This window comes from Acinonyx jubatus, chromosome A3 (assembly GCF_027475565.1).
Source record: "Acinonyx jubatus isolate Ajub_Pintada_27869175 chromosome A3, VMU_Ajub_asm_v1.0, whole genome shotgun sequence".
Lineage (NCBI taxonomy): Eukaryota > Metazoa > Chordata > Mammalia > Carnivora > Felidae > Acinonyx > Acinonyx jubatus.
In genome coordinates this window covers 47,501,552-47,573,640 of record NC_069388.1, presented here as the reverse complement: position 1 = coordinate 47,573,640, position 72,089 = coordinate 47,501,552, and the positions used below count along the sequence as shown (strand labels likewise).

General features: G+C 41.8%; 1 protein-coding gene across 1 annotated transcript; it reads left to right on the top strand.

Moving 5' to 3' along the window:
• The first annotated feature begins 52,772 nt into the window (after positions 1-52,772).
• LOC113592413 (cystatin-C-like) lies at positions 52,773-57,033 on the top strand. Its single transcript, XM_027069455.2, has 3 exons — positions 52,773-53,124; positions 55,739-55,852; positions 56,684-57,033. The coding sequence occupies exons 1-3, from the start codon at positions 52,879-52,881 to the stop codon at positions 56,765-56,767; spliced, it is 444 nt and encodes a 147-aa protein (XP_026925256.1). The 5' UTR covers positions 52,773-52,878; the 3' UTR covers positions 56,768-57,033.
• The last annotated feature ends 15,056 nt before the right edge of the window (positions 57,034-72,089 follow it).

Here is a 72,089-nt window from a genome sequence, read left to right as displayed (position 1 = left end):
TTTGTACTTTTTGCTCTTGTTTGAAATTTATTGCAATGCATATGTATTTTATTTATTTTTAATATGATTTATTGTCAAATTGGCTTACATACAGCACCCAGTGCTCATCCCAACAAGTGCCCTCCTCAATGTCCATCACCCATTTTCCCTCCCCCCCCTCTTTCTACCCTTAGTTTGTTCTCTGAATTTAAAAGTCTCATGGTTTGGCTTCCTCCCTCTCTGTTTGTAACTATTTTTTCCCATCCCTTACTTCATGGTGTTCTGTTAAGTTTCTCAAAATCCACATATGAGTGAAAATATATGATATCTCTCCTTCTCTGACTGACTTATTTCACTCAGCATAATACCTAGCTGGAATGTATATGTATTTTTAATTCAACCATGGTGTTTGGGTGATGACATTATATGTTATTGTTCATCTTATTCTTTGTATGTCTGTATTTTACAAATTAAACAATGCTGCAGCTGAATGCTCTGTCTTGCATGTTTGGTATGCCTGAATATGTTTAACAGTGTCTTAAATTAACTAGAAATTAACCTGTGGGTTGGTTTTTAACATAAGGTATTTACACCTTACATAATGTGCTCCTTAAATTATGGCATCCACTTAGTGTTCAATACAACTCTCCTTGTTTTAGTGGCACTGAATGTTTTAGGGTATATCCTTTCTTGCTGATTCTATATGCCCCTGGGGGAAAGGGAGCCTGTTCACAATCCCCACATTGTCCATCTCAGCAAGGAGCACATCACTGCTACTGGCTAAATGGCTGGAATTAGCAGGTATTCTCTTACGTGACTCCACAATGCTCAATTTCATCCTTTTTTATCCCCTTATTTTTACTTATGTTGAATGTTAAAAGGAAATTACCTGTTGCCCAGTGAATTTGAAAATAAAGGATATACATCTCCAGATGAGGTCTGCATTTAATTTCAGGGCAGGCTTAAGGTGTTACATCTACATTTCAGTATTGCTACCTAAAAATGGTCATAGTTTGTTGCCATGATCCTATCAGGAATCTGATTAAAGCTGTGGGACATCATCTTTGAACTGTGTGTATGTGTGCATATATGTGTGCACACACACATGCACTCACAAACATTCAAAATTCTCAGAATTCAATGGTGCTTCTAGATGCACTCTGTGGACTCTAATACTAAGAAACTGATTTTGAAAACAATTCAACCATTCCCAAGTTCCTTTTTCCTGCCTGCCCCCTAGTGCAAAGGCTGAAAGTGCAAGACAATTATTTATAGCTTTCCTCTCTCTTGGAGACCTAGGATCCAGTTCCAGCCAATGACACCTAGAATGTCTTCTGGGGCTTTTCTAACAAAGTGTCTATTCTGGATAAAAAGAGAGAGGCCCTGGGGTAAATCTTTTTCTCTTACCTCCCTCTGTCCCCATGATCATCCCCTTCTCCTCCTCCTGGCCTATGGATAGGATGCCTGGGCTATGACAACCATCCTTCAGCCATGTGCATTGTGTCAGGGGCAGAGGACCAAGAAAGCTGGAGAAGATGAAAAGAAACAGCCTGGACTCTACTGACCTCATTGCCCCTTCTGCCCAGCTCCGTGGCCATGCATTCCCATGAGCTGTTGGTCAATGGTCAGTGTCCTCAGGGAAGAAGTCAGTTTTTCCAAAATTCCTGCCCTTGGAAGCCAGGATGTTCCTATGAAAGATGAAGGTGACACACCCTAGGTTATTGTCCCAGTGCCAGAGACTCCACTGAAACTCACTGTGCAGTGGGGGAGTAGGGTCTTAATTTAAAATCACAGGTCTTGCCTCAGCCTCCCTTGCACTTATTTCCTCATGAGTGAAAGGGGTTTGAGGTACCTATCCAGCCTTCTTCTGTGCATGGATCAAAGATTAGGTGAGTGAAATTGTCCCCAAAGTCCACTGCAGATGGAAGCTTTGGTTATTGTTTTACAGAGGATATAAGAGGGGAAAACATCCAGAATGAGTGACTTTTGAAAACAGGTACCTTCCCAGATGAGGCACTTTCCCTTGAGCAAGTCTCAAGTGTGAGAACATTTGGATCATCACACCTATCATCCTTAGAAGGGAAATATGGAATGGCCTACAAAAAAGTCACCCTATACTCAAAGGGTTTACAGACCAAATACACACTGTAGTTAAAAGGGTTGTGGGACACGGTTTAGGTCCCGACTCTGCCACACTGTCAGGGTTCCCTGGAGATGGATTCTGGGGTGGAGCTCAATGATCAGGAGGCTGATGGCAGAGTGTACTCTGGATGCAGAGACCCAAGGATGCAGCTCCACAGAGGCCACAGTCGGCCTCACAGAGAGTCTAGAACTTCAAGGAACCAGACCCTCAGACTTGTTACATATGCAGGCAGAAGAGTCAGGCTTTGTTCCCCCATATAGACCACTCATTGGAGACAAAGACATGATCTTGGCAAAGCAGCTTTCTTCAGCTCAGATCAATGCCTACAGAAAAATTCAGCTGTGAGTAACCAGTAGCCACACTCGCAGCGGCTGAGAGAATGAAGACTGGCTAATGAGGAGAGAAGGCAACACGAGAGACAGACACAGAGAGAGAGAGAGAGAGAGCACGAGCAAGTGTGGAGTGGTAGAGAGAATGAGAGAATGAGAACCCCAAGCAGTCTCCGTTTTGTGTGATGTGTGGCTCAACCCCACAAACCTGAGATCATGACCTAGGCCAAAATCAAGAGTTAGATGCTTAACCTACTGAGGTACCCAAGTGCCACAACTCATCTGTATAATGAAGGCAGTTATAACTATTACTGCATATTGTCATTTAAGAAATAAATGAAGGGCACCTGGTTGGCTCACTCAGTCGAGCATCCATCTTCAGCTCAGGTCATGATCTCACTGTTACTGAGTTTGAGCACTTCCAGCATACGGCTCTGCCCTGGCAGTTCAGGGATTGCTTGGGATTCTCTATCTCTTCTCTTTCTCTGCCCCTTCCTTGCTCATGCTTTCTCTCTCTTTCAAAATAAATAAAGACTTTTAAAAAAATGAAAGAATGTTTTTGAAAATGGAATTGAATAAGTGATATTATATAATTGTTGTTAATTAAAAATGCTCAAGACAAAAGAAATAAAATTGGCATCACATGACATTTAACATGCCCCCATGTGAGGCACAGGATTACTCTGTGAATGCTTGTTAACTGTCTCTACTTGCCTTTTGTGGTTCTAAATCCTGGGAATAAATAGACACATAAGGCATGGTCTTCTGCAAATGCAAACAAATGTATAACACAGTTAGCTACAAATGCGGGAAATGAAAAGACAAATAGGTGATCCTTATCTTAGAAGGTTTTTTCTCCTATGTCTGGAAAACTCAGAATAATCAACTTAAAAATTATGAGAATTAATGTAGTTGTTGTGCAACACGGCTGAATCAATAACAAAAATCTAAACATCAATAAACACCTTTCCTAGATGCTAGAAAAAAAATTAGAATATATAAGGAAAAAAATCTACTTTTAGAGTCAACAAAATGCCTAGTAATATCCTTAAAAAGAAATCTTCATTGCACAGAAATTTTCATAACATCACTGTTCACAATAAACTAAAAGGTGGGAACATCCCAGGTGTACACCAGCAGATATACATATATGTATGCGCATATATGTACACTGAATATATTATTCAACCTTAAAAAGAATAAAATTATGAGACATGTTGTGACATGGCTGAACCTTGAGGACATTATGCTGAAATAAATCATTCATAAAATGATGACTACAGTATGATTCCACTTATATGAGGTTGCTAGAGTAGTCCAGCTCATGAGGGGCTGGGGGAGGAGGGTTAAAGGGGGATAGAGGATTAGTGTTTAGTGGATATATAGTTTCAGGATGGGGAAGAAAATAGTTCTATAGAAGAATGGTAGTAATAGTTGCCCAACAATGTGAATGTAATTAATTCCACTGAACTATATACTTTAAAATGGTTAAAATGGCAAGTTATATGTTATATATATTTTACTGTAATAAAATTTCTTAAAGAAACATGTGAGTTCTTTATGAAGAATAAGAGAAGAAAGATAAAATGATCTATATAACTCTTCATTAAGAAGAAAGATAAAATGATCTATATAACTAGAGCTTCACAATATTTTTATGATAAGGATAAATATGATAAAGATGTTCACTTGTTTCAAATTGTTCCATTCATAATACATTCAACCATTTTTAAGATGCTAAGAGTCACTTGGAAGAATAAACAGAAATAGCTAAGAACATTTAGAAAATATCTGTCATAACATGTCATATTATATAATTAAACCATATAGTAATGATGCAAAAATAAACACTAGACACAATCTGTTTTCTTGTCCCATATCTTGGCCATCAGTTCATACTCCCTTCTAAGAAATCCTACCTATTGTGTGCTGGGCATGGCTCTGGGGAAGCTGAAGACAGGCAGCAACAGTTACAAGGTCCTGAGCTCTCCTTGTGGCAGGGGCCACAGATGGGGCACCTATCCCACCTGTGCTGCAATTTCAGGCTAGGGGATATAATGACAAAGAGAACCAAGGCAGATATTCCCGCCCCAAGATAAGAAAGAGGTTGGGGAGAGTACAGTATACAGGGACCTGTAGGGACTCCATTGTGGGAAGTGTCATACTGGAGAAGGAACAGTACATGGATGACAGTAGGGCTATAAGCCACACCAGTGAGGTCAGAGGTTGTTGTCGCAACAACTTTTAAGCAAAGAAACAAACTATTTAAACGTGTAGTTAAGAGACAGCACTGTGAGGTTTGGAGGGATGAAAGGGAGAGGGGCATGTGATCAGATTCCAGATCATGGCCCCACTTTGAGGTTCAAGGGCATTGGTTGGAGTCATGCAGCTATCTATAAAGTTATCCTGTCCCATGGTCTAAGCCAGCCTACTTGGCCTTCTCTGAGTGATCTGAACAGGTAGTCCAGTGACAGCTACAAAAAATAACATGGAACATGTAGGTGGAGTGGTATAATGACATGACTTTCATTCCACACCAATGGCTTTGAATATCAGCATGCAACCCTCACTTTGTAGATGCTTTCATTGGAACACCAACGGTGTGCAATGATTCAGAGAAGGGTAATATACACCCCAAATGTGAGAAATAATGTACATTATTCCCCCTCCCTGCTTTTGTTGGGTCACCAAACTTTCCCCAACGACTAAAAGCTCTCAATGATCTTCTACAGGAATGAAAGATAATTTGTTTTGTTTATGGAAACATTTCTCAAAAATCCATGATCATAAGAGATTTCATTTACATAAAACTTATTGACAAGCATGCACTAAATGTAATAAAACAATAAAGAAAAATTCCTTGGATCATATCTAAGGTGGGGGGGCACAGCTCATGGAAGTAGACAATAATCAGAGGTCATTTAACAGAGCAGGTATGATGTGATCTTCTATATTAGATTGTATCATGGGTTCTTAATCATAATGAGCAGATTATATTATGATTTCCCAACCATCCATAGTAGATTGTACTGAGTTCCCAAGTCTTCACTCCTCCCTATATTTGAGCATTTGCCATGTGACATTGTAAGGACCCCTACCAGAGATAGGATGCTGAGTTTGACCAATGGTGTGTAAGTACACATGGTGCAAGCAAAGACTTGAAATGTTCTCACACATTCTGCCATCATCACTAGAACATGCCCTGGGTATCCCAATGCTTCAAAGAGGCTGAGAAACACAGAGGCACTGATATGGGTCCAACTAGCACCTCAAAACTGTGCCCAGCACACCCAGAATGGATTAGGCTGGAACAGTCAGCCACCCTCAGACATGTGAGTCAAAATAAATGGTTGATGAAGACTGTTTATGATTGTGGATGAGTTCTTGTGTTGTATCTTATGCTATTTGTGTAAGAAAGTAAACCAACTGCTGAATTAAAATGAGAGATTACTAATATGCATCTAATCTTGCTCCTTCCTGAATCCCCAAAAACTGAGAACAATGTCCCCCACATATTTTTTAAGAATAAATCCACAAGGATGAGTAGAAGATAAAATAGTACCAAGGGATTTTGGAAACTGAGAAGAAAGTGGATGAAGGTAATTGACTTACTCCACAGGAAACAAAATCCTGGCCAGAAGTAGAAAACTGTTAAAAATAAAAATTAAAAAAGAACAACACAATTTTACAACATGAAAACTGATCGTGTCAGTTACCTCTGGAGTGAAGGGGGAAAAAGGTAAAATACATTTGGTTGCAAATTGAATAAGAAACAATGAATCCACAGATCCCTGCCCCAGACTTAAGAGGTTTATTTTCTGAGATATTTAAGTCCAGAGGTGGACTCGGTTGTACTGAATGCATGCAGATGGATATTGACATAAAGTTCTCTTTGGTGTGGGTACATAAACATTTCTTATACTTTTCTCTATTTCTTAAATTAAGACGAATAAAACATCTTTTTAAAAATTTATTTATTTAAATTCAACCTAGTTATCATACAGTGTAGTATCAATTTCAGGAGTAGAACCCAGTGATTCATCACTTACATATAACATCCAGTGCTCATCCCAACAAGTGCCTTCCTTAATGTCTATTGCCCATTTAGCCCGTCCCCCCACCAACCTCCCCTCCAGCAATCCCCATTTTGTTTCTGTATTTAAGAGTCTCTTATGGTTTGCTTCCCGCTCTGTTTTCATCTTATTTTTCCTTCCATTCCCCTATGTTCATATGCTGTGTTTCTTAAATTCCACATGAATGAAATCATTTGTTTTTCTCTGACTGACTTATTTTGCATAACATAATACACTCTATTTCCATCCATGTTGTTGCAAATGGCAAGATTTCATTCTTTTTTATCACTGAGTAACACTCCGTTGTGTGTGTTTGTGTGTGTGTGTGTGTGTGTGTAATAAGGAAGATATGATCTTCTTTATTCATCAGTCAGTGGGTATTTGGGCTCTTTCCAGAATTTGGCTACTTTTCATAGTGCTGCTATAAACCCTCAGGAAAACAGGGATAGAAGCAACATGCCTCAACATTATAAAGGCCATGTATGAAAGACTCACAGCTAATATCATCATCAAGGGGGAAAAACTGAAAGTTTTCCCCCTAAGGTCAGGAACATGACAGGGATGTCCACTCTCACCACTGTTGTTCAGCATAGTACTGGAAGTCCTAACCTCATCAGTCAGACAACAACAACAACAACAACAACAACAACAAAAACAACAACAAAAGCCATACAAATTGGCAACGAAGTCAAAATTTCACTCTCTGCAGATGACATGATACTCAATGTGGAAGACCCAAGACTCCACCAAAAAACTGCTAGAACTGATACACGAATTCAGCAAAGTTGCAGGGTATATAATCAAAGTACAGAAATTAGTTGCATTTCTATACACCAGTAATGAAGCAGCAGAAAAAGAAATCAAGGAATTGATCCCACTTACAATTGCGCCAAAAACTATAAGATACCTAGGAATAAACCCAACCAAAGAGATAAGAGATCTTATGCTGAAAACTATAGAAAGCTTATGGAAAAAAAAATTGAAGAAGGCACAAAGAAATGGAAAAAATTCCCATGTTCATAGATTGGAAGAACAAATATTGTTAAAATGTCTATACTACCCAAAGCAATCTACACATTCAATGCAATCCCTATCAAAATAACACCAGCATTCTTCACAGAGATAGAACAAACAATCCTAAAATTTGTATGGAACCACAAAAGGCCCCAAGGAACCAAAGTTTACTTTTCTTGAAAAATAAAACCAAAGCTGGAGGCATCACAATTCTGACTTCAAGCCATATTACAAAGCTGTAATCATCAAGACAATATGGTACTGGCATAAAAACAGACGTATTTATGGAACAGAATAGAGAACCCAGAAATGAACCAACAAATATGTGGCAAACTAATCTTTGACAAAGCAAGGAAGAATATCCGATGGAACAAAAGACAGTATTTTTATCAAATGGTGTTGGGAAAACTGGACAGCGACATGTGGAAGAATAAAACTGGACCATTTTCTTACACCATGCACAAAAATAAATTAAAAATGGGTGAAAGACCTAAATGTGAAACAGGAAACCATCAAAATTCTACAGGAGAAAACAGGCAGCAACTTCTTTGACCTCAGCCACAGCAACTTCTTACTAGAAATGCCTCCAGAGGCTAGGGATACAAAAGCAAAAAATGAACTATCAGGACTTCACCAAGAAAAAAGCTCTTCATAGCAAAGAAAACAATCAACAAAACTAAGAGGCAAATGACAGAATTGGGAGAAGAGATTTGCAAATGACATATTGGAAAAAGGGTTAGTATCAAAAATCTATAAAGAACTTATCAAACTCAATACCCTAAAAATAAATAATCCAGTTAAGAAATGGACAGAAGACATGAATAGACACTTTTACAAAGAAGACATCCAGATGGCTAAGAGACACATGAAAAGATGTTCAACATCATTCATCATCAGAGAAATACAAATCAAAAAAATAATGAGATGCCAACCCACACCTCTCAGAATGGCTAAAATTAATAACTCAGGAAACCACAGATGTTGGTAAGGATGCAAAGAAAGGCTCGTAGACTGTTAGACTGTTGATGGGAATGCAAACTGGTGCCTCCACTCTGGAAAACAGTATAGAGGAGCCTCAAAAAAATTAAAAATAGGACTACCTTATGACCCAGCACTACTAGGTACTTATCCAAAGGATACAAAAATGCTGATTCAATGGGGCACATGCATCCCAACACCTTAAAGTAAGCAGAGATTCAGAGTGCTTCACTATTGAGCTATGGTAACAGTATAAACTTGGTATAGAAGAGCCTAGTGCTTGGACCAGGGAAGGGGACCTGACAGATGCAAGATACTTGGAGGCCATATCTGCCAACTATGTGTGATAGCTAAATGTTACCGCTTCAATTCTGCACCTGGCTGGTGATGATATTATCAAGTGAGATAACAAGCTCATTTGTGGATGTTTTGAATTTGATTTAAGCTTCAGATAGTTGGATGGATGTGTCCAACAGAGAGCTGGGAATATAGATATGAAGTTTAGGAAATGTTGGAGCATATTTATATAGTTTTACCTTAAAATTCCTAAAAAAGACAGAATGCTAAAATGAAAAAATACTCTGAGTTGGAGCTAACAAAGAGTGAACTTTTGGTAAATTCATCGTCACATACAAATATTATTTGATGAACTGAACTGAGACCAATAAAAATGTTTAGGTCATACTACAGAAAAAATACTTTGAAAATTGGAGAAGCTAATTACTTGCCCAGGATCACAGCAGAATCATCACACGTACCTGAGTCTTGGAGCAGATGGATCCACCCCAACTCCCTTACATGTGTTATGAGCTCCACTCCAAACTTGTATGTTAATCCCCAAAATCATTACTCCAGAATGTAACTGTATTTGGATCTGGGGTATTCACTGGGGTTATCAAGTTAAATAGGGTCATTAGCATGACCCCTAATAGAATATGAATGATATCCCTATGAAAATGTGTAACTGACACACAGAACCAGACACACATAGAGGGAAGATGATGTGAAGAGGCAGACAGAAGAAGCCCATCTGCCAAATGAAGGAGAGAGGCCAGTAGCAGAGTCACTCTTATGGTCCTCGGAAGAAACCAACACTTCCTGCACCTTGATCTTGGACCTCCAGCCTCTAGACTGTTAGACAACAAATTTCTGTGATTTAAGTTACTCAGCATGTGGTACTTTGTTACAGCAAACTAAAACACCTCCCTTCTTGCTCAGTCACACCAAATACTTTTCTCCAAGGGCTGTCACCACAGGAAGATCAGTATTAAGTTTGTCAATGCAATGAAAGGGGTAGAATTCATTCTCAGAAAAGCATCAGACACACTCTAAGAACCAAAGGAGCCTTGCGTTCAGCTAGAGGAGTTGGTTTGCAGTTTGAGCACAGCCAGACATTCTTGGTGCCTGGTTACATGGGACCAAAGTCTCCCTTCTCCTTCCAGAAGACATTGCCTACAAAACATGTTATTGGGGGTTATAGAGATATTGATTCAGTGTGTGTGACGAAACTTCAGAGGAGACATAAATAACTCTTCTGTAAGCACCTGATGGTTCTGTTAATGAATGTAAAGGGTTCCATGGTGTGAATGGGGCAAAGGTGACATGTGACATTTATGTGACCTACCTGTCATTAGGGAAAAGTATTTGGTGTATTAAAGTTCATCTGAATTTGTAGGAGCTTTAAACCACATGAATACAGTTATTACAACAACTATATGAAGGCAGTTGACTTTTCAAAATGCTATAAAAAATTTTGTTTTTATATGTAGCCCAAAAGATCTTTTGTAAATATCTAGCAGGTATTTCCCAGGACATTTCATTCAAATATAATAAAATATCCATGCTCTGGAAATTCTTTTTATTCCAGAGCTGAATTTATCTAACAAATTATACCTCAATATAAATTAACTTTATAAGGAATATCCTTTACCTAACTAAAGAGAGATATTTTGTCTTTTTCATAACAAAAAAAAAGAAGAAACTTCAAGAAAGAGGTTATGAACATCACATGTAGTTGTTTGATTCTTATTCCTTTTGTTTTCCTCCTTATTCACCCTTTCCCTCTTCTCTGTTTTTTTTTTTTCTTCTTCTTCTGTTTTCCATTAATAAAAAAAGTCCCCAGGTGCCTGAGTGGCTCAGTCAGTTAGGCATCTGACTTCAGCTCAGGTCATGATCTTATGGGTCATGAGTTCGAGCCTCATGTCAGGCTCTGTACTGACAGCTCAGAGCCTGGAGCCTGCTTCAAATTCTCTGTCTCCCTCCCTTCCTGCCTCCCCCCCACTCATACTCTGTCTCTCTGTCAAAAATAAGTAAACATTAAAATTTAAAAATAATAATAATAAAAGTCTCTGTCCTCAACCTGTCTAGATCCTGATCCTGATTGTCAAAAACAAGAAAGCATAGACTTTATGTACAATCAGAAGAGTTCCTTAGTCTTTCTGAGGCCCATTTTCCACATTTTGAAATTGCTGCAGCAGTTAAAACAGCCTAGGCTATGCTGTGGTAATGAGCAGCCCCAAATCTCAGTGATACAGCAATATAACCCTCAGTTGCTGTGTTCTCCTTCTTCCACAGATGCACTGCATGTTTGCTGGGGGCTCTGCTCCCTGCTGTATTCATTCTGGGTCCAAGAGGGTGAAGAAAACACCACTGGGAACACCACCAGACACCAGGCAGTGTGTACCAGCTCTCAAAAGTGCTACTGGAAGTGACACACTTCAGTTCCTCTTCTGTTTTATTGACCAAAGCAAGTCATGTGACTATACCTGACTCGAAGGAAGGGAGAATATGATGCTATCTTATTCCCATGAGAAGAAATAGGAATATTTAGAAGACAGCCCTAGTGGATGCCACAAGTGCCCACCTAAATACACCTGGCAGATGTCTGAATCTTCTGCAGGAAGCACAGGCTATAAGGTGGCAGCAGGAGGACTCAAAGTCCCTTTTTTTCTGCCTATCAATTTCTCTTCCCTGGACATCTTTGACACAGAGGCTCCAAAACCACATGATCGGGGTATGCTGCAATTTAGTATATTAAAACTTCTTTAAAGTATATAAACAAAAACATTTCACTGCATACTGGTTTTATGTATCAACTTGACACAACACACAAATGATCACTTAATGTCATCCAGTTCAGCCACCAAGTTTACCAAGTTGCCACTACAATTGTTTTCCCATGGATGCTACTCGTAACTACCATGGGATGCCAGCATTTTGTTTCTGGTGTGTTTCTTGCTTGATTGCCGGTCTACTAAGAAGAGAATGAGCTTCACCCCACTGGTGATTTATTTTCACTTTTACCTCATTTTGCTTCTGAGCCTCATTAATGTTGATTACCTTTTCCTTCTCTTATGTTTCCTTGTTATGTATTATAATTTTTTCTGGGTGATTTTCTAAATTGCATGAAGCAATTTGCTTTTTGTTTCCGGAGCTTCTGTAAAATATTTTTCTCTTTTAATTATTTAAGAGTATTCCTCCAGAAATTAAAGTTTCTGAATCAAGAGGTAAGAGATTTTTTCAGGCTTGTCATAAAATGGGCCTAATTTTGTTGTTCCTCATATATTTATAAGCATATGTTGTGTGCCAGATACTTTCTCAGGTGCTGGAGAAATAAAAGAAAAAAAAATCCTTTGACCATCAATAAATGTGCAGTCTGGCATGGAAGGTTGGTTGCTGGACAAGCAAACAAATCAGAGAAGGAATAGGGCCCTGGAGAGCTCAGGGCAGGGGCACTAAACCCACCCAGAGGGCTGAGGGAGGAGAGAGCATCATGGAAGCTGAGGTAGATGCTACCCTCATCCTTTTGGTCTTCCTACCTCAGTGCCTACCCCTTCACTTCCCAACTGCCAGCACCAGCATCAGTTTGCCTCCACTAGTGGAATAGGTAAATGCCAGAGGACTAGTGCCTCTGGCAATATCCCCCTATGCACTCACTGATGCCCACTACCTGTTCTCCATGATCTTCCAGAAGTTTGCAGCAGGACTGAGCCCTAGTTGCCCAAAGTAGCTGCCTGACAATTCATATTCCCTGTATCAGCTGCCTTCCCTTCCCCTTCAAATTTTCCAACTATCCCAAAAGTATTCCCTGGAGCTGCCTTCTAGATAAACCACTTGCAATTGTTCTGAGTGGCCCACACTAGATAGTCACCTTCATGGAGATGTAATAGCTGCTGAATCACAATAGATGAGGAGCAGTCATGGAGGTAACATAAGGGAAAAGGAATTTCAGACAGAAGGAGAGTCTGGGCCAAGACAAATGAACTAAATCAGTGTCAAGATCTGTGTGAGGGGGCAATGACCCTGGAGTTTTAAAAGGCCCCATCCACTGAGCTCCAGCTCAAACATGGCTTAACCATTGACCAGAACAGAACTGTCAAAGGATGTGAAGACTGTAGACAGCTCGGACATCTAACCTCATGTCAAGAGCATGACTTCTGGATCCAGACTATATGATTTAAAAACCTGGTTGTTCCATTTATAAGATTTGAATTTTGAGATACTTTCTTAACATCTCTATGCCTCAATTTCCTCATCTGTAAAATGAGGATAATAATAATTCCTACCAAATAGTTATTGTGAGGCTAAAATGAATTAGTGATTGCCATGTTCATTGTTAGCAGATATTATTACTATTACTATCATTAGTCTCTGTGACGAATTCAGTGATGTCTGACAGGTAAATCACAAGGGGAAAGGGAAGATTCAGTTTCTGACTTCTGGGAATTCATGGCCTAATGGGGAACAGACATATTTATATGAGTAATAAAGACCCCTAAGTGAGGATAGTAACAAAGTGAACACAAAATATTGTAGGAATTGAAGAGAAGTGTTAATTTTGAGCTGAATGGACCTGAGAGGAATTCATAGACAGGGTTCATATAGACCTGAATCTGACAAACAGATAGGATCTTGGAAGCAAAGGTTCAGGGAGGAGTGACAATGTAGAGGCAAACTCTCCAGAAGGGCAAAATCATGTGAGCCCAGACAGGTGTGTGTGTGTGTGTGTGTGTGTGTGCGCGCACACACAGGCAGAATAGCAAGGAGCCCCATATACCTAAAGGTCAGGCTACAGTAAGGATTAAACTGAAGGGTAAAGCCCTCTATAGAGGGCAAGATGCTGGCATTTCATGGGGCAAGGGATGCCACTCTCTGAAAATTTCAGAACCAGGAAATCAGGATGAGACAAAGAGCCAGAGAAGGCATGGTTGCAGATGTTCAGATCAGAGCTAGCTGGGGAAGGTCCAGCATATAGGAGCTAAGAAAGAAACTAAATCTTTTCATCTTTTTTATTTTAAGATAGTTCTTGAGAGCAGCAGATCCTTGTTCTTTCATATCTCAGTTCACACCAATCAGAACCTCCAATTTGCCTGTAAACATGAAAACAGGGTGGTTATGTAATGAAATAAGGTTTATAAAGGCCATAGCACAATGTCTGATACAGAATAACTGCTGACACCTGGAAGTGGTGATTATGGTGTTTGTGGTAATGTTGGTGATGATGGAAATGATGGTGTTAATCATGGTGATGGTGGAAGTGATGGTGGATGGTACTGGTGGTGATGGTGGTAATCATGGTAATGATGGTGGTGATGACGGTAATGATGATGATGGTAATGATGACATTGATGGTAGTAGTGGTGGTGATGATGGTTATGATGGTGGTAAGGTGATGGCAATGGTGATGGAAGTGATGGTGGGAATTGTGGTAATGATGGTTGTGATGGCAATGGTGGTGATGGTGGTTATGACAGTGTTTATGGTGGTGATGATGGTGATGATAGTGATGGTGGTGATGATAACATGATGGTGCTGATGGTGGTGATGCTGATAAGTGATAGTGATGGTGGTGATATTGGCAGTGATGGTGACAGTGATGGTGATGGTAGTAGCGGTGGTAGTCGCAGTCGTGGTGATTAAAATGTTGAAGGTGATGGTGATAATAGTGAAGCTTAATGGGGAAAGACCAAGATTCTTGGATCAGAGGGTAAGCACCAGGTCTGAGCAGGTGACCGTAAGGGGAGTCCTGGGTCTGCAAGTTCTAATTAGATCAGGACTTTGCTGAAATTCTACTCAGTCATGTCACATTGGATGAGAAACCATATCCATTACAAATGGGTCACACACCCTTGTTAACCTCTGAAACAAAAGCAATGTCCCCTGACACTCATTCTTCTGCCTTTCAGAGATAGCAATGAACAAGAAAGAGGTAAATGGCTTCAGAAAGGGGAAAGGGCAGTGAGAGAGTAGAGACATGATGGAGACAAGAAAGAGAAGAGAACGCAGAATACAGACTTGCACATATAGGTAATCAGAGTCATTGTCTTCTGCTTTCAGAAGGTCTCAGCCTTCCACAGTGGCCATTTCTAGGTCCATCTTTCCTTCCTGGGGGGTCCAGTTCTAGGCATTGCAGCTGAACAGTTATATAATGGGAGCCTGCTGCCACCTACTGGCACTGGCTCTATTCTGTAACAGCTGATGTGCACACATAGCCCAGAGCAAGGAACACAGAGAGAAGGAGATGGGGTTTGCCAGAATCTGAGACAGCACTATGGGAGTATTTAGCTTGCAAAACTCCCTTCCTCAAGTTGGATCCTAAGTCACCCAAGGAACACCTTAGAAAATGCAGCACAGACAGGCTCTAACAAGAATCTACGGAAGAAGCAGCGATCATCAGTGTGTGAATATTCCCCTCTGGTGGTTAATGTGCTCAAGTGCAGGATGCAAGTCCAAGCCTTACAGAAATTCTCAGCAAACTCATAAACTTAGCAGGACTTAAAGCTCAGAGTGATGAAGATATTACAATTGCCCTTAGCCTTGTGGCTGATGTAATACTTTTAGGGATTCTCTTCTTGGTGTCTTCATCTTCATATTTGACATTTCAGCATATTAGCCTCTCTTCCACTGTGGGTGGGGGTTTCCCCTCTATGGGCCTCTTCCCTCCCTAGATCCTCCCAGACACCTTCGGTCTCTCAGACCCCTACATGTCCCCCCCACCAACTCTGACATAGTCCCAAAGTCCCTGTGATATCTCACCCTCTACTCTGTGGGTGGCAGATTGTGTTCATGTAATTAGTGTTTATTTTAATGAACAATTGCTGTTTTGTGTTTTCAAATAAGAGTGTCAATGAAAAAAATCTTCTGTCACTTTTTCATTTAAAAAAGACATTGTGATACTTCCCAAAATTAAGGCCATTATCAAACACAGAGGTGTCCTATCTTTATTAATCTAAATTAATAAAAGCTGGGGTGCCTGGGTGGTTCAGTCAGTTGAGCATCCAACTCTTCACTTCAGCTCAGGTCATGATCTCACAGTTTGTGAGTTTGAGCCCTGTGTGGGGCTCTGTGCTGACAGTATGAAGCCTGCTTGGGATTCTCTCTCTCCTCCGCTCTCTCTGTCCCTCCCCCCTCTCAAAATAAATAAACTTAAGAAAAAGATAAAAATCTATTAAAAATAATTAATCAATCAATCAATTAATAAAAGCTATTCCTTAGACTGAAATCCACAGGTCATCACTTAAGACCCACAATCTTACAGCCATGGCTCTCCCAGTGATCTCTGAATACAGTTCTCTATTCCTCTTCAATCCCAGGGCTGTGGGCACATCCCCAGGTGAGCTCAGTAACTGTCATTGTCATTTGCCCAAGTATGGGTGGCAGTTTTTCTCCATTCCCCCCCACACCCGCTATACCCACACCCAACCCCCAGAACACTCACCTCTCATGTGCATCTTCAGTCTTTCTTCTACCTCCATGTCTTTGCAACTATAGTAGTCCAGGTCACATCCCTCTCTTCCCTGGGACCCTGCAATGTTCCCCTGACTGTTCTCCACACTTCCATTCTTAACTTAATACCCAGTCCCCTCATCATGGCCACACTCATGTTATGTCTCTGTAAAACCTTTCAAAGGCTTCTCATTACTTTCTGAATAAAATACAAACTCTTAGGAGGGTGTATTCAGTCTGGCATGAACTGATGTCTGTTCATCTGTCACACCCACTCCTTACCTGCCCCATCAGTCCCTGAGACTTCATTCAAGAGCTTCAAGGGTTAAGATCCTTTCTGGCCCAGGGTCAGCTCATGTGGTTGTTTTCTACAAGTACCAGTCTCCTTGATTTCTGGAGCTGGCTCTTCTCTTCCTTCAGATTTTAGCTCAAATGTCACCTCTTCAAAGTAATCTTTTCTGATTATTTTTGCTAAGTAGGATATTATTTGGAATAAATTCCTTGAAGGCAATACAACATTCCTCTCATTCTCCATAATGTGCCTATGCCAAGCACAGTCCCTAAATCCACATATTAGATAAATATATATTTATGGGTCATTGGAAACCTTCTCAGTGTGAATAAGATGTTTCAGGGTAGACATCTCGCTGGCTGTAACTGCGAGGTTATATTGACTTTGAGGTTATTTGTTAGAACTCTCACTTTCAATTGCCAGAGACTGGATAACTCTTGCATTTTCTTGAAAAATAGCAAAGGCTTGGGAAGAAATGTCAAACTGCCAAATTGGACAGGGATGACAATATGATCCTGGAAGGGTGCCCCAGAGGTTGAATCATTCATCATCAATACTTGTGACTCTCTCTCAAGTGCGTCCTTGTGCCAAGCAATTTCTGGAAGACCAAACACACATCATCATTTTCTCTTTATAACCACCTATAGGCAAGTATACACTTGTTGATGAGAAAATCATCCCTGACATACAGTAGGCACAACATAAACTTTTTTTTGACTGACTGAATAAATAGATTCAATTTCCACCTTTAAAAAGGGACTTCACTGGAGAGTTCAGACACCCCAGGCAGTGCCAGTGACAAGATTACAGCTGTGGGGTGTGATGAGCCTGCATACAAATTCTACACTAACACTCTTTCTTGCAAGCTCCTTACCATTGTGGAAAGATTCATTCATTCAATAAGTCACTTACTGAGCCCTGTGCTGGGGGCTGGGACTGCAGCAGTCAGCAAGGATACAGAGTGCCAGATGTAAGGCACAAAGGCACCACTTAGAGGTGTACAGAAAACAGTTGATGCTCATCCCATCAGTTGATGAGACCCCTGGCCTGGCCCTCATGAAAAGAAACTGCCATGGAGTAAGATGTGCTGTTGGTAGAAAGCTTATAAGGAAAGTGAATGTATCTCCAATGTGATGCTAACCTAAAGAAAATCCACCATGCTTCCAAGCAATTGATAATTCCAAAAATATTGGTGCTGGAATCTGGAGAAGGCAATAAGATATTCAAGGGAAACAGAGGAGCTACTGAATGAGGGTGAGCCAGGTTCATCACAAGACTGGTAAGAGGTATCTCTTAGACCCTTGTGGAATGACCAGTGCTTGACCATTTGTCCAGGTGCATGTGTGTGTGTGTGTGTGTGTGTGCACGCACACACACACACACATACACACACACTTTATCTTACAAAGATGTTTTATGGAATAAGCCTGCCCTGTAAATATTCTTCAACATTGGATTCTCTCAAAAGCACAAAATTTTTTATGTTCATGACAAAATCTAAAGACAATATCAACAAGAAAATTCCTTACAGAATGAAAAAGATCTAAAACAGTATGCAAATAGTTGCATGAAACACAAATGTAGCTTGATGTATTAATAAGTCTTCTTAATTAAATTATTAAGAATTACCTGAACCAATACATTGAAAATATTCTGTATACAAAAGCCTCTTCTCAGAGATACAAATGCACAATAGAATACTCTCTGAAACAGAAAATATTTTCAGTAAAAAATCTGGTTAATCCTCTTCAAACTTTCATAGATGATTTTGATCCTTGTGTCCTATTTTTTTATAATGGGAGAGTATGAGGACAGCTAATGCTTTTCAGTCACCTTTAGAAATAGGGTCCTGTGAAAATAAGTTGTGAAACACTGAAATAACTATCAGGGAAAGGAACAACAGCTACATAAAGAAAAGACTAGGATGAGTCTGACTGTGTTGAAATTTCTGTCAATATTAACTCATGGTTTTGAGCAGATAGATAATACAGTATGTTCTTGTGTGTATTTCCTAGGCCTACTGAGGACCTTAGAACAAGGTTTCTCAACCTCAGCATTATAGACATTTTGGGCCTAATAATTATTTGTTGTGGGGTCATGCTGTGTGTTGTAGGATGTTTAGCAGCATACTTGATCCACTAGGTGCCAGTAGTAGCTTTCTCCAAGTTATGAAACCAGAAATGTTATCACCAAATGTCCGTTTGGAGGTATTACTGCCCCAGGCTGAGAAGAAGTGGCCTGGACACAGTGGCATCTTGGTAGCAATGAGCACAATTAGCATCTAGGTATTGGTTCCAAATACAACTCACCATGAATTCCAGCAAAAGAAACAAATATGAACCTAGAAGTTGTCTTATCAGAAAGTAAGGATGAGTTCAAAGCATTATAGACCCATGTCAACACGAAAGAAGAACCAGATCAAAGGGGCTCCCATGGCCAACTCTGAGACCATTTAAACATTGAAATAAATACTGATAAAATATTATAATTTATTGAGTAAAATTAAAAACCTTGAGTCAGTGACAGATGATGATAAGCAGATGATAGATAGATAGATACATACATACATACATGTACATACATACATCTACATACATAGATGAAAGATAGATAATAGAGGAGAAGAAGAAATTCTTCCTTACAGTAGAATGAATACCAATTAATACATGTAGAAGAAATAATGAATTTAGAAACATTGCCATTTGACAACTGTGATAATATTTTATTCAGGAAAGAATTATTATTGAATGCTACAAAGTGAAAGTTTGGTTAAAAAAAAGATATAAACATATCTTCAAATTATTGTCCTACTTATTAATTCTTAAGGAGAAATAGTAACTTTAGAGTGGAGAAACCTGACAGATATCATCCAAACCTAGAGATCAAAGTTAACCTCTATCAGCAATAGGACAAACTGATATTGTGAGACTCCTGTAGTGATGTCACAACCTCAGTTGTATAATTTTCCTGCAAAAAATGCATAGACTGAATCTAACCTGTTGACAAACTCAGACTGAAGACATTCTATAAAACCATTGGCCTGTACTCTTCAAAAATGAAAGATCATAAAAACAAGAAAGACTGAGGAATTGTTCCAGAATAAAGAAGACAAGGAGTCATGACAGCATTTGATAAACTATACGAATGTATGATAAACACAACTGATGAACTATACGGAGTCTAGAATAGATAATAGTACCTATATGCATTCCTTCATGATTGAGATTATTGTGCCAGGTTTGTGTAGAGGATATCCCTGCCTTAGGACACACATTGGAGTGTTTAAGGGCACTGTGTCTGCAACCTTCTCTAAAATGGTTCAGAAAACCCTATAATTGTATGCATATATGTAAACCAAGAAGGATAAAGCAAATTAGCAAAATGTGAGCAATTGTACGATCTGGATGAAAGGTATAAAGGAGTTCTTTGTATTATTCTTGAAATTTTTTGTAAGCTCGAAATTATTTAAAATGAAAATTACCAATAAAAATGGAAATCAAAATTAAGTAATGTCCTGCCCTTAGCACTGTGAGTCCCAATCTGGGTCCACAGGTTGATTAGGTCAGATGGCTAAGATCATAGAAACACACTTCATGGTTTTTATCAACACAGCGTGGCATGTTTGGAGTAGATAGTCAAGCCATGTGTTTATTACATTTCAAGCCATCTTATTATTAAGGATAAATTTCATTAGCTTCCACATTTGACTGTTTCCTTGGATCAGGGTGATGGGAACTTGAGGGTGGGAGGGACTGTTGTGGTAGAAGCATTATAAAGGCAGAGGAGCTGAGAAATAAAGGGTCCTCTGCTTCTGCAAGATTGCCTCATCTCATTCCATCCTTCACCTCCCTGTGCCAGGGGATGGGTTCATTGCTGCTTCCCATTCTTGTTCTTCTGTTCATTCCTGGGTTTTCATAAGATATACACCCACCACCAGGATTTGGTGACATCCAACACCCCACACCAGGATTTGGCTATGATTTAGATAACACAGTAGCTACATGTCCCATGAGTGGTTTGGGTGTGAAGCAGGAAGAGGGGTGAATGCTTCATCATGAAGAACCCAGCATTTAATGAATCATAAAGCTTCAGACTAGGAAGGATTTCCTCACATTATGCCCTCTAATCTCTCCATTTTCATAGAACAGGAAGCTGAGGCCCAGGGAAGGGAAGCTATCATCACTTGGAGAACCACTACTTAGGAGTCATGGCTTCCCAGACATCCCAGGGTAGTAAAGAGAAGATAAAGAAGAGGCAGTCTTTCCAACAGAAGTATAACCAGCCGCTGTGAAGGTGAAATCCACAGGTCCATGGATTATGGGTGCAATGGCACATGCTCATTGTAAGTAGAATCTTGTTTTCTCTAAGATTTGGTAGATGTGATAAGACATGGACAACTAACTGTCTCCCTGGCTGAAATAGAAATTACATATATATAATTTCCTCTTCCATGTGACTATGCAGCGCCACCTTCTAGAAAAGGTGACATAGTCCTTACTCCATTGCCTTTGAGCATAGTCATAAGACTTGCCTGGAATACCAGAATGTTAGCAGAAGTGAAAAGCACATAGACTTTTAACTGTGCATATGTGATTTGGAAGGTCTTCCTGTTCCATTTTACACCTCCACAAAAAGAACCTGATCCAGAGAACCAATGCCCCTTCAGCATAAAGACACAAACTGTGCAGACCAGATCAGCTGAATCACAGATTTGAGAGTGTGACAGAGAATGTGTATTGCTGTAAACCACTGAGTTGTTAAGGTTTTTAGTATGCAACAGAAATGAATGCATGATTCAGCCCATTTTCCATATTGTATCTTTTTCAATCTTTTCCCAAATGAGCCTGTAATATACTGCCCCTGTAACAACTCACATCCCATAATAAGTAGTTAAGGTGGTTACTGTAAAGACTGGAAGCAGGAGCTTCAAATGTTTCCTTTTAACAAATCCTAGCTGGTGCCCATATCTACTTGGATACACGGATAAATGCAAGCAATCCTGATATCTGTGCAAATTACAGCAAGTATGTCCTCACTACCAGGTACCGCCCCCAAAGAAAGGAAGCTCCATTACCTCTTTACAGCACATCAGCCATGGAAAAGAAAAGGAGCCCAGGTCCATCACTCAAACCATGTCCTAAATCTAAAATGAAGTGCTAAGACATAGGGAGGTAAAGGGAATGCAAAGAGGCATTGAATGGTTAGACCTTTAGGTAGGAAAATGCAGAATAATTTAGGAAGATGGAATCCATCTTTAGGTTTATAGATTGATGCACAAAAGAAACAAGACTAGTGAGCTTCCAGGATGGCTCACCCAATTCTGTTTGATTTCCCCTTTCTAATCCAACCCAGAAGGAGTGATTTCACCAGATCACATGATGAATAAGTGTGGATACAGGATAAACTCAGCTCTCTTGACTCCATACCTTCAATTCCTTCCTCTGTACCTTGATACCATTATTAAGAAAACCATATCTTCTCTGTCCACATTTTAGGGGGAATCTTAATTTTCTTCAAATACCAGTCTTTGAAAATAGAATGGTCTGAATTCACGACTCTTCCAACGAGTTCCATGTAAGCATATCACATGTATGTATTAACGACCCCCAATGCATCAGAACTAGGGCACCCGTGTCTTATAACCCGCTCCCATTCTGACTTTGGGCTTGGCCATGTGACCTGCTTTGACCAATCAGACACCATCAAATACAGTGGTCCTAGAGGCTGAAGCCAGACTTATTCATTGGAGCTTGTGCTCTTAGGAAGTTTCTCATCTGAAGAAGTACCATGGATGAAAGACTGCGTGGAAAGAAATGCTCACCTGTGCCTGCTGAGCCTAACCTCTGATCTACTGTCCAACTGAATGCAATCACATGAGTGATCATAGGAGAAATCAGCAGAAAAGACTTCCACACAACTATAGAATTGTGAGAAATAACAGCTTATGTTGTTTTAAGCCACTAAGTTTGGGGTGGTTTCTTGTGCAGCAAAGATAACTGATAAATTCAGGATGTTCTGAACACCTCTCACAGCAAACAATGCACTTCACCCATCTAGGAATCCAGAGAAGGCCAATTCCCTCGATCCATAGGCTGTGTGGTATCTTCTGCAGTCAATGATTTACATGCTAGCTTGGACTTCACTCTTCTCTCCTGAGTTCCAGTCTATATTTCATTGCTATCCCATCTGTCTCCTCCTCTCTAGCTTCCATCCTCTTTCCAAAATACTAGTATATTCAGAACCCATCAAGCTGTACCAGACAGAATAAGCCTTCAATGTGTCCTAGAAGAGGTCCAGGACCAGTGCACAGAAGATTGCAACAAAGTGTCCACACATAGTCTGCACTCTGGTCCCTAAACCCAGAACCCAACTGCCTAAAGGATGCATCAGAGGTGAGAAGCAACATAATAACAATGTTACATGTTATGCCTTATACTAATTAAAGTTTTAATTGAAGGACAGTTGGAAGCCATAGAAGGCTTTAAGCCAAGAGTCACAATCCATCTTGCGGCATTGGTTTGGAGGGCAAAGGAGAGGAATCAGGGAGTATAGTCAGGGCACTTTGAAGATAATTCAGTCAAGGGACATCCATGGGCTTTCATATAGCCGGGGCAGTAGGGATGATACCTTTAAAAGATATTTATGAGAACCTTATGAGTCTTCAATTTTTACTGGCTGGGTAAATATGAAGAATAAAGAGGGAACAGTATATGCAGATAGGTAGGTAGGTAGGTAGGTAGGTAGATGCATAGAGAAATAAGGGAAAGGAGAGAAAAAAGCAAAGAAGGAGGAGGGGGAAGGGGGAAGGAGAAGGGAATAAAATGCCAGACACTGTTCTAAGCATTTTACAAATATTATCTAATTCAATTCTCCTGACAACCCTGAGGCAGCATGGCACACTATTATGTCACTAGAGATTATTGTTAAAATATATATATATTTACTTCCTCCCCCTCCACCTCCATGCTAGAGTGTACTTCTCCACCACTTCAAATGGGCTGGGCCATGTGACTTGCTTTACACAATGTAATGTCAGCAGGTAAAAGTAACAAAAGATTATAAAAGTGTTGGTACATTTTACCTTGTCCCTTTGTGCATCTGCCATTGCCATGAGAGAATTTAGAAAATCTAGGCCTTTGGTCCATGCAGAAGGATGAAAGACATGTGGACAGAGCCAGTCCGACAATCCCATTCAAGATCAATTGACTCCCAGCCAGACTGCAGATGTGAGAAAAATAGATGGTAACTGTTCTATTCCAGTGAGATCATGTCGCTGCTTGTTATACAGAATATTGCAGAATAACTCATCGATGCAGGGTATCATTGTCATCCCTGTTCTACAAATGAGGAAATGGAGGCACCAAGAGATTAAATAACTCATCTGGTGGTGACAGCCATGTCCTTGGTCAGAATAATTGTTGAGAATAGTGATGCCATTAACTGAGATGGAGACACTGGTTGAGGGGCAGGGCTGTGTGCTAAAATGATGGACTTAACGTTGGACATGGATGGTGCCTGCAAGACCAATAGTGACTATATCAGTAGGCAGTGGAATGTGTGGCTGTCTTGTCAGGAGCCCTGAGCATGGTTGAGGGAGCCTAGAGAGGGAAGAGTGTTGAGTGAGAGCTGCTGAGGGTCTACATCTCCTGCCTGTGAGACATCCTGGTCCAGAAAAGCTCAGTCTGGAGTCCCTCATGCACTGCAGAAGAAAGAATGAAGGACAAGGCCTGATTGATTTATAATTTTCTCCATTATGAGAAATAATCACCAAGTTGAGAATACAACCAGTGGTCCTTCCAGTGCACCACTAGGTTTCACTTTCTCAATGTAGCCTAGAGTCACAACATACATTTTCCACATTTATTGTTGGTATTGATTTTCCTAAAATCATGGAATAAATGATAAACACCAGCTGGGACAGAACTCTTAGTTCCATTTGCTTTCGGTTGAACCTGGTGATTGAAACACACATTACCACCTTGTTTTTTGCAGTGATCCATTTTCATCTGCCATCCTTCCCCATGTGAGGAGCTGCAGCCTGCCTCGTCAGCCGCCCCACCTTGTAGTGGTCTTGGATCAGGTCTAGAAGCAGACCCTGGAATGGGATGCTTGCACAAATGCTTTCCTGAAGGAGTATTCCCCAGGAGAAACTAGTATGGGGGTGAGAAGGGAAGCAGGAAAGAGCAGCCAAGCAGAAGTGGTTTCAGGTGAGCCCCAACCTCAGGGTGACTCCCAGGGTCCCTAGAGGGAATGACACCACAGAAGTTATCCCACCTGGATGAAACAGGTTCCATACCCAGTCACTGGCCAAACACCTCTAGTAAGTCAGCGGGCCCCCCAGGCATGTCTGGATGAAGTAGTGCCCCTCAGCCAAGGAGCACCCCTCCAGAGATGTGCAGGTGTGAACTCCTAGCAGCCAATATCACAGGAGCTGGGGACAGGTGCACTAGCCCCTTGAGGGATCTGGGACCAGCAGCATCTATTACAGCGAAAATCCTCTGCTTGATGCATGGAGAGGGCTGGCTACAGTGTTATAGCCTTGGCTCTGGAAGCCTGGTGTCCTGCACATTAACATGCACTCTCCAGGCAAGGCCTAGATGGAGTTAGTGTAGCCAGGAGGGTGAGTTGCTTCATAAAGAAAATGCAAATGACAACCTCAAACAGAAGGAAGGCCACAGTAACACACAAGCACACAGCCTGCAGATGCATTACCAAAGATGCATGGAGAACGTACTTCACAAACCCATGTGGGGTTCTCCCAGTGGTCTTCTCCATGAGTTCAGACATGAGACCCACCGCAAAATGCTTTGTTCCCTAAACACCATGCAGCACACTCATCTCTCTTCCTCAGCGAAGAATCGCTTCCCTCAGCGCTGAAGTAGGACAGTTTTGACTGTTTCTTGTGTGTAATCTCTGTAGCCATCAACACAGGGCACACAGGGACTCTGCCACCAGCATGACCCAACTCCATCCCCTTCCTTGCCCCCAGGAAACCATAGCTACCTGAGGCTGGGCTACCTCTTCCCTTTTCTGTGGATGACCTGGGCATTTAGGAGAGAATAAAAGGAAAAGGAAGGTGAGTTCAAAGAAATGAAACACAGAAAAAGAGTTTACTTTTTGCCACAGGATTCCAAGAACCAAATTCAGTAACAGGGCTGTTGATGATAAATGTTTCAAGTCCCCAGTTCAAAACACATTATACATAAGATAGGTCACACATAGAAATTTAAATGAAATTGAAAACAAGAAACATTCACACCCTTGGCTTCACCTACACTTTTTGTTCTAGATTCCTACTTCACTGTTAGATTTTTCCCTTCAATGATACTTTGTGGGGACAAAGAAAGAGGTGGCCCAGCATCAGGCATGTCCTGACTCACCTGCTCACTCTTTTCATGTTTGAGACACCCCCATTTCCCAGCCAAATTCAAATGCCTGAGGTTTTTTTTTTCAAACTTCCACCTCTGTTTTTGCCCCTGGTGCTGTGTTCCTAACTCACTTCACCGAGGGGCTGAACCATAGCTGGGGTCGGATTGGATGACAGAAATGAGGTAATTCAGGGTTCAGGTTAGGTCTCAGAGGCAGCAGCCTCAGAGAGCTGGAATTACAGAGACTCCATGAAGCTCCTGTCCACCCACATCTTATTAGGGACAAATCTCAAAATGTCTATCATTTTCCTTAGCCCCTACATCATTCAGTTTCTTCATTCAGACAAACCAAGCTTGTCTGGGACACCTGGAATGATGTAGCAGATGGTGCCAGGATGGTCCAAGCTTCAGATTCATGTTTCCATTGCAGCACCCATGGGAAGCCAGGAGGTTAAGTGGACAGGCCATGTGGGAGAAGCCAGATAAAAATGGTGTATCTCCTGGATGGAGGCACAACCATCTGAGAAGGCCCAGCCACGCCAGACTAGTAGGAGAATATGTGCTTGTGTGTGTGTGTGTGTGTGTGTGTGTGTGTGACTTTATGTAATTTTCATTCAGTGCCCAACCAGCATTTCCCAAACCACTCATTAAAACAGGGGTTTAGAAGTTTCACAAATTTCTTTAATTACCTCATCAAGCATGGAGGAATTTGGTGTTGGATTCTGGCATTTAAAGGTGTTAACTTGTTGATTTTTATTTCACACAAGTAAGTTCCAGTTAACGGTGATTAGCTGTACACTTTCATCATTGGAGGAGTAACATGACATTTGTGATTGCACAGTTTTGATTCAGGGTGGCTTTGTCTTTGATTTCTGCCTAAAATGTCAACAAAGAATGCATTTGTCATTGTTCTTGGATGCGCTGTAGAGTGAGCAAGGAAAGGGTAAGACTTAGAAAGCAAGGTGTTCCCATTCTGGCCTCAGTTGCTGGTACAATTGATTCAACACTTGTACCAAGGTGAGGAGCTGAAAATGGAAAATGTACAGTAAGTGCCAACATAATTTCCTCTCCCCTTTCATCTGCTAGCCCTAAAATCCCAAGGCATTTGCATGGCATGTATTTGAGAATGTCAGTGAGTAGTGAAGTTTTATTGAGGGTGATGGCTGATGACACATCAGAAAACATCATGATGATTTGACTTGTCACTGTGCCTGACACTGTGTGGCGATAGAATCCTGAGGAATGCCCAATAGCTCACCTGGGGAGATGTGTCACCTTCAGTCAGACAGTTAGGAAGCAGTCTCATGGAGGGCAATATCACTGAAATTGCTGGTCTTTTCACTGCCATCATCTTGGATTTAGTGCATCTGGATCTCAAGCAGATGGAGCAATGCCCTGCTGGAAGCATGTCCTCCAGCAAAGTAGCAGTTGGTAGTTGGGCAAGATACTTATTAAATTATTTAATACACACAAATATTGCTCTAGAATTACAACTAAATGGCATGTGTTGTGTTCTAATTATAGCTTACAGTGGCTATACTGTCATTTTACTGAAAATTATCAGAAATCCCGGAAGTCCCTGAATCCACAGTTAATCATACAGAAAGCAAAGAAACTAATCAGTGTTCTCTTTTATACCTATAGTGGGATTTTCTAATGCAGAAGAGCACAGGGCCCTGCAAGTAATTGAAACCAAGTATAAATGACTTAAGAGAAGAGATTCATTTGAAAGGAAATTAGGTGGTTCAGACACTTGGATGAAGCCTGGATAGCCTGGCTCAGAACATGAGCGCAGACAGAGGGCATCAGGCAACCAGAACACAGCCAAGATCACACCTCACAAAGCTCCTGGTTAAAGCAGCAGCTTCTGCCACCTCTAGGACACAGACACACCATTAGTGCATGTGAGCAGGCCCAACACTACTACACAACAGCTATGGATGCTGTGTCACCCCCTTGCCTTTTAAACCATCCCTGTCCCTTTGTCTGCCTGTTCCCAACTTAAAATCCAAAATCAAAATGTCTGATTGGCCTATCCAAAGGCAGGCATCTGGGTCCTGCCTTCCAGGAGACAGGAAAAGGTATCTGGCTTGCCCAGCTTGCATAGCAGAGTATAGAGCCCTGACTTCCTCCAGAACATATACCAGGAGGAACCTCAAAGCAGAAGTGGATTCGGATAGCAGACAGTCCAAAAAGGTAAGCATTAAGGCTTCAAATACACTGTAGAAATAAAACAAAATTTTAGGTTTGGCTAAGGATCTAAATAATTAAGATTGCTCCCATAGTATATGTTAGCCAAAACTTCACTAGACTACGCTGGAAGAGATTTTTGTTCATCTGTTTTCCCTCAATGCATTTCTGAGAGATAACTAAGCTGCTAGATTTAAAGTTACTGGAGGCTTCAGAGTCATCAATAATGTCTTATTTAAAGTCATTGTTTTTATGATATTATATAAAATCTATGAATGCATTTTGTGTTGCATGGTGATTGAATGATTTCACTTGTGCTCATTAAGTGCACTAGTGCAATGCTAGTACTGTTCCTTTGATGCACTGGCACTCAGGTCTAGCCATATGGACCTACTCACATGTACCTCTAAGTGACAGGTTAGCCAAACAAGGAGAGTAGCAAATCGTCCAACAAGAAGCATAGCAGACCTCCCAGACTGAAGCCAAGGATCAACTCAACATCACTAATATTGTGCTTGCTGCTCATGCCCTGTGTCTGCAGGATGCCACATCCACAGTCTGTCGACCTCACTAGGGAGCATGTCAGAAATGCATGTTCTTAGTCCACCCCAGAACTACTGAATTAGAAACTGCATTTTAACAAGCTCCACAGATACTTCATGTACACATTCAAGCTTAAGAAGCCCAGTCTACAGCACCTAGTCCTCGGACAGGGATAGACTTCAAGGGCACTTACTGTCCTGTCTGGGGTTCTGCTTGCCAACTCCACCCATTTTTTCACCAGGGTCTCATCTCCAGCTTTTAGCAAGGATGGACCAAGTTCTGAGATTGTTTTCTCACTGGGTTCCCTGTCTTAGTCTCACACCCCTGTGCTGTGGGCAGCCTCCTGTCATCTGTCATCATGTGATGTTCAAGCCCATTTTCCCTAGTAAGATTGTATCAAGGACTCCACACAGGGCTTCCTTTGTATCACGCCATTTCGTCTCCTCCTCTCTGAGACCCCTCTCCAAGGAGGCATGCACAGGGAAGAATGGCCCAAAGGTTAAGGAAGTTCCAGCCCTGTTTCTGAACAGTTTCTAGCATCTCCTGGGCAGGTCTTTCTGGTAAATTCTGAGTTGCAGACCCCACACTGCTGCCCTCCCCCTCCATTTGGGCATGAGGTAAACACATGGAGAGTGGCCAGCCCACCCTCAGGGCAGTCCTTAGCGGATGCTCAAGGCTGAGGAGTGGGATGTGAAAGGGGAAAGAAGAAGGCTCAGACTTCCTCCTAGTGGTGGGCCAGGAACATTCCAGTCCCTCAGGGAGGAAGTGAAAGAGGAAGTGCCTGGTGCACAAAGTCCTGGAGCTGAGGAAATCCCCATTCCTCAGTGAAAACCCTACTCACAAGCTGACATCTCTGGACCCTCTACAAGGGGACAGTCAGGTCTGTTGAACATATGTTCTTAAGGAACATGTGTGCAATATGAAACAGGACAAACTAAACCTGTGTCTGGACACCATTTTACTGGAGAGCTGTGTATTTAGCGGATTCTGCACTGATTCCCAGACCAAGAGCCATTTTCCACCTTCTGCAATAAAAGGAAGACCTTTTCCTACATGTTCCAGATGTTGTTCCTCGCCTATGAAGTACAAATAGCAACGCCAGTAAGCCTGAGATTTCTGCCACTCAGTCTTAAATATGAGAGGCGGCTGACAATAAAATCCTTTATTCTACCCTCTTCTGTTCTCAAGAGGAGAAATTTAAATTCTGGAAAGTACAAAGCTCGTATTTATCCATGCCAGTTAATGAGGAATGCCTGACAAAATGTTGAGAATTCAGAATGCTTAAAGAACTCAGCTTTAGAACCCCCAAAGGATTCCACAGTTGAGCCAAGAATAGCTTTTCCCCCACCAATTATCTGTGTTGTTTTAATAAACCTTCAGGTCAGGATTACTATGCCCACTAATGATCACATCATTAAAAAATGTATTATTGACCCTCATATTTTTTCTTGAGGAATCAACACCAAAACCATGAATATGTTTTATTTTTTTTAAGTTTATTTATTTATTTTGAGAGACAGAGCGCACAGGGGAGGGGCAGAGAGAGAGAGAGAGAGAGAGAGAGAGAATCTCAAGCAGGACCTGCACCTGATGTGGGGCTAGACCCCACAAACTGTGAGATCATGACCTGAGCTGAAATCAAGAGTCGGATGCTCAACTGGGCCACCTAGGTTCCCCATTGTTTTATAATTGACTTAGCCCTTCTACATTTAGATCTTTGGGACTGGAGTCCCTGAATGTTACTGAGAAGCAAGTGCAAGCTGAAGGTTACATAAGAAGTTACAAGATTACCAGGGTGCTTACAAATAGTGATAAGCCCGATGACTTTCATGCTATCTTTGCCATGGCTGGCAAAGCAAATACTGATGCCCCTTCCTGCTCCCGCCCTGGGTGGATGTGCTCAAGGGGTCCCCTGCTTCACACCCATATCCCTTCTCTGTTCTCTGTTGGGCCTCACCTACTGCTTCCTATGTCCTACTGTAGTCTCTGCACCCTGCTTACTTCCCACTTCCATAGAAAAGGAACAGACAGGGTCTGCATCCCCTGAATGAATTCAACATCTACAAAATAGGGGTAATGCCTCCCAGGGTTGTCAGAAATTAAATAAGGAAGCACATATAAAAGAACCTGGTACAAAGTTTGGTAGGCAATAAGTTATCTTATCACTTCCCTGTCTTGTCCTCCATTCCTGCCTCCTGCCCTTTGTTCCCACCCTTGCCCATAGTTGATCCCTACTTCCTTGCCCTGCACCATCACCTTTTTCCACAGCCTCAAGGTGAAACGTATTAAATAACAAAAATTCAACTGAGTAAATTTTAAAGATCTAATTGGCTTTATTAATCAATTTGTGAATCAGGCAGCATCCCATCTAGCAAGTAGAGGAATCACCACAGGGCACCACAGATAAGGAAAGGCTTTGAAAGGTAGAGGCAGAGAGGAAAAAATGAAATTATTAGCAAAAATTTTTTGTTTTAGGCTAAGTTGTCCCCCTAAGGGAAGTGAAAGGTCTATCCGTAAGTTTCCTAATGCTGACCAGGAGACTCCGCTGTGGACTGGTTGAAGGCTACATCTGGGGGTGTGGGGTGAAACTACAGTTAGGTTAGATATTAAGACTTGGTTTATTGACATGGGCCCTTACTCAACCAAAGTGACATGTTAGGCCTGTGGGTCTTTGTTTTGTTTTACTGTCGTCTATTTGTTTAACAATCCTTCCCTTTGAGCAGACTCAGCTTAACTGAGAGATGCGGTCAGCATTTAAGGTGTTAACCCTGCTCCCAGCTACCACCCTGTGGTTCTTGCAACATCTGTTGCTCCTTGGAGTGGCCTTATGACATTTTTGCTTAATCTCTGTGACATTTACAGCTCATGACTGGGTAAATTTTTTGTCCTTTTTTTCATATTCCAGCCTTAGGGAGATCATTTGCTTGGTGGTTAGAGGCTGCAAACACATACATTTAAAGGTTTTAAGAGAATACAGCACACCAGGGGAATTATTATGATTACTATAAGCAGGGTACTTCCCAATGTTAGGACTTCATTTCAGAGCCATGGTTCATCTGCAAGACCCAAACCAATCAAAATCAAATAAGTCAAAGAAAGACCCTATGGAAGGAGTCACTCTTTTAAACCAAGTGGCTTGTTCAGTGATATTTTGTAACAGTTTTAACTTCCCCAGAGGTGTTAATCTAGGTATAGCAGGTGGTGTTGGCTACAACAGACACCTGCTTCTTTAGCTAAAAGACAACCAAGGGCCATTTTATTATCAAGAACAACTCCAGCCATGAGTCTAAGGACTTTTTTGGGCTATTGCTTTAGCAGTAGGTTTTGCAATAAGTTTAAGAATTAAGGAAAAGTTTCTGAATATAGCCTCATTTACATTATCCCTAACCAGGAAAGTAGAGACCTGCCAAAAGGAGTGAATCCTGAAACATGAACACTTCCTGGTGGGTCCTTTCTAACTCAATGATGTAAATTTAGGGGAGTTGGCCAAGGAGATGTCTTATTTTGCTTGTGAAAAGTTAAGGCCACCATTAGATTTTCTCCTAGCCTAAAATAAAAGGTTGTTCTAAATTCCAGAGGTTACCCCACTTAGCAATGACCTGGGAGATACAGATGAGGCCATTATCTTTCCAAGCCAATGGCAGAATAAAGAAAGAAAAGAAGGACAAAAGGTTTCATGTTCAGTTGAAGTATGAAGTTTGATCCATCATCTTGGGTAGAAGCAGTCTACCTTAATATCAACTACTTCTCTTCATCAATTTGATTTGGAGACCTCCAGGTCTATACAGGACCAGGTGTCATATCCTCAGCTATGCAATGTGTACCCAAGGCTCAGTGCTTTCTAGTTTTGCAGCAGTGTTAGTCATCAAGAGCCCTTGGTAAGGTCCTTTCCAATGGGGACATGAGGGCTGTCTTTCTTTGATAATGTTTCCAGAATACCTTATCAGCAGTCTCTGAACTATCACCAACAGGATCCTTTGCATTGGGATCTAGGAAGGCTTCTCTAACCTGTTGATGACAAGCTTGAGCATAAACCTCAAAGACTTAAAGTAGCTGGCCATACTAGCATGAGACAAGAGATTGTATATTGATAGAATTCCAAGAAGTCTGCAAGATTTTCATTAAGGGTCTGAAGTGGGTGCCCCAATCACCAGAGCTTCCCCACTGGGAAACATTTTTTAACATTTTTTTCCACCGTGGGGGCATCAGGGAAAGACTTTAATCCACCTAGAAAACACACAAGCAATGGCAAGAACATATTGATAACTATACTAGCAAGCAGCTGAATGAAGTCCAGCTGCAAGTGTTCAAAGGAAGGATGTCTCAGGCCTCTGGAGACAAAAACAGTTTTCCTAGGATTATGGACCTGATGAGTCAGAAATTACTGGTGAACTGTTGTTGCAATAGGATAGAAGTCTCTGCATAAATACCTACTTATAATTTGAGTCATATTAAATGCCCTATGGTGGATGAAAGAATGTAGCTGAGAAAAAACAAGCAACCATCTTGGTTTTCTCACTGCCCTGACTTTTAATTTACTGCAGGGCTTTTGCAGAGCCAGGAGCAGACTGTTGCCTTATTCCTTGGCATCAGGATGACAAGTCTGGCAATAAAAACCATTTTCTGTAGAAGCAGAATTGACTTTATCTACATGTGCCACAATCTTACAAAGACAACATAAAGAAAACTTGATATCACTTGTCATTTGACAATGCTTCCCAAGCAATTGAGCATGTCAAATAAGCCTAATTAGTTTAGCAAAGGCTTTGGAATGTCCCAGGCCAAAAAGATTTAAAGCAGACCAAAAGTTTAAAAACAAAAACAAAAACTTTGTGTTTTTAACTGAAAAAAAAAAAAAACAAATTCTAATTCTGCACCAGCTTATTTTTGATATTAACATTTTTTCAACTTTAGTCAGTCCTGACCACAAATAGATTTTTTTCCCAGAAGATTCTTTTTCTAGAAACTTTCTACAACTTTTTTTTTTAAAACATTCATATTTTTGTCCTGAGTTTTCCCTCTTTAAATAACCAGCCTTGCCTTAGGACAAAATTACTTTTTTTTTTCCTCAACAAAAATGTATTTCTATGTTTTTGTACTTTTTTTTTTACCCAAAACACACATTTTACTTTCCTTGCATAGAGAATTGTTTTCCTTATTAATATTTTTAACTTTTAGAAACATTAATTTCTAGTGAAAGCTAAGAGGTAAGCAATGGTGAATTGTGTTGCACCAGCATTCTTGAGATTGACAACTGATGAATAAATCTCATAATTTTTAGAAATGTACTTTTTCATAATATAATCTTTTAATATATTAAGCACAAAAAATGTTTACTAGCAGACACAAATTTATCCTTCATTTTTTTCTGTAATAAGACAAAAGTAGATAAACTCTGTTCTGTAATTAATGTTTTAATATTCTATCTTATTTGGAAATGATCTAGATATTTAATGAACTTAACTTAATTTATCATGAAACCTAACTCAGCAGAAGCACCTGGCAGACTAGGTCTGGCGCGCATGTGACTGTTGATCTCTGGGCCAGGAGTTCAAGTCCCTTACTGGGGATAGAGTTTACTTTAAAAAAAATAATAAAATATAAATAAACCTAACTCAGCAAAACTTTAAGGTTTAGATTAGGAAAAATATTTGGGAGACTTATTTAAAAGCTTACCTATTTTTTTTTATTTTAATTGTGCCTATTTAATGTACTTGTTTTTAAGAATGATGTTTAGATTACTCAAAAAACTTCATGAGATATTAAAGTCAGTCATCCTCCCAAGCTGATTTTTTAAAAATATTTTGTAACAAAGATGACATCAACATCTTTGACTTTCAGGAAAGCCAAGCAGAATAAAGGTTTTAATGCTGATAACTCTAAAGACATGTCTATTTTAATTAAATCAACAGTTAAAAATATTTTTCTGTATCATGTGAACTTGGGAAAATAACTTGGGTTACTTTTTTTTTTGAGCATTTTAAAACACTCAATACTTACAAGTGCTTGCCTTTAAACTAACTAAATAGGGCTCTTTGATTAATTAATTTTAGTAATACTATCAGAGCTGGAAAAATATCTCACACTTACAACATTTATATGTGGACACACACAGGAACAGATGGAAACACTATAGTTACTAATATTGTGGAGAAGATTTTTAAGATTTGTATTTGTCCCCAGAATTGATCTTAAGGCGGAAGTGCTAAAGTTTGGGTACAAGAGCCTTTTCAGAAGTTTCTATGTCTGAAAGGTGTATTTCTTTTTTCTTCTCCTTCTCATTCTCCTTCTTCTTTTTCTTCAGTCTCAGGTGTTTGTGGACTGTGTTCACATATAAAGACATGATAAGATGGATAACTTAGATATATAATGGACAGAGAAAAACAAAAAACAAAAAAACAACCCCTTCCAGGAAGGACTTTGATTTTTCCTAAAGCCAATAATTTATAAGCCTTTTAAATAAACAGGGGCAGTTTGGGGATTGGTAAAGAATAAATGACCTTTGAATTGTCTTTAGAACTGCATTTCTAGTTTTGTAAAGATCTGTGAGATAAGGATAGCTGTTTTCAATTCCTCAAAGAATTGGCTTGTAACTTAAATGACATCATAGGCTGATTTACCTGCTCAACTATATTATATTATCTTTAATTTGCTTTATTTCCCTGTGGGTACATAGTTCTAATTTTAAATATTCCTTATTGTATTGAATAACCCTTCTTTGGTATAAGAGGAGGCCCCAAAAAGGGGCAAAGAACCTGTTCAATATCCAGAGTCACTCTCAATGAGAGCCAAAAGAAAGAACCAACATCCTGCATATCCCAGGCAGGTAGAAAGTCAAGCCCAGTTACAAAGGGACAATAGGTCTGGATTTAGAAAGGAGAAGGCAATGTGAATTTTCTTTTCCTTTCTCAACTGGGCACTATTTGCAGAGATTTGGAAGAGCTGACCATGGTAAGAATTTTCACCCTTTGCTGGTTTCTGCCAGTTTTTGCAGGATCCCCTCTGCAGGCTTGGTATCTCCCAGATACCTTGGCTGTTTAAAGCAATAATGCAGCAGGTTACCAGAAAATCCCTCAGTTTTGTCAACTCTGGGAAGGATCCATTTGGGGGCCCTCTTTGGAAGGTAGATATGGGGGTAAGGACATTAACTTGGTGGACTTTTGTTTGCAGTTGTGGAGTCTTTTTAGAGTGAAAAACCATGCAGGCAGAGGTTCAGTAGAATGAGCATTCAAAAGAGGACAGAGGGGGAACAGTAGGAGTTACACAGGTACCTCTTACATTTTCAGTTCATAAGCCTTTTGCAATGAATCTTTCAATGAAACTACTTTGGAATTTTGAAATCTTTTGAGGTTCTTACTTGCCAATTGAAACAGGTATCCTGTGCAGTTTAATTTGGGGACCTTGTCTTCAAATGTACTTCTTAGATGATCTTATCTAATTGGAACGTCCCTCATAAAGGCCATTGAATTTCTAGGTTGTAATTCTCCTGAGGGCTGGCAGCAGCTTGGTAGTACCCTAACTGCAAATGGGTTATAACTCACATTTCTGCCTGGCTTTATTTTGGAGCCCCCAGCCTGATGCCTACCAAGCCAAATTCCTCAAGACATGGAAACAAGCTTAGTAAGATGTTGCCATCTTTCTAGATGCCTGTAACTTCTGGGACCTTCCTTCTTAGGTATAAAATAAGCAGGGGTGCTGAAAGGTGGTGCATTTGACTTTAGAATTTAAGCGTGTCATTAGCTAAGGTTTTGGGTCTCTCAGAGCCAAACTAATACCTAAGAGTAATGTGTTGTAGGGTTGGGATTATGCATATTTTGCAGTTACCTCATTGCAAAGAAGTTTGCTTGAGGTTGGCAGGTGACCTGGGGTCAATCTAACCCATTCTGAGAACCAACTTATGCCATCATAGGAGTCTTCCTGAGGTGGTAAGTGCTCTAGCAGCCTTTGAATGCTCCACCTGTGCCCACCAATTTCATGGCTTTTGGCATCTGAAATCCCCATTAGCAATAGCCTTTATTTACACTAAACAGAACAAACACATACACCTTACTGGTATCCATGGTAATCAAGCGATGTTACTGTATTATGGTCACAAGAAAGCCCTGTGTGCACCACCACCAATTGCTGTGGAAACTTGCTGAGATTTTTGACCCAGGGAATTGTGGTCTGAAAACCTAGGAGCTTGGCTCTAGACCACTCCTTCTAGCAGCCCAGCTGGGCTCCAGGCAAACACTCCAGCTCAATTGGCTCTGGGTCCTAACTATTGGCCAGTGCAAGCTAACCCACCCTGTAAAGGAAAGCCAATCTGATCAGGAGCTCTAAGGCAAGAAATGCAAAGCTCGGAACCAAGAGAAATTTACCCACTCAAAGGCTTTGTGATACCAGGCCTGTGTTTCTCATTGTGCCCAAATGCTGCCACAAGTCCTCTTCCATCCCAGCACGGCCGTCAAATCTGTTATATAACAAAAATTCAACCTAATAAATTTTAAAGATTTATTAATCAATTCATGAATCAGGCAGCATCCCATCCAGCAAGTAGAAGGGAGTTCCAAAGGGTTACAGATAAAAATAGGTTTTGAAAAGTAGAGAGGGAGAGGAAAAAATAAATTTATGAACAAAGAATCCATTATTTTAGGCGAGATCACCCTCTTAAGGGGAGGGAGGGGGGCTGTCAGTACATTTCCTTGTGCTGACCAGGAAACTCCCCTGTGGACTGCTTGAAGGCTGGTTTCTGTGGAGTTGAAACTACTGGTTTAGGTTAGATATTAAGTCATGGTTTACTGACATGGTGCCTTGAGTCACACCATTTTAGGCCTTTTTTTTTTTTTTTAACAAGAGAATTGAATTACCTAAGTACCAAGGTGATAATTCTAAGAAACCTACATATTCATAGGATAACCCTTCCTATCACAGATCCCTTGGCCTTACTTCTTCATATGTTCCTTAGACCTTCACCCACCAAGGGAATCTGGGTCAGCACAGTCATGAGGCCAGAACAGGGACATCTGAACAGGGACATTATCTCTTATAATGTAAATTATAAGTGATATTTGCTAAGTGTTCAGCTTGTCAACAGAAAGGAGCAGCAATCCAAGACAATGTTTGTCTCGGGGCTAGAATTTCAGAGTCTTCTCCCTACATCCCCCTCCTCCCACCTAACCACCACCATGTGCCCTGAGAAGCTTGCACTTGGAGCCAGACTGTGAGTGATTTTCATAAGACCTGAAGCCAAGACTCAGTGAATGGCACTTTTTGTAAAAATTTGTAAAAAAATAAAAATATGTGGTAACATGTGGGTATGCACTGTCTCTGACTGCAGACACCATGGTGTGATTTTCAGACCCAGGTAGGATTAACTCCCTGACTCATGTGCTTTTGAATAGGGAAAAGGTTAACATTAGGCAGAGAGAGATAAGGGACCTTCAGGGAGGCAGACTCCCTGCCAGGGAGGCTGAAGAAGCAGCGGGGTTTGGGGGGGTGGAAAAGGATAAACGTATCCCAGACCCACCTGGGTTAGGTGTCATGCGTGGAGTCACAAACTTTCCGATAAGGTCCCAATAAAAAGTCAGGGACAGAAATCTTCAGCGGCTACCCAGTCAAGACTCCTCTCACTCTTGAAAGCTTTGCACTTTCCCTCAATAAACTCTATCACTTTGCTCACTGTCTGTTGTCCATGAGATTAATTCTGTGACACAAAGACCAGCGTCTCTCCCACCCTCCTGTAACACTTTGACCTTTAGCCCACAGCCCTTGATGCTCATTGCTTTGAGAATCACCTATAAACAGTGAACACTATGGATGCCTGACCCCCACCATGGAGTAGTGACTAGAAACACTGGGGCGGTGCCCGGCCTTGAATGGCAGCCAGAGGACTGTGCTTTGTGACCAGGAAGATAACCACTGGCTGGATCTTGAGCCAGCCTCTCAGAGACACAGCTCTTGTGGATGTCAGCCTCAGGTGGGCTATGTGTTGTTCCTCTTGTCCTGATCCCAGAGGGGACAAAGAAGAGAGTCCCTGTGCCACAGAAGGAGGCCAGGGGGTAGTTCTGCCCACTCATGCAGGATATGGAGATCATAGATGGCAGAGGACAGGGTGGGGATCAGAAGGGAGGAAAGAAAGGAGGAACAGCCTAAGGTCTGTCCCTAAGACCAGGTCCTCCTTCACCAGGTACTGCCACAGCAGCAACCCTCAGTGTGGGTCAGCAACAGGAGGCAGCAAGTGGGATCAGGCTGGGCCTGGGTGGTGTGTGGGTGCCCTGGGCTCTCCCAGAGACTCAGCCATTAGGTCCTCTCCTTTGGGGACCCCCTGAGATTCATCCTGACTGTTCTTCAGGGTCAGGCTGCCCAGACACAAGCAAGCACCAGTCCCTCTTAAATACATTTTTTCTAATTAATTACTCTGGTGTATTTCAGGCACAGCACTGGCTTCTAAATTTAAACTGTCTTGATCCATTTCCAGCCACCAGTGGGCATATTTAAGACCTATATACTTTGATGATTAAAGCAAAAACATGCCTTTATAAGTGGCATTTACCAGGGAACCCTGAAGTCTTAAAATGGGGCTTCCTAACAAAGCTCACCCTAAGCGTCTCACATATTTGACACAGAGAAGGAAGTGCATGGGATATTGTGACTCACATGGACACACCACCACCTCCCTTGCAGGCCAGTGTTCTGGGTCTCTGCACTCACCACAGGAGAGCCCCACCAGACAGCCTACTGCAACCAGGAGCCTAAAGGCAATCACCTGCTAGTAATACTAATAGGTTCAGATAAGAATCACCAATAGATGCTAAAACCACTGGAGAAAGTGATTGGAAAACAAGGATACTTACAGAGTTTCAAAGAATCTCCCTACAGATGACCTATTAATTACAAAAGGAGCAAGATACATGAAGAAAGATGTCAGACAGTACCTTAAACAAATGATCAAAATCAGTGTTACTAGGAATGGGACAAACCCACATGGTATGTGTGTAGATATGATGCCCTGAGTAGAACAGAGCACCGCCCATGTGGTGCCTCTGACAAAAATGTTTGCCCTGAATCTAATTGCCAAGAAACCGCTGGGCAGACCCAAATTAATAATCCAAATACAGTAGCATATATAAACTATTTATTTACTTATTTGTTTATTTATTTATTTACTTACTTACTTACTTATGTATTTATTTTCTAAGTGATCTCTACACCCAGCATGGGGTTTGAACTCACGACCCTAAGATCAAGAGTTGCATGCTCCACCAACTAAGCCAGACAGGAACCGCTATAAACTATTAGTATAAACAATAAAGTGTTCTATACTCTTAAAAAATGTAAGTGACATTGAAAACAAAAGCAAAGAGTTGTTCCAGACTAAAGGAAATTAAAGAAACATGATACCTAAATGCAAAGTATAATCCTGCCGCAGATCCTGGACCAGATGGAAAAAAATTCTGTGATCGACATTTTGGGGGCAATTGGAATTTTTAGAAAAAAAATGATTATCAGATAATAACAGTGATTAGTGTTAAATTTTCTGAATTTGATCATTATGTTGTGATTATATATACATTTAAAAAAACAGAAAGAAAATCCTTTTCTTAGGAATACTCCTTTCTTAGGCAGAAATGTTTAGGTGTAAAGGGCCATAAAATCCACAAATCTCAAAAGGGTTAGCAAGAAATTATAATTAAAATATGTGCATTGAATATATATTAGATTTCAGATGTCATTCCTGACTCTTATAATGAGCCTGATTTTCAAAACATGTTTTCTTTCAAATTATTGTTTCTTTTAAGAACATTAAGGATTTATAGACTAGAAAACCATAGAATAAAACTTTTTTGAATTCTGTATAAAGTAAGAGTTAACCAACTCTGAGTGAAGCCTTGGGGACTTACTGAGAATTAAGTACATTAAATAAAGTGGTGAACCTTTTACTATCTTCCCAGTCTATGTAGGCTCATTTTATACTTGCTTTTGAATTTCTAGGTGGTTGATTTTGCTGGAAAAGTAATTTCTAGATAAAGTGTAGCAATTTTAAAATAATTTAGTAGTGGTGTGGTGCCTGGGTGGCACAGCTGGTTGAGCCTCTGACTCTTGATTTTCAGCTCAGGTCATGATCCCAGGGTCATAGGATCTAGCCCTGGTGTCAGGCTCTAAACTGAGCATGGAGCCTACCTGGGATTCTTTCCTTTCTCCCAGCTCAAGCACTTGCACGTGTGCTCTGTCTCTCTCTAAAATTAAAAAAAAAAATAGTAGTGGTTAGAAAATTAATTTATTAAAAAAATTTTTTCTTAGAAAATTTCACATATGTTCCTGAAAAGTTCTATGCAGCACAATGTTTGTAGTCTATTTAAGGAGATCTTGCAATGATTTTTCTCTGAAGTATTAAAGAATTAGATACCATATGCTTGCTCTTCCACAAGTTAACTTGCTTAGATAAGGTAATGTTGGTTTCTTAGTTTCTAAGTGTACACATCAACCAAGATGTTGATCATGAAAGGACTTCCATTTCCAGGAATAAGGCAGGATAGGGATCAGACCAACCTCCCACTAGTAAGAGCCAAAACTGTTTATTACAAGAAATCTGGGAGTTTTTATTGTTTTGTTTTGTTTTACTTCTTAAAAGCATCAAAGATCTGGTAAGACGGTAAGAAACTAAAGTCTCAGTCAAAGGGAAAACAAGGGGCATCGGAGTGGCTCAGTCAGTTAAGCATACAACTTCAGCTCAGGTAATGATCTCACAGTTGGTCAGCTTGAGCCCCGCATCAGGCTCTGTGCTGACAGCTCAGAGCCTGGAGCCTGCTTCAAATTCTGTGTCACCCTCTCTCTCTCTGCCCTTCCCCTGCTCATGCTCTCTCTCTTTCTCTCTTTACCTCTCTAAAAATAAAAAAAAAAAAGCATTAAAAAAGAAAGGGAAAACAAGATCACTGAAAATCATGTGGCACCTTAAGGCTATTTTTGAACGAAAGGCCTTTGCCAATTTGGGCAAACTTGAACTTTTAATTTTATATGTTTTTGTCATATGTGTATATGTGTGCATATATGCAGGAGAGAGGAATAAAGCAAAAGCTAACAAGTGGTATATGGGTGTGTACCTGTCAGGTTTAAACTAGAGAAACAGAACCAAAAATAAATTTGTTCAGAGGTTTACAGCCAGGCAATGGCCTGTAGGATTGCTGACTGGAAAGGCAGAAAAGACAAGGCGCTTGGGAAGGGCAGGCTGGAACTCGCAGGTGCAGGCAGTTTCTTCTTCCTCAGGGAAACTTAATTGTGCTCTGTAGGACCCTGGACAGGCTGGATCAAGCTCATCCTCTTACCTAAGCTCATGTCCCTTCCTGAAAGCAAACTGACTAGGAACTCTGATTGTATCTACAAAATGCCTTCACAGCCACACCCAAAATAGCATCTGATTGAATAACTGAGGACAAAGGACTAGCCAAGATAAAAGTGACCATCCAGTTTTGCAACTTGTCTATGATTTTGAAATCTTTCTAGATAGAAAGCATGAAACACTGTGCTACCCAATTCCTTTCTCAAACCGTAGTTTGTGAAGGGCACTGCAGTATAGAGTCTGAGGACCTCCCAACCCTCCTGCTTCTCTGACCCTCAATTCTGACCCTGTGATTAGTGTACAGAAATGATTGAAGGACCAGACCTATGTTTCATTAACACCCTGAAAAAATTAATTTGCAGTCTCTGTGATGAAGTGTTATGCCTCAGTCACATGAGGCCATGTTTCTCAAATTAATGTGCTGTGACTCACTTGTTCCTCACAAAGAAGGAAAACAATATAGGTAAGAAACTCACATCTGCATAAGAAAAGGAAGAGCAGGAGAGAAGGAATAACTGAAAGCAAAAGAAATTATTTTATTTTTCTTACTTATTTTATTTTTCTCTCAGTTCCCACAAGCTAACCTGAACCAGAGTAATGCATTGAACATACATGTTAGCACAATATAGGCTTCTCCCCAAAATAAAAATTTTCTGTACTTTAATTTTATACTCTTTTTCATTGTTTTTGTTTTGGACCCATATCCCAACTTTCCCAAATAGCTGTTTTTCACTTCTTTCTTCTCCATCTTGCAGACTGACATGAGTAGTTTCTGCACAGGCACATTAACACCATTGCTATACTTATAAGCAAGTATCATAGTGAGGTAAAGGTAACTGTCAGTCTATGGTCCATCTGCACAGGTGTGAGTCAGGGGCTGAGTTCAAACTGGTCTGGGTAGTCTGGGCTGGCTGGGTAGCTGTTAGCACTCAGGGATAGTTTCAGTTTGCCTGAGTTAAGAGATAAACTGCCTGGATGGCTCAGTTGGTTGGCTCAGGTCATGATCTCAAGGTTCATGCATTCCACTTCAATGTCGAGCCTGTGCTTACAGCTCAGAGCCTGGAGCCTGCTTCAAATTCTGTGTCTCCCTTTCTCTCTGTCTCTCTCTCTCTCTCTCAAAAATAAACACTTAATTAAAAAAAAAGAGAGAGAGAGAGAGATACTCTGAAAAGAAGAGCTTAAGGAAAAATGTGGGACAAGAGTTGGTGAGTACAAGCAGGTAGCTATAAAAGTCAGGTCTTGGGGTCTACCTGGTGACATAGCATCAACTGGGTGGAGTATATCAAGAATATCTCAACATGAAGCAGTTTTATTCTTGTGACATCCCTCAAGTGCATAAAACATGCTTCTGTGGAGGAGGGGTAAGAACCAGAGGAAAGTGGAATTACCTCTTAACTGATGGTACTTTAATAACCAGCTACTTTCAAACAAATACATTTAGACCTTGGCTTTCTTAAGACAGCTGTGTCAGCCCTTTTTACCTTGTTAATATAAACTTAGCTCTTTGCGTAGGTTTCATTTCCTGCAATTTCTGAGACATTAAAATCAAGTGGAATAATGTACTGTTTCAATTTTACTTTTTCCCATGTCCCCTGGGGATCCACCCTTGCTTGTCTTACTGAAATAACTCCAATTCTGTAAAACAAAAGCTATAATGGGAGGAAATGTTGACATCATTTTCTCAAAAACAACAAAAACAAGCCTTAAGGGTGTCAGAAAGCCCTCTTGCTCAACTCTAGGCCCCAATAGTTAAAATCAGAAATAGACAACACTGCTTAACTCCTGCTCTAATTAAAACCCATTGTGCTTATTTCTTATCGCACTCTCTTGAGGCATTGACAAAGAGGTTTTGCAATAACCAGAACATTCCAATCTCCAAACCAGAAAAGCCCAGATAGCAAAGAAATGACCCCACGGGTCCCTTTCTGGCCCAACATCAGGGGCTAAACACTTAAGACCCCATCCATGATCACATGCTCTTTGCCTGCGCTCCTGCAAGTACCTCTCTGAACTTCTCTCTATAAAACTCTAGGTGTCCATCTTGCTGGTGGAGAGGTCAGATGTTAAGGTCTACCACCTCCCCCAGTGCCAGAACCTGAAATAAATCTCTGTCTCTTTTCCAAGCCCTCATCTCTTGAGCTATTGGCTTCTCTTACAGTGAGTGTATCCAAATTTGTTCCACAACAGTATTGGCAAACCCAGCCAGGAGCTGTGCTCTCAATTTCTTCAGCCCCCTCAGAATTCTCCTGGATGGAGCAACAGCCATGGCAGTGCACCAGGGCTCACCTGTTTATTTCCTGAGTTAGTGGCTATGGTAGATCAATTGGTAACAAGACCACTATTCCAGTTCATTCATTGATTCAGCTAACACTTACTGATCCCTCTTATATGCCAGGTACTACAAATCACAGTGAACAAAACAGACAAAATATCAAGCTTAAATTCTAGTCATAGAGACAGAAAAGAAGAAAAATATAAACCAGTCAATCAGAAAGTTCAAGGGAAAAAAATAAATAAACCAGGTAAGGAGGATGGGAAGGTGGAGAATGGGGGGGGTGGGGGGCACAATTTTAAAAAGTGAGGTCAGGGAAGTTTCCACTGAGAGCCTGATCTTTAACAGCCCTTACTGAAGTGGGGAACACCTGAGTGATAAAGAGGGGTGGTCAACCCACAGTGCAGTTTGGGGCATGGGTAGATTGGGATGTCTTGGACCACCCAAGTGGAAAGGCCATCAGATAGATTTGGAGGTAGGATTCTGGTACCAATTAATAATTCTGGTCACCAATTCAGATGTGTGTTTTTTTCCCCCACACCACCAAGCCATTCTCCAACACCAGTGGGGTGTCCTATAAATTCATTCAATTCTGACACTACCTGGTGATTGTTAAGGGTTCAGTCCTACAAGACTCCCCCCCACACACATACTTCACATGCCAGTCACATGTCCAGGTTATCACCTGTGCTTCTGACCAACCTGCTAGAAATTAGAGGTTCCAACAACCCCCTTCTTGGATTCTATTAACTTGCTAACATGGCTCACAGAACTCAGAGAAACACTATCATTCAATGGTTTATTATAAAAAGACATAACTCAGTCTCTCCCTCTCTCTCTGCCCCTCCCGCACTTGTGTTCTCCCTGTCTCTCTCACTCTCTCTCTCTCTCTCTCTCTCTCAAAATAATTTTTTTTTTAAAAAGCCATAACTCAGGAACAACCAGATGGCAGAGATGCCCAGGGCAGGGTGTGCAGAAAAGGTATGGAGCTCCCATGCCCTCTCCAGGTATGCCACTTTCCCTGAATCTTCAAGTGTTCACCAATCTGGAAGCTCTGGAAGCTTTTGGGGTTTTATGGAGGCTTCATTACATAGTCATCAATGATTGAATCATTGGCCAGTGGCAATTCATTCAGCTCCCAAAGCCTTCCCTCCCTAGAGGTCAGGCAAGGGTGGGGGGGCGGCAGGTTGGGACTGAAATTTCCAACCCTCTAATCACATGGTTGGGTCCCCTGACCTCTTTTGCTGGGGGTCTAAGAGCCACCTCATTAACATGACAGGAGACACCTTTGTGCTCTCATCACTTAGGAAATCTCCAGGGTTTTAGGAGCTCTGTGCCAGAGTCAAGACTAAAACCAAATACATATCATGTTATAAATCAGAACATCACAGGACTTAAGGTGGCAGTTTTGAGCTGGAGCTATCTGGTGGCACTGTGGGAGCAGAGCTGGTATTAAAGTCACCAGACTGGATGAGACTCCAAGGTAAGGAACACACCTAGAAAAGAGGTACGAGGCCTGAGCCTGATGAACCCCTTAGGACAGGCCTGGACGAGGTTCTTGGGGATGAGGCCAGACTGGAATTTCTTCATATCTAGACCAGGAGAGATAAACAATTCTCCCCGTGTCTTGGAATTAAGGAAAGAATCAAGATCATACTGCCCTTTTAAATCCACCTGAAGAGAACCCTGGAGAGACAGGCCAGGCAGAATCTGGAGCCCTGGACTCTTATCTTCCTGCAATCTGGGTCAGTTTGTCATGTTGAAGTACCTGTTTATGTCTTTCTCCTCATCAGACCCAGGACTTCTGGAGGGCAGGAACTGAGATTTTACCTTCTTCCTAAAGTCAGTATCTGACATCAAGTGTTCTGTGAGTACCTACTAAATCAGTGAATGACGAATAGCACAGCTCAGGAACTGATACCATTTTTCATGGAGGATAACTAAGTGCAAAGTGGATCTGCCATGGTGTGACTCAGGTACAAGACTGTAGTATATATAAGAAGAAGTGACCATCAGGGGACACCACCCAGGGTCTCAGGCCCAGCATCACACCACTGAGGACACCTGCACTTATAGATATTTGCAAACAAAATGAAGCACAAAATTCTGCTGTGAACCAAGAACATTCTCTTCACTGCTTGGTTATAATTGAGTCAGGCATATATTTCTGAAAAACTTTGACAATTTGTAAGCAAAAAGTCTTTGTACACTTTGTAGGGGGCAAGGACAGGCCACTCCAAGATGGATCATTTAATCTCAATTAAGATTATTTTGAGTTCAAAAGCAATCAAAGCCCAGCATATTAAGGAAAGCTCTTTACCTCCCTTACAACTGCCTAAAAAGAATTCAGATAGAGGGTCTACTCCAGGAAGAGAGCTATCACCAGAGACAACTACATTATGATATAAACTAAGTATGACAGACAGGGAGGAACCTAGCAAGGCCTGTTTGATTAATGTGCTTTGATTAACTGTTTCTGTGGGCCCAACTAACATTTGTTGCCAAACATTTATTCTTTTCATTCTTTGTGAGGATTACATTCCTTCCCTTTGAAATTCCAAACCCTAACCCTTCTCCTAGTTCAAGATGACATATATAACCTCAGTTTGCCTATCTTTGGAATTTCCATGTCTGTGTTGGATTCCTCATACATAGGAAATTAAATTTTATTTTCTCCTGTTAATCTGTCTCAGCAATTAGATTCTTAGTTCAGCTAGAAGGATCAAGAAAAGGATAGGAAATTCTTGTTCCTTTACTGACCTGGTAATTACAATTCTAGGAAGAAAATAATCCAATATATCCACGAAGACTCTTTTTTTTTATATATATATAATAGTGTATATCACATTATTACTCATTATAGGGGGGGGAAAGCCTGTCAATAGCCTAAAAGTCTAGCATTAAAAAAAAATTAAGCTATGGAATAACTAGTTGAGTAGGTACTAATAAATAAGATTTATTTATAACTTTTTTTTTTGTTTTTTTATTCGAGAAGAGAGAGAGAGAAGAGCATGAGTGGGAGAGGGGCAGAAAGAGAGAGGGAGAGAGAGACTTCCAAGCAGACTCCAGACTCAGTGGGGAGTCTGACAAGGGGCTTGATCCCAAGACCCTGGGGTCATGACCTGAGCCAAAATTAAGAGTCAGACACCCAACCAACTGAGCCACCCAGGCACCCCAAGTTATTTATTAGTAGTTAATTTCAGGAATTTAGACACTTAGTTGATAGAGCAGAGTTTTCAAAGACAATTTAATACATGAAAATGTTCATGACATAATGGCAATGCAGAAAAGCAGCACTGAATTACCATCACCATGTGATATCAGTGTGGTAAACAGTACACAAGTGCATTCACATGAACACAGTTACAGTGAAATGCACACACATAATTTACCTTCTTTAGAGTTTTCTTCATTTTCTCATTTGTTTTTATACTAAATATGTTGTACTGATTGGATTAAAAATTAAATAACTTTTATTTTCAAATATGGAGAAGAGTTGGAGAAATCCGTGCTTTGCCCTTTAAAATCAGATTTTTCTGGGGTGCCTGAGTGGCTGTCAGTTAAGCCTCCGAATTTGGCTCAGGTCATGATCTCCTGGTTCCTGAGTTCCAGCCTGTGTTGGGCTCTATGCTGACAGCTCAGAGCCTGGAGCCTGCTTCAGATTCTATGTCTCCCTCCCTCACTGATCCTCCCCCGCTCACACTCTGTCTTTTTCTCTCTCTCAAAAATAAACATAAAAAAAATTATTTTTTAAATCAGGTTTTTCCTCTACTGATGGTACTTAAAAAAAAAAAAAAATAAGAGTAGGTTGGGCTCCCCAGAGGGCTGGGGAGAGGAAGGAGAAGGAAGAAGGGAGGAAAGGAGAAAGGCTGTGGAGGGGAAGGGAGGGGAGGAAGCTGTTCAGATTAAAAAGGAAAACGGAAGAGAAACAGAGGCAACAATTCCAAGTAATCAAGGGTTTCCCTCCTCAATGTAGAAGAGGTGGCTGCAATCCCAGGCCTGAGACCCTCCTAAAATTCTTCTGGAGGAGAGTCCCTGTGGTGATCAAAGGCTGACCTCACAACCAGGCGCACCTCATTTTACTGTGCTTTGCTTTATTGTGTTTCCCAAACACTGCATTTTTCACATTGAAGGTCTGCAGGAACCCTGCCTCTAGCAAGTCCATTGGTTCCATTTTCCAAAGCATTTGCTCCCTTCATGTCTTCGTGTCACATTTTGGTGATTCTCAAAATGGTTCTTTTACGTTATTACTTCATTCTTTATGGTGGCCTATGATCAGCGACCTTTGATGTTACTGTTGGAGCCTGTGACTGAATTGCTGCAATCTCATGATAAAACTTGAGGAGGTGAAGATAAAACAGAGGAGAAGTGCTTCTTAGGATGAGTAAAGAGTGCTTTCTTGAGATAGAATCTACTCCTGGCAAAGATGCTGTGAAGATTGTTGAAATGAAAACAAAGGACTTGGAATATTACATGAACTTAGTTGATAAAGCAGCTGTAAGGCTTGAGAGGATTGGCCACTTATGAAAGTTCTACTGTGGGTAGAATGTTATCAAACAGCATCGTCTGCTACAGAGAAATTATTTGTGAAAGTAGGACTGGCATGGATATGGCAAACTACATTAATGTCTTATTTTACCAAATTGCCATAGTCACCCCAGCCTTGGGCAACCATTACCCTCATCAGTCAGCAGCTACCAATGTGGAGATGAGACTAGCAAAAAGATAATGACTCATGGAAAGTCCAGATGACAATTAACGATTTTAACAAAACATTTTTTTATTAAGATACATAAATTATTTTTTAGGCATAATGCTGTTGTATACTTAATAGACTACAGTATCATGTAAACATAACTTTTATATGCACTGGGAAACCAAACAAAATCATTTGACTCACTTTATTGTGATATTTGCTTTATTGTGGTGGCCTGGAAGTGTATCTGCAGTATCTCCGAGGTATGCCTGTGTCCAATTTAAACAACAGAGAAGAATCTCAAAAACATCAAGATGAGTGAAGAAAAAAAAAAGCCAGAGAAGTCTACATACCATACAATTCCATTTATATGAACTTCTAAAATAGACAAAACTAATCTATAGTGAAAAAGTAAAATAAAATCTGTGCAGCCATTGTCTCTGGGGGGTGAGGACACAAAACGACTAGGAAGGGGAATAAGGGAACTTTCTGGTTATATTCTGTATCTGATAGGAGATGAGATACACAGGGCTGTTAAAATGCAGTAAATGTACACTTTGGATTTGTACACTTAAGGATAGAAAAATTTTCCAACAAATGAAAAAGCTGTAAATAAATATTGACCTCTAGTTCATGTTATGCATGCATAAGTGTTTAGAGGTGAGATGTACTGATGACTTTAACTTACTTTGAATGTTCATATATTTGAGAAAGAGAGAAAGAGAGGTCATGTGTATGCGTGAGCAGGGGATGGGCAGAAAGAGAGAGGGAGAGAGGTTCTCAAGCAGGCTCCAAGCTGTCAGCGCAGAGCCTGACATAGGGCTTGACCTCACAATCAGAGAGATCATAACATGAGCTTAAATAGAGAGTCAAACACTTAATTGATTCAGCCACCCAGGGGCCCCTAACTTACTTTGAAATGCTTGGAAACAAGATGGTTTGACAGATGAATAGAGAGATGGACAGGTGGATAGGCATGTGATAAACAAGTACTATATTACTGCTAGAATCCAGGTGGTGGGCATATAGATGTTTGCTATAACGTTCTTTTTTGTTGCATGTTTGAATGCATGTTCATAATACATGCATGAATGTATTATGTTCATAATACAGTATCAGGGAAAATGCATCCCCCTCCTGAACTCCCCACTTCACCTCAGGCCCCCTCCCTCCCCATCTGCTCCCCCCCCCATATCCCCTCCCCTTCTTACTCCCCTCCAGTATCACAGGCTTCTTGGCTCCTACTTGGCAACAATATTTTCACTATCTTCCAGGCAAACCAGGCATAGTACAGAGCACTGGACTGGATGGCTCCCAGTGTTAAAGAAATATTATTCTGACACTTGTTAAAATGTTATAGAAGACATTACAATAGGGGTCAAGATTATCCAAATAAGAGAGAAAGATTGAGCTCAACTCTGAAGACAGCAAGAACAAATGGGTATTTACAGCCAAGGTTTGGGGGCAAGAGGAGGATTTTTGCTACATTGACCTAACTGGACTCTTGCAAATGACTTAGACATCAAAGGTGGGGGTGATAAACTTGAACACATGTCAAGGTAGGAGGATTCTCACTAGAACAGGGTTAGCAGGCCAGCTGAGCAAGACCCAGGCTTAGTGGAGAGGCAGCTCAGAGGAGCTTCACTAAAGCTGGGTCTGTTCTACTAGGTCCAGCTACTCTGTTACTGGCAGAAAGGGGAGCCAGGGAGCACTGTGGAGAGGGCAGGGCTGCCCTCAGTGGCTTCAAGGTCAAGATCCAACGCCCAGTGCACCAGTTTCAATGCTATCCCAGGCAGGATCAAGAATCCCTCTGCTGCCCTGTGCAGATTTCTAAAGGAACTGGAATTCAAGTTTGCACAAACACTGAGAGCAATGTCAGAGCAGTAACCACACCACAGAATTGGAAAGGAAACTGACCACCCAGATCTGCCAAGGGAATTGCTCAACCCCACTCAGATCCATCCTGTTTTCCTTGTGGCCAGGGCTGAGGCCCAGAGAGACTCCAGAGCACCCAAAGGTACAAGCCACTCCCCTGTGTCCCTGGACTCCCTGTCCCTGCCTCCTTCCTCTTGGCTGGTGCTGCAGACAGCAGAGCTTCTCTGGTAAGTGTGCTCCTTGTGAAATTAAATGGTAACTTGCAATGTAAAGCAATGGGGACTGTTTACCTGATGGACCCTGGGCAAAAGCTTCCAAAAGATTCTCTGTCTCCTTATTAAATGCAAAACAGATATTGGCCATTGCACTGTCTCTTGCCTCTTTCTACAGGGGCTGCCAGCAGGCTTTCCCCACCCTCAGAAGATAGCCACTCCTGCTCAGAAGTATCTGACCAGGGCAGCCCTCTCTTTCCCTGCTCTGTGAATCTCCTCCTTTCTATATAACTAAAAGAGCCTTTGACCACTTCCTGCAGAAGATATACTGGAGCCCAGACCTATACAGTCCTGAACTGGGGGCTCTGTTAATCCATACGGTGCCCAGCAGATGATGTCCTCTCAGTATCTCTCCCGGATCTTGGCCAGACTTCTTTTCCTTTAGGTTTCAGCTGAAATGCCTCTCTTCTCCAAGAGGTTTCCTTGGCCATACTTAGTAGCACCTTTCTCTATCAAACCCTTCTATTTCACTTTCAACAGAGCACGTATCATGCCCTGATCCTAATTACTGATCATTGCCTCCCCACCCCACCCCCACACACCCTAAACCTGGACTGTGCAACATCACAGCCACATACATTCATTTGATCATGGGATGCTTGAAATGGGACCAGTCTAAATTGACACCTGCTCCGAGTGTAAAGCATACACACAGGATTCCATATACTTAACATACACACAAAGATACACATAAAATATCTCATTAAACAATTGCCAGTGTATGTTGAAATAATATTTTGGATATATTGGGTGAAATAAAAAATAGTAAGCTTAAACTCACCTGTCTTTTTACTTTTAATGTATTAGAAAATGCAAAGTCACACACGGTTCACATTGCATCTCTATTGGGCAGTTGCCCTCCGACAAGTCCAAGGCTCACTAGCCCGTCCTCAACGTACAAACCCGAGACCTCGTGACCAGAGAAAAGTCCCAAAGATTTGTCAGTTGAATAAATAAATGAACTGTGGAAAAGCTAACCCAATGACCTTTTTCCAAATAAAGGTTAATTCATTTATGTTTTGCAAAAGAGTTCCCCAGAACAGAAGGGAGACAGGCTCTTCCTTTGTCTCCGTCCTAAACCTCCCCCCTACTCTGGGGATTCCTAGACTGAGATGCAATGCTCAACCCCCAGGAAGCCAGAGCGCTATTTCCCCCTTCACAGGAGACAGGGCTGGGGGTTACAAGCACTGCAGGCTCTGGGAGGAGTGACACCTTCTGCAAGACCGCAGTGAGCTAGGCTTAGGAGCCCTCCGTCCAGAGCAGGACTTAGGGCTGGCTGGGTGGAGCTAGACTCAGGGACAGGGCAGGCGCGATGGGAGGAGGACTTAGGTGGAGGGAGAGAAGCTGAGGGGCGGGGCTGGGAGGGCCAAGGCTAGCACACTGTAGAGGGGCGGGATTTAGATGGAGGAGAGACGCTGAGAGGAAGGGCGGAGCTTGGGGGAGAGAAAACGAACCTAACCCGGAGAATAAGGCCAGAAGTGCGGTCAAAGGGGCACGAACTAAGGCTAGAGGGCTGGGACTGCCAAGGAGGCGCTGGGTTAGGGAAGTACAGGAAGTAGAGGCCGGACCCGGGAGCAGAGTCAGGACTTCCGCGGAGGGGGAGGGGGAGGGGGAGGGGGAGGGGGAGGGGGAGGGGGAGGGGGGAGGGGGTGGGGTGGGGTAGGTGGGGGCGGAAAAGGCGGAGCCGGGGAGGACGGGGAGGCCCAAGGGTGGGGCTGAGGGAATAAAAGCGCGGCGGCCGGCTGGGTGCTGCTTATCTACGTTGGATCACTTCTTACGGTAGCCTGTGCGCTGTCGATCGCGAACACACCATGGCCGGGTCCTTGCGCACCCCGCTGTTCCTGCTAGCAGCTGTGGCCCTGACTCTGGCCCTGGCTGTGAGTCCCGGGACCGGCAGGAGAAACAACAAGTCTGCACTGGTGGGCGCCCCGTTGGACGCCGACGTCAACGAGGAGGGCGTGCAGCAGGCGCTGAACTTCGCCCTCAGCGAGTACAACAAGGCGAGCAACGACGCGTACCACAGCCGTGCGATGCGGGTGGTGCGTGCCCGAAAGCAGGTGCGTACGACCCGGGCTGTGGGGGCTGCGCGGCCCTGAGTAGAGGGCGCGGCTGCCTGACGTCACCAGCAAGGACCCTATCTGCCGGCCCAGCGTCTTGGGTCAGTCTCCGAGCCCCTAGGGGTTGGACGGGGACTACAGACGTTCCCTTGCATCTCAGAGGGCGGTGTCCCTTGTCTCTCTGGTCCCTCACAGCCAGCCCTTCGCATGCATGTCTCCGGGAGTGCTAGGGACCCCGGTGGCACACTGGGTCACTCCCATGGCCTTCATTTCAGGTTTCAAGCTCCAAGTCTGGCCAGAAAGCTGTGGTGCGGGGGTCAAGGCCCCTGTCCAGTCCCACTGTGTCCATGCCCCAGCCTCACGGGACACGGGGGCCCAGTGTGAGCTGTCACTAAATGACCACGAGCAAAGGAAAATCAGACCCCATGCCCAGCTGCCCTCCTGGCTTTGCCACTAAAGGATTTTTTTAAAGCACTTTTTCCTTTTAAGTTTAACTTTTCAGACTTACAGAGCAGTAGCAAAAATAGTGCATAAAATTCTTGTAGATTCTACAGCTAGATTCCTTGTATGTTAAAATTATGCCATTTTGCTTTCCAGTAGGCACATACATGTGTGTATGGGGATACATGCATTTGTGTTTTTGAACCTTTTGAGAGTTAACACTTCTCTGTGTATTTCCTAGAAAGAAGGGCATTTTCTGAGGAGCGCACAATAACACTTTGGAAATCAGAATCAACACTGACAATTATCTAAAACTCAGACCTTATACAAATGTTACTGGTTGTCCCACTGATGTCCTTTATGGCCCAGGCCTGCCAGATCATGTGGTGCAGGCACTGTCTTGCAGCCTCCTTTACTCTGGAGCATTCTCTCCATCTATGACCTTGGCATTTTTGAAGGGTCCAACCAGTTGTGGTGCACACTGGGGCTCAGTTTGGGTTGGCCACATGTTTTCTTGAGATGATTGGGGCCATGCAGAAGTGACCTGTTCTCCTCTGAGTCTCCTCTCGATAGATGCCACTAAACTAACCTGGCCTCCACGTCCTCATCCTGCAATGGAGTTTGGGGCCCACACCAAACATCCTCCATCAGCACCCAGAGGTTGTCAGCAAACGCAGATGGGTCAGTGAGCTGGCCTGTGGTACCCAGTGCATCCCAGAGCAAAGGGTCTGGCATATGAATTCAAATATGTCCTGAGATACTGGAGGAAAGGCTCCTGGAGGGTTGCTTCCCTCCACAGGTCATGTCCATGGGGAGCAGCCTCTCCTGTGTGCCATCACATTCCCTAACCTGATATTGCCCCATCATCGCCAACATCCAGAGGCAGTTGAGTGGATTGCTCCTGACCCCTGCCTCTGCTAGCCTGTCCTGGAGTTCTGGTCAGATAAAGAACATAGCCATGGGAATCCAGAGAGGGGTGGGAGGGAGTGTGAGGAAGGGGCACTGTGGCTCTGCGGCTCTGTGTTCATCCTCTAAGGAGGGTAAGGATTTGGGCCAGCTGGCTTGGGGTCCATTTGAGAGCAGAATAGAGCCTCACAGCAATGAAAGCCTGGTAGTGCATGCCAGCATTTAGGACCCAGGCACCTTCTCTTAAAACTTCAGAAGGTGGGCCCAGAACAGACCATTTCTCCTCCTGTAGCATTTGGCTGGCACTGTGTCCTTTAGATGGGACATGTGCTCCCTGTTCACTAGTTTGCCCCCAGCCTGCCCCTCTCCAGTGTGACACTAGCTTGGCGCCACAGCTCGCTGGGGTAAGTGACAGCAGAGAGATCATGGGACCTGCTTATGGTTCTACCAGGTAGGATGTGGATCCTGGTCTCGGGCTGCCATGTTTCTCCAAGTTCTAAGGAGGCCTGTCTGTGGGATGCCATGTGTGAGGACAAGGTTTGCCTCTATCCTGCAATCTCTAGTGTAAAAGACAGGCAGGTGTATGACACACTTCAGAATTATTTCCGTCAAAAATCACACTTAAAATGTAGACATTCCAGGATCAGTGTTTTATTGCTTGGCCTAAACTGTGTGTGTGTGTGTGTGTGTGTGTGTGTGTCTGTGTGTGTATGATTGAGAGAGAGGGGGAGACATGTCATTTCTTACTGTGAAATAAAGGAATAAATAAACCTTTGTTACACTGAGGTAATTTGAATATCTATGGGGTTGATCCTATTAATTGGAATTTAGCTTAATTGCACCCATCACATGACTGTCTTTCAGAACCGAATCTACTCTGTTTGCTCCAGCTCAGAGCCCTCACTGTGGGCTTAGTTCCTGCCCTGGCTCCTGGCGCTGGAGTTTATTAGCTGACTCTGTGCTGGCTCCCCAGAGTGTGCCTTCTCTCCTGAACCCAGTTAACAGAATTTTGGACCCTGGCTTCCACCTTCCATCTTCCTGCTTCTCCTCCTGCCAGGCTGCCTGAGACCTTCTGGAGCCCCTCTATGAACAAGTTACAATGAGAGTCTGGGCACAGCAGCTGGGCCCAGCCCTCAGGAGGTGGCTATGGTTTCTGGGATACCTGCTTTGGCAGCAGTGAATGCTGGTGTAAGGGCCCAATAGCAGGAAGGTAACTTGTGTGAAATTGGGGGGTATTGTAAACAAATCCTGCTCTCCCGGTATGCAGGTCGTGGCTGGGATGAACTACTTCTTGGACGTGGAGATTGGACGAACCAGATGTACCAAGTCCCAGCCCAACTTGGACACCTGTCCCTTTCATGACCAGCCACACCTGATGAGGGTATGTGCCTGGAGGAGGCAGCCAAGCACGGCAGAGGGGTGGGGGTGAGCCTATGCCTGTGGGATACATCATGTGTGATTGCTGGGGGTGGGGGTATGCCAGTGTTGGGTGCATGGAATACATGTGTGTGCACATGACTAATTTGACTTTCTAAGTGGGTTTTAGCTGGTGAATAGGGGGCACCATGTATGTGCCTGTGGGATAAGGAGCAGCTGTGGGGTGTTTGCTGGAGAGAGAGAGAGAGAGAGGAAGAGAGGTAACCCCTTAATCTCAGCACCAGCCACCTGAACGGATTAGAGGGAATCAGAGGCCTATACGCAGCCAAAACCCTCTGGTGCTGCCCTGCCCACCAAATACTAGTCTCCCTCCTGGGTCTTGGCCTCTGGGGAAGGCTGTGTACTGCCCCCATACCTTCCCCATTCCCTGCAGCTTTCCTGTGTTTCCTGAACTCTGATCCCAGCCCCTGGGTTCTTCCCTCTGCACCTGTCCTAGTGCTGGCCCATTGGAGGTCAGGGAACTTGGGGGCAGTTCCCTGTCCCTTTGGGGCTCTGGAGCCTTCCACAGGCTGCTACTTAAAGGAATGTGCAGGAGGAACGAGTTAGTGGAATCCTGCTGGTTGGAGGTAAGGGACAGGATCCCATCTCTTGGACTTCAGGGATGGGCATGGTGCCTGAGAAGTCACTGCAGAGCCCTGCTTAGTGTGCTGGGGCTCTGCAAGGTGGGGGTTGAGACTCCTGCCACTGTTCTTTACCTGCTCTTCTGACATCTCGAGGCTGGATTTGTTCCTTTTGCACTGTAACCCTAACTATCCCTCTCTTTTCCGTTTCACAGAAAACGCTCTGCTCTTTCCAGATATACACTGTACCCTGGATGGGCAAGACATCCCTGGTGAAGTCCAGCTGCCAGGATGCATAGAGGACCCTGTGACAGGCTGGGTGCTCTGACCCCCTTCTCCCACCCCGCTCCCCCCTTGTAGAACTCCTAATCCTTGGAAGGGTGGCCCTGTCCAGGTGATGTCCCCTCAGTGTGCCGGTCCCAGGAGACAAATAGAAAAGGGTTCTGGGGCATTTTCTGAACAGCTAAGTGACTGTAACTCCTTTCTTTTAATTGTTTTCCAAATGTACCAGTATGTAGTGCACTTGTTCTGCTCTATCTTCATCAATAAAAAGTAACATCAGCTATCTCTTGAGTTATTTTCTGTCTCGGGAATATACATATAAAAAGGATTTGGGCAGTGTCTTTATGGAGAGTTCCTAGTCCCAACTGATTTTAGAGGATAGGCAAGGATCTGAGAACTGACAGTTTCCCCGGGGTGTGTGGGGGGTGGGTGGGGGGGCGGTAGTGGAGGCATGCTGCCACTTTGAGGGATGATTGAACCAGGAGCAGCCTGGGAACCCAGCCCTTAGCTGTAGTGACTCCTGGTAATCACAGAGGAGAGGAGGGAAACTAGGCTGCTGATCCTGAAAACTTGGCTGCTGTGTTTGAAAAGAATTCAGATGGTGAGCAGGAATGGGCAGGAGGGAGGGGTCAGATGGAGCCCATAGCCCAGGGCCACCCTGAGTAGGGATCTGCCAGGTAATAGATTTCAACCACATGTGCTGAGTTCAACACACTCCTGGGCTGATTTTCACTAGTCAAGTTCTCTACAGACTAGATAAATGATTTATGTCTACTTCTTTCTACAAAAGACTACAAGGCACCTCCAGTAGACAAAGTATTATGTGTGTATGTAACTATTGGGGAAATACCAGTCAGAATCAAGGTCAGAATCCAGAGTGAGATGAGACTGAAAGTAACACCTTCTTCAGATATATTGTGGGAAGTAGTTTGTAAATGGTTTTACACCCTGCCCATTTTCTGGGGTCCCTTTTAAAGTAAGTCCTTGTGTAGTAGAGTTTCGTATAAGGGTTGTAGAATTGAAACCATAAACTGGATTGACATAGAGTGGGCTTGCTTCTTAGTCTGAAGACAATGTAATTAACAGGGAATGTTACCCTTAGTCCACCATGATTCTGTAGACTAATGGATACCTTAGGACCCCAAAATAGAAATGATCTAGTCCTAAACAAAAGAGAACCAAAAGCATACCCCACTCCCTGCACTGTCCTTATATTGACCATTTCCTGCAAAGGGGTGAAGCCCTCTCAAGGGGCTAGTAATGTTGGGGCCATGTTCCCCAAATCTTCCACACACACCGCAGCATGAATGATGATCTGGCTGGCTCATTGCCATGAACACAGAGGGTGAAATGACAAAGGGGACCCACCCAGATGGTCCTGAGTGCCAGCACCCCAGGGGCGGCTGCTGTACCCAGCAAAGGCAGAACTCAGCACAGTGCTGGGAAGGAGTGGGGATTGTCCCCATCCTGTGTGCCTCCTCCAGGTGATTAGATGGGCCCCAACAAGATTATGTGCCTTGTCTCATGTTCACCATTATGGAAGAAGATGCACAATTGCTAAGAGAATCATTTGAAATGCAGTTCACAGTGCATATTGCCCGTGTACCACTGTCTTTTATGTAAATTTTCTCAACACTTGTCAATTGCAGCTGGGCCACCTGGAACACATCCTTCTACTTTGGACTGAAATAAAGATACTGTGACACCTGTTTGCCAAATGGCCAATCATGTGTGAGACAATAAGTGTGAACTCTGCCAGCACCAGTCATAATTCTTTCAAAACAAGTTATGAAACCATGGGTTTTTGCTTCCATAATCCTGCACTTTAAGTTCCAAGTTTGGAACACACTTTGGATTTCAGTGGCCTCTGTGTCTCCTTGATTACAATCTTTAAGACCCCAAATAAATGCTTTGGTTGTTTTACAGTCTCTTCTCAATGGACACCACACTTAAAGAAAGGGGCTGGGATCAGAGAGACAAAGCACTGTGCACAGGCCTCAAGAGGTGGAGTGTGAGCCTGGACATGGTCCCTGCAGGGCTGCACGGACTTGGGGATATGTTGAGAAGGAGGGGTCCTGGCAGAGCAAACTACACAGAAGTGGTGCCCACAGAAGAGGCCGTGGCCTCCATGCAGGGTCTTCCCTAACTTGGTGAAGAATCTTAGGTTACATGCTAGCACCATGATGAAATGCTGATTTCCTATAAAGCGATCCCTTTGTGGGCACACTACTATTCTCTTGTAGAAGTTGGGGGTACAGCCAAGCTGTACACACAGTTTGGCTCATCTCAAATTCTCCACTCATTCTCCCACTATCCAGGCCTTGTGTTCCACAGCCCACACCACATGAGTTCAGGTTGGTGGCACCCTGGGTGCCCCAAGGGGATGGGCAGGCCCATGGATGCCACAGCCCTGAGGCTTTGGGTGAAGTGGTGTGATCAAGAAGGCCCTATGACCTGACATCACGTAGGCCCATATGTCCAGGGGTGGAAGTACAGCCCCTGCAACTTTAATCTGCATGATTTTTTATATTTATTTACTTTAAATATAACTGTAAGTATAATTTATGTAAAATTACTTACATAAATAGTTTAGCATAGTGCTTGGCTCTAAGCAAACACTCAATAGGTTTTTTTTTTTATCTTTTTTCATTGATCTAATTACATATTGTGGTTTAAAACATGGCATCCGTAATCTCTGACACTCCTTGTATTCAGAGATAAGGTCTGTGAGCTGCATCATTACTTGGGGAACATCACTGAAAAGATGTGACTGAGGATTAACCTGTGAGCTGGACCTGGGCCCTTGGAGGCTCCTCAACCCCTCCCCTGTCCTTGGAATGTGGGTTCCGCTGGACTTTTCTGCTCCCAGACACTGCTCTAAGGACATTGCCTGGAGATGGTGATGTGGTGCTGAGGCCATCTGGATGGTATATATGACTGACACCAGTTAGGGCCTCTTTTATAAACTTTTAAGACTTGCCAGGTGGGTGTGGAGTCTATTCATCTCGGTGCCACCTAAGAGAAGCCTCATAGGTGAGTTCTCTTTGCTTATTAAAACTGCCATCTATTAACCTGGAGGGACCTGCTTCTTTCTCGGCCTCTCCCTGCCCTTTGAGTACAGGGACAGTTTCAGATTACACCAGGGAAGCTTCTAAAAGGGTTGTGAACCACCACTCTAGGTGAATTTGTAGAGGCTTCAAGTGAATACTGCAGAAGAAGCGACCCTGTGACCTCCAAGGCAGGATCAGAGAAGGTCCCGGGGCTTCTGCCAGCGTTCCTGGATACCTGCCCTGTGGGATGCCAGCATCCCTGTAAAGAGCCTGACTCCCCAATTCCTTCATGTTGGAGATGCCCCCTGCAGGTGCCCACTTGACACACCCCAGCTGGGCTCCCAGCCAAAGTTGGTATCACCTGCTGCTTAAGTGAATGGGTCACCATGGACGTCCAGTCAAACTGAGCTTTTGGATGACTGCAACCCTGGCTGTTATCTGACTGCAGTCACATGACATCCCCCAAGCAAGAATTACCCACCTGTTGCCTTCCCAAATCCCTGGTCCACAAAACCATGAGCAAATGGTTGTACCATACCTCCAAGTGTTAGGGTGATTTGTTACACAGCAGTAGTGTCTGGGACACACCCGTGCGTGTGTGTGTGTGTGTGTGTGTGTGTGTGTATGCATATACACCCGTATATTGAATGGGGTGAAGCCCAGGGACCCTAGAATCAGATGCCTGGGTGAAAATGCCATTGGCTGTGTGATCTTCCTAAGCTCCTTACTCTCCCTGAGCTTTATTTGTTATCAGCAAAGGTACAGTAGGAGTCCCTCCTCACGGGATTATGGGAATTAATGTGTCTATATCTATACAGCACTTCAACAGTTCAGTTTGCTACATTAATACATATTTTTATTCCAGTCAGAATGTTAATAGCTTTTATTTATGTGGTAGAGTTTAACTTAATTTTTCAAATAAGCTGTGTGTGTGTGTGTGTGTGTGTGTGTGTGTGTGGTTTCCAAGAACTGCTTCCAAAAGCCATCATTTGTATAGCAAATTCCCATAGCATCCTGTCAGTTTCTATGTCTCTGTCTTAAATCTAGCTGGGTTTATTTTCCCTTGCCAACTACTGTTTTAAATAGAATATTTTAATATCTGTTAGGTAATGACCATTCTCTTCATTCTTTTCTAAATCTTATTCCTGAATATGTTTATTTATTCTTCTTGATTAAAATTTATTTCAAGCTCAAAAAGTAGAATTGCTGTGTTTTGAACTAGCGCTATATTGAATTTATATTTCAATTTGGGGGAAAAAGACAAAATTTAATATTTTAGCTTTTCATTTTAGAATGTTGGATATTCTGCAATGTATTTATGCTTTTATTATGTCCTCTGATACTATAAAGTAACTTTTTATGCATCTTTCATATTTCCTGGGAAATCTATACCTGGGTATTTTATATTTTTGCCAGGAATATTTCCCTATTGTATCTCTCACCAGTCACTACTGATATAGATGAAAATGATTCATCCTACCTGATTTCCTTGTATCTTTGTGGCTCATAATTTATAGACACTTAGAGATCTGGGGTTTTATGGTCTATCACTGCCAGCAGATGAAGGACAGGAGTGAACTTGCACAAGGTGAAAAGTGACAAGCCCCATTAGAAGATGCAGCTAGAGGAAAAGGCCAACCCTGTCCCAAGCCTACAGGTCCGAGCTAGAGAGACGCGTACTTGGAGACAATAGTAAAAACACACATTCCTTTTCATTCTGCTCTGTTATGCTAACAAACACACATAAAACTGAGCAGCAGTGCCTCAAATGATAGCCAAAATAAGAAACAGATTCTCTTCAAATCACCTATATCTGGTCTCTCACCCTTAGCATTGGGGCTCCCAGTGGGTCACTCCAGGATCACAGTTCCTAAAGTTTATTCAGCCCAGGGTCAGATACACTCAGGGGTCATTTGGATGTCAGCCAGGGTGTCCAGCACCCTGAGACCAGATAAGGTGTGTACATAGTCTCAAGTGTGACTGCACATGCAATCATGTGGAGATCTTGACAAATACTGCCGTCTGGCACCACTCAGAGAAATTCTTCTGACTTACTACATCCAGGCTGGACACTAGGATTTTGTAATATTAACCAACTGATTCACCAAGGAATCACTGAACTATAACCCAATTTGATTTCCTGTCAAAGTGCAACTGTTCCTAAAACATCTGCAAAGGGCAGCAAGTCGAGTGGTCCTGTCTCAAGGTCACACCTGCATCTAAACAAGCCTTTGGTGCCGAGTATCACCCCAGATGTACAACTCCGCCCCCTCCTTGATTCCCAGTAAATAAAACACAACCAAACAAAACAAATGAAAATGTCCTTCATCCAAACTGTGCATTAGGTCACTGAAATTTGTGCAGATTTCAGGCAGCTCGGCAGGTTTCTTGACCCTGGCATCTCTGATTTTGCAATGCCCTTGGCCTCACTTCCAGAGGTGGTTGTCATTTGCCCTTCACCCCACAGAGCTACTGGCCTTATTTGTCTTACTGATTCCTCTTTCCTTTAGCATTTTCTATTTGTCCACCCTATCCCTTCCCTCCAGACCCCTCAGCAAGTCCAACTTCTCCCTCTGTAGGGTAAAACACTTCGGCCTTTTCTGGATTTTCCCACAGCCATGAAGGTGTTCAGAATATATAGGGCCTCCTAGTGTACAGGATCCAACTTTTTTGTGAGGTACTTTTAATCATGAAGAGCAATATTTCTTTTCCTTTTACCCAAATCTAGGCTCCTGAGGAATAGACTAAGAAAAATGTCCATCTTTCCTGAATGGCTACTGGGTGATAAATGGTGTTAAGAACTGTTTACCCCATGGGCGGTGTGCATTCCTTACTGGTCACACTCCCCACGTGAAGGCAACAAATAATCCCTGAGGCTGGTGCTGACTCACAAACCAGTGAGTGCCTGGTTCTTATGATAATGATGAGAAGGCAATCCTTGTGGTGATGCATCCTCCTTCCCTCACTCTACCAGTTTCCAGAGAAGCAGACTTCACCCTTTAGGCCATGGCTTGGAGAATCTGATCTTGGCTAAAGCAGTCAGAGCAACCAATCTTCCCCAAGCCTTAGTGACTGACTTAAAGATGGCATGTGAGCCAAGTCTGGCCACCTGTGGATCATGAGACTTAGTGGAATTTTGTTTCTACTATTTGAAAAGCAAGCTCCCTCTTTTTTGCTGGGCATGGCAATGAGAAAATAGGAGGTGCAGAGCAGCTATTTGAAAATAAAACAAATTACAGGAACATCGGAAGAGAGTCAAGAGATGGCAAACATGAATCCTTGCACCAAGAAGTGCCTGATGTCAGCCCTGCCTCTGGACGTCTTGGTTATGTGAAACAGTCCTCCCCCTTCTTTGGGCCTATCAGCTTGGGTTTTCTAGCACTTGTTATCATGAGTCCTAACTGATAAAGCAGGCAAAGACTGAACTCACTATTCATCAGAACTGACAGTCCTGTGATACCTCTTGACTGTTTCTTCTCAAAGTGGAGAGACTGCAAAACTGAAACAAAATGCTTCCCTGTTAGTGGTCTTACAGCTGCAGTAGCTCAAAGGCCAGAAACCTAAAACAACATGTGGGCCTTCCCCATTGCACCCTCACATGGGTCCATCATCAAAACATTGGCCAAGAAATCAGTGTCTATTTGCCATCAACTGAGACACTATGCTCACAGGAGGGTCCTCCAGATGGACCACTCCCATGGTTGATGGGATTCTAGTGAGAGATTTTCATGTGAAATTCACCAGTTACTTCCTTAAATGGCTAAAGGCAAACTAAAGTTAAAATTAATGGAAAACCTTGGCAAATTCTGGAAGAAAGGGGCTATACTCCCTACTTTAAACCCACTTGCTCCAAAGCCTTCTGGAAAAAGTGGCAGAAGCCGGCCAAGGGTAAGAATTCCTACTATAGTCAACTCTCCTGGGTGTCTGCCTCTGGTATCCAGTCAAGAGGGGAAAACAAAGTTTCATGTTGTCCTTTTATTTCCAAGTTCAGATGTTTCCTCATGAATCTGGTTTATAGATGTCCATCAGTTAATTACCATTCTCTTTCCCAGGGACAGCTATTGCCTTCTTGTTTTGTTGTTGTTGCTGTTTGTTTCTTTTTTGTTTTATGTCCGGAGAATTTGGCTTATCCACCATCAGTTTGGAGGCCCCCAAAATAAGGCCAGACAGAAATGGGGGCTGCACTCCATTTGCATCTAGGGTCCTGCCAACTGTTGCTAATTCTCAGGGAGATTACCTAAGTCTTTCTTCCTTTTGGATATATTCAGGCTCTAAATCTTGGGAGGGTGGTATCTTTTGCACCCTCTTTGGGGACTTCTCTTATATCCATGGAGTTGTTCAATACTGTCAAGAGTATTTACTGCTTGCCCCAGATGAAACCTAGCAAGATACAGGAAAGGAGTTTTTTTGTTTGTTTGTTTGGTTTTTTTTTGAAATAGTTCTATCGTCAAAAGTTGGCCAGATTGGAAGTTAATATTTAGTTTTTTTGAAATAGTTCTATGTTCAGAAGTTGACCAGATTGGAAGCTAATATTTGGAGGCTGATAGAAAATTTATTTTAGGCCCTCTTCCCTAAGCTAAATGAAACTAGGTACCTAGAGGGAAAGAAAGGCATTCCAAAGACAAATGTCTCTAAATATAGAACATAAGAATTTTTTGATTCCCATTTTCATTGAAGATTGTAAAAAAGCAAATAGAAGATGATATAGTTGAATAGTTGGCTCAGCTCCTTGACAGCATTCAGATTGCAAAACAATTCTTCAAGGAATTACACCTGTCTTATTTTATAAATTAAGTTTTTAGGAAAACAGAAACACAGCTCTAGAAGCAATTCAAAGCCCACCTGTCCGGGGGTGCCTGGGTGGCTCAGTCGGTTGAGTGTCCGACTTCGGCTCAGGTCATGATCTCGAGGTCTGAGTTTGAGCCCCCTGTTGGGCTCTGTGCTGACAGCTTGGAGCTTGGAGCCTGTGTCAGATTCTGTGTCTCCTTCTCTCTCTGCCCCTCCCTCACTCATGCTCTGTCTCTCTATCTCAGAAATAAATAAACATTAAAAAATTTTAAATTAAAAAAAAAGCCCACCTGTCCGTTTCACCAACCACAAAACCTTCCTTATTAATCTCAAAAGGCTTGTAGGCATTGTAAAATATCTGGATTTAGGAAACAAAAAGCCGCTTGCAGATACTTGCATTATTTTCCTGTGCCTTTGAGATGTAAATTTTCTACCCAGTCTTCTCTAGGAGTGTTCTATATCTTTGAAATGCAAATTTAAGGTAGATAATTCTTATCAGAGGTGGAATAAAGGCTAGTATGGGCAAATATATTTGTAAATCTTTGCCACAAATATTACTGAAAAGCTTAAGCCAGCTGAGCAGGTAGCCTTAAATTATTCCATCTGCCAGAAACACAGTTTGGAACCAATTGTACTTTTATAAAGCAGCAAGTTTGAATTATTGTACCTGTTTCATGGACTAAAAATTTGAAACAAAAACTATAAGATCTGTTTCTGTCTATATGTTTATATATGCATGTTATATAGATCCATGGAGTTTTTTGTACCTCCAGATGATATTGTCAAAATTAATTTGTAAAGAGCTCTATTTAATTGGCTTAAAGAAAAGTGCTCTATTAAAGTGTACTGTATAGATAGAAATATTCTCTCAAAAAAATTTTAAGAAGTAAAGAAATATACTCTCAGAAATATATAAATTAACCCAAATGTTTTTCAACTTCATGTGATCAAGATAATCTTCAGCAAACAAAAGTTTGCTGGTTGGTTTTAAAACAGGTGTGTCTTCAGAGTTACCAGCATTAAATACAATATGGACATATAAGTTTTGTTCCACCTAGGTTTCTAGGAGTCAAGCTTATGCTGTACCTTCCAAAATCTGTGAGCAAGAAAGATAGCTTAAGATGATGGTTAACAGTTTGTGTCTCATGATTTTTTTTTAATAAATAAGGTATGCATTATTGAGAATAGGTAAATTAGATATAAGTAAGATACAAGTTTATAGTGAATTTTTCAACTGTGCTTATTATATGTATACTTAAAAATAGTTGATAAAATATTTTTGGTAACTAGAAAGCTTAAAGTTATACTAAGTGAAGTTAAATGATGAATATTCATTGAATATCTAGATATCTTCCAAGTAAGATAAAATCTTCAAATTTTAAATATTGAACACAAATTTATCTACTTTTGATTACTTATTACAAAGGAAGTAAAGATATTTGGGTCTTTCAGTAAACACGTATGCTGCCACATTGAAAATTTTACTATGAGGAAAAATATATTTTTAGAAATTGTGAAGCATATTTATAAACTTGCCAATCTACAGAATGCTAGTGCAACCCAGCGTCCACAATTGCTTACATCTTTGTTTTCACTAAGAATTAAGAATTATAAGGTTTAAGAATTCTACTCAATTAGGGGCGCCTCGGTGACTCAGTTGTTTAGGTGTCCAACTCTTGATTTCAGCTCAGGTCATGATCTCAGGGTTCCTCAGTTCAAGCCCTGCTTCAGGCTCTGCATGGACACTGCAGAGCATGCTTGGGATTCTCTCTCTCCCTCTCTCTCTGCCCTTCCTTCCCTCTCTCTGTTTAATAAATAAACATAAAAAAAAGAATTCTAACCAATTAAAACTTCTTAGAAATAATGAGTGAAATGAAATAACTGTAGAGGCTGCTTTTAGGCAACAGGCTTGAGCAGTGCAAACCTGACAAGACAACAGAGCCCATAGGGACCCAGAGCTGACACAAACAGGCTCAATAAGTCATAGGCCCAAATCAACCAATGGGCTACTTAAAACCATGCACACTTCCTAAGATTACCAAAAAAGGAAAATTCTGTAGATCCCTGTACTCCCTCACTTCACCCTATAACCATAGCCCCTCACCACTGCTTCCTCTTGGCCAACTGTCTCTCCTTTTCTGTCCTGCCTGCAGCTCCCTTGAGGTGTCTTCAGTAAACTTCCATCTCCTTTGTTCTGCCTTGGGGTGAATGTTCTCAAGGCCTGTGCCTCTGGTGCAGGTGACCCACAACAACTGTGTATGAAAAATAGATAACTACGACTGTTTGTTTTAGAATAAGAAAAGGAGGGGGGAACATAAATGGAAATAAAAGAAGTTGTAGGTTTGTGAAAAAGAAATCTTGGAAAAAGAAATTTATGTGTAGGCAAGCTGGTTAAGATTGGAATGGATTTATTTGTTTATAATGAATGAATTTTAATTTCAAAAGTACACTTTTTACTTTTGCAAAATTAAAATTTGATTTTCTCTCTAAAAAGACAGTGTTTTTTTTTAAGATTATCAGTCTGCTCTTAATACAAAATTACAAATATTTTTCTTTATCTTTTAAGTAATCTGCTAGAAAACAAAACAAAACAAAAAGTTGTATCTTACCAAAATAACTTACTGTGCTTCATGTCTTTATCAGGTAATTGATTATTTGAGAAAATCCAGTCTTCTCAATATTAAAAGACCTATGTTTTGGGGATTTTTTTTGTTTTTTGGGGTTTGTTTTTGTTTATTTTTATAGCTATATAAGTTTCCATATATACCGTCAAAGTCTTGAGTGTCACTTTGATTAAATGGATAAGTAAGTATTGTTTCACAGTGACCTATGATTCTATCTGATCAAGTGTTTTGAAGCCTTTTGATACTTTTGATAAACTGAAAAACAAATTATAAACGAAATCTTTTTGACCTCAAACTAACTATGGGATTTTCTACAGAGACTCTGAGCATTTGAAAAGATTTGTTCATTCTCTCTCCTTATAAAAAGAGACGAAATTGGGATGCCTGGGTGGCTCAGTCATTTAAGTGTCCAACTTTGGCTCAGATCATGATCCTACAATTAATGAGTTCTAGCCCCACATCAGGCTCTGTATTGACAGCTCGAGCCTGGAGCCTGCTTCAGAATCTGTGTCTCCCTCTCTCTCTTCCCCCCACCCCCACTCACACTCTGTCTCTCTCTTTCTCTCTCTCTCTCTCTCTCAAAAATAAACATTAAAATTTTTTTAAAAAAAGAGAGAGACTAAATCAATTAGGCTTATTTGATAAGCCTAAATTACATTGTTTCTCAAGTTTCTCAGGATCCACATAAGAGTGAAAACATATGGTATCTGTCTTTCTCTGTATGACTTATTTCACTTAGCGTAACACTCTCCAGTTCCATCCATGTTGCTACAAAAGGCCATATTTCATTCTTTCTCATTGCCAAGTAGTATTCCATTGTGTATATAAACCACAATTTCTTTATCCATTCATCATTTGATGGACATTTAGGCTCTTTCCATAATTTGGCTATTGTTGAAAGTGCTGCTATAAACATTGGGGTACAAGTGCCCTTATGCATCAGCACTCCTGTATCCCTTGGGTAAATTCCTAGCAGTGCTATTGCTGGGTCATAAGGTAGGTCTATTTGTAATTTTTTGAGGAACTTCCACACGGTTTTCCAGAGTGGCTGCACCAGTTTGCATTCCCACCAACAGTGCAAGAGGGTTTCCATTTCTCCACATCCTCTCTAGCATCTATTGAGTATATGTTTTAATATAAAGATTCCAGAGATTGTATAAAATTCCTAAAAATCTGTCATGGTATAATGTTACTGCTCATAATTCCAGTTATCATCGTAAAATGTTATGTGTTACAGAAATAAAATTTTGGGGTCAACTGCACTATAATGAACTCTCGTGAGATCTTTAACCATGGCCATTTCTAAATCTTTTGTAATTTACAGAAAGTTATTGTATACGTAGATGCTTTTGCAAAAGTGAGGTTCATGGAAAATATCCTACACTATGAAGATCTTTTTCCACCTTTTCTTCTTGCTCTGGTCTGGAAAGATAATGCCATTATTTACACATCTCAGGCTATTGCTAGGGTGGGCAGGGGGGTAATCCAACCTCCAAATGACTATTGCAAATGCCATGATGGTGGTAGTTCTGTAGTTCTGCCTGTCACACACTTCTGATTTCCAGTGCCTTAGCTTCACTGGAGCACTCCACTCCTTCTCTATAATGTTGGCCTCCTTAACCCTGGGAGGACATTTTTGACTCTAAGGAAAAGATCAGGGTCCACCAAAGCTAGAGCTTCCTGGCAGAGTTCATTGGATTTGCTTGTAAAGTTGTCCTGACAGTAGACTAGCTTGGGATTAGCTACTTGCAGATCAAGAAGGAATTTGTGTAATAACCAACACCTGCTATATCTGGATAAATACTTCTGGGAAGGTAGAGACACAGTTACGTGAAATACATAAAAGGACAATTAATTTAAAGATGTATCCCCTTCTTTGGGATCATTTCTTGACTTACTTGATTCTAGCTGGTTTGGTTCATGGGGACCATGTCTCAGGAGTGCTCTCCAAACCATGGGTATCATTTTAAAAAAAATATTTTTTAATGTTTATTTATTTTTGAGAAAGAAAGAGACAGAGCATGAGTGGGGGAGGGGCACAGAGAGAGAGAGAGAGAGAGAGAGAGAGAGAGAGAGACATAGAATCTGAAGCAGGCTCCAGGCTTTGAGCTGTCAGCACAGGGTCTGACATGGGGCTTGAACCCACAAACTGCAAGATCATGACCTGAGCCAAAGTCGGATGGTTAACCGACTGAGCCACCCAGGAGTCCCTCCGTGGGTATCATTTTATTGCTAATAATTATTATTATCTCCCTAATACACTACATTCCCTCAAAGGGTGTTTTTTTGGTTTTGGGTTTTTTTTTTTTTTCGAGAGAGAGTGCAAGCAGGGGGAAGAAGCAGAGGGAGAGAGAGAGGTTAGTCAAAAATATCAAAAGGTTTTTAAAACACTTGATCAGATAGGATCACAGGTCACTGTGAAACAATACTTAGTTATCCATTTAATCAAAGTGACATTAAAGACTTTGAAGGCAAATACAGAAAATAACATAGCTATTAAAAAAAGGATCCTAACAAGTACTCTTGACCACTGACACTGCTGCCAAGTTACAGAGTATTGAAACTTGGGTCCATATTTCAAAACCATCTGACATCTTGTCCTTCACAAGTGCTAGAGATTCAGAATCAAATTGATGAGAAAGAGAAGTAGCCAACATTGAAGAAGGCTGCTCCACCCAAGATGTTGGATCAAGAACATATTTTTCCTTCCCTTTTTCCCTCTCTAACCACCCTTTTCCTAATTCTTACATTCTCAGGGTGAAGCCCAATGCAGGGCTTGATTCCATGACCATGGGATCATGACCTGAGCTGAAATCAAGAGTTGTACACTGACCCGACTGAGCCACACAGGTGCCTTCAAAAGTTTTAAATGTATGTAGGCAATCATTGACCAGGTGATAAATGGCCTCTGACCAACTAAAACAATGAAAGAAAACAGAAGAGTGTAACCAGCTCCAAGAATACAAGCTTGACATCTCTTGTAACTAGTACTCTGACACCCCAGAGGCAACGATAACTGAGAGTTACACTAAAGCCAGTATCTTCTCAGAACTCTTGAATGGTCAAGAGGATGATCAAAAGTGAAGCAAAGCTGTTGAAACAAATTTTTAGATTCAAGATAGAGCTACTGCTGCTCAGGATGCCACATCAGCAAACCTAACTTTCGTGTTCTGTAGGGTCTCCACTTGACCAGAAACACAAAGCATCCAGTCAGCCAAACTCCAAATGCCAGTCCAACTCTGAGCTTTATACTTATTTTCTTGTTCTTTGATCTTTCCAAATAAGGCCAGATATGCAACCTCAGCCAATTATGCCCTGTCTCCATGTTGCTGCTCCTAATGTTATATAAAACTTTCCCTTGACCAAAATTCCCCAGGAAGAGTGTGCCACCACTTCAGTGGCACTGTAGTCTCCCAATTCGTGCAGCTTTTCCTTGTATAAAGGACATGACACTTACTACTAAATTGTTTTAGTTTAGTCATTTGACAATCCCAAGAACAAAGACAAAAGACAACCACAGAATGGGAGAGAACATTTGCAAATAATATAGCTAGAATGGAACTTGTTTCCTGAATATATTACAACTCAATAAAAAGACAACTAACCAATTTTTAAATAAATAAACCTAATTTTAAAAATTAAAAAGTAACCCAATTACATTTTTAAAAAGACAACCTAATTTAAAAAATCCCAAAGGATTTGAATACACATTTCTCCAAAGAAGATATGCAAATGACAAAGAAGTACACACACACACACACACAAATGCTCATCATTAGCCATTAGGGAAATGCAAATCAAAATGGGATATCACTTCACACCCACTATATGGCTATAGTAAAAAAAAATTAAAAATCAAACAAAAACAAAACAGACAATAACAAATTGGAACCTGGTACTGTAGGTATGTAGGTACCTACATACCTGGTAGGTTCCTACCAGGTACATTCCTGGTAGGAATGTAAAATGGTGCAGCTGCTTTGGTAAACAGTTTGGTAGTTCTTCAAAAGTTTACGCAAATGGTTACTATACCACCCAGCAATTCTGCTCTGATACAGATACCCAATATAAATGAAAACATGACCACATAAAGACTTACACATGAATGTGTGTAGCAGTGCTATCCATAATCTCAAAAAAAAAAAAAAAAAAGAGGAAGAACTCACAAATGTCTGTCAATTGATGAATGAGTAAATAAAATGAAGTACATCTATGCAATAGAACATGGTTGTGCAATACAAAAACTAAGTCCTCATAGATGCTACAACATGGATGAATCTTGAAAACATTACGGTATTTTTAAAAAGTCAGCAACAAAAGGACCACATATTGAATGATGCCAAATGGCTAGAAGGAACAAATTTATAAAGACAAAATGTAGACTAGTGGTTGCCTAGGGCTGGAGGCAGTGGCGGGGTGGGGGAAAGCAGAGAGGTGGATGGTGCTAAAGGGTAAAGGCCTTCTTTGAGGGTAATGAAAATGTTCTAAAGTTAGATTGTAGAGATATTTGCCCATTTCTGTGAATAGACAGAGAACCGCTGAACTATACACATTAAATGGTTGAATAGTGTGGTATGTGAATTATATCAGAATAAAGCTATTTGAAAAAATCCATCCTGAAGCTCCATTTATCCAAGCCAAATGTTCACTGTGTTCTTTCCCATTTCAAATAATTTCCAGCCACATTGTCCATTCAAGCCTCAACAAAATTAAACAAGTACAATTAAACAATTGTACTCTCATTATAAATCGACATAGAAATTTCCCACCATACCTCCCCCCACCCTTATTAACTCATTGCCAGGAAAAATTAAAGTTCAAGACTAACTCCCCTTGCAAGGTGAAGTGCTAAAACATTAAAATCCAAAGGAATTAAA

Excerpts from the sequence above, each read along its gene's own strand:
- LOC113592413 (XM_027069455.2), top strand. The coding sequence starts at position 52,879 with ATGGCCGGGTCCTTGCGCACCCCGCTGTTCCTGCTAGCAGCTGTGGCC. Across the intron at positions 53,125-55,738 it reads TGGTGCGTGCCCGAAAGCAG|GTCGTGGCTGGGATGAACTA; the intron begins GTGCGTACGACC and ends CCCGGTATGCAG. Across the intron at positions 55,853-56,683 it reads ACCAGCCACACCTGATGAGG|AAAACGCTCTGCTCTTTCCA; the intron begins GTATGTGCCTGG and ends TCCGTTTCACAG.